Below are 66,550 nucleotides of genomic sequence, written 5' to 3' on the forward strand. Positions count from 1 at the left end.
TTTAATCCCATACATGATCAAAACATACATAAAAAAATTTAAAACTTTTCTTTCACTCATAAGCCAAACTCAACCTGTGCATACACTGAACATTCTCATAATCATAATCATGACCCCTCCGTGGGATCTCATCAATGCCCCAATGGGCAATACATCATAAGATGAGTTGGCTTACATAAACATCATAAAAAGATTTAAGATCATGTATTAAAAGGGATACCTCATACATAAAGTCAAGCACAATCTCTAATCCTCAATATCATTACATGACTGAAACTATACTTTTACATAACATTAATACATTTATCATGTCCACACTATCTATTACAAATACCAGACTTCATTACTCTTGTAAACCTCCTAGTCTACCCTGTACCTGCAAACCTGGGGAAATTGGGAGAGGGGTGAGCTACTAGAGCCCAGTGAGCAGAATAATAAAAACATTTAAATCATATGGATCATGGAATGCATCACATCACAGCTAATCACATCAAGGATGAACTTGTCACCAATAGCCCTCTACATGGTCCAACTGTGCCAGAACGTAGAATGGGTCCTGGTCTTTCCCTTACATATCATAACATAACAGTGTCCAACTGTGCCAGAACGTAGAATGGGTCCTGGTCTTTCCCTTACATAGTGCCAGCGAACGTAGAATGGGTCCCACTGGTCTTACTTTCCGTACCGTACATATCATATCGTCATATCATAGATCGAGGGCTATGGATCATCCAACATTCATCCACATCAACAATAAAATGTGCAATGCAACATATTCGTGAATTCTAATGCAAGCAACCTAGTATATCTCATGGCATTCATGATGCGTGAATCATGCTAAAAATTTCATCATTTACTTTAAAACATAATGAGATATTCCACTCACCTCTGGATAGCTCTAACCAGACACTGGGGCAACAGACTCACTGCTGGGGTCCTCGGTTCCTCGGGTCCGAACCTACACAGGTGGACTCAAATGAGGGACCAAACATACATGAACATAACTCTAAACTATTCCCCAAAAACCCCCTAAAACATCATGGAATAATCATAGAAAACATGCAAGAAAGGGCTGGACAGGGCACTTTCGGCGGCAGGTTCGGCGGCCGAAAGTCCCTCCAGAGCCGAAAGTCAGGCAGGTTCGACGGCACCTTCGGCGGCTGAAACTCCCAGACAGAGGCGAAACTCATGCATGTTCGGCGGCACCTTCGGCGGCCGAAAGTCCCAGACAGAGACGAAAGTCTCCTTTCGGGGGCAAGCTTCGGCAGCCGAAGGCTGCCTCCACAAGCATGTTCGGCGGCCGAAGGTTCCTTCGGCTGCCGAACCTGGTTTCTCCCATAATGGCAGAAACTCAGCTCCCCTATGCATTTATGCCTCCTATCTCATCCAAACATGCATAAACTTATTCTACAACATTCCCAATCATGCATAAGCAAACATACAAGTTCCTAGGGGCATCAAACCATCAAAAACCCCAAGTACAACACACAAGCAACTCACATTGTTCAAAAATCACATCAAAAACCCATAAGCTCAACATAAGCTACACATGCATTTTCTACCCCATGAACTTGCATAAAACTTGTTTAAAACATAAAATGAGCTTAAGATCGGCTCTTACCTCTTGAAGATCGAGAGAGAGACGTCCTAAACTCGGAGGTGGAAGATTTTGAGTTCTTGAACCTCAAAGCTCCCAAAACTTGCTCAAACTCGGAAATCTTCAAAACAAGATGAAAACTAGTGAAAAACTTGAAAGATCTGAAGGAAAAGACTCAAGATCGGTGAGGGGTGGCGGAGAACTCACCTTGGCCAGAAATGGGGAAAAAGCTCGCCCGTTTTCGGCTAAGGGACCCTTTTATAGTGGCTGGCCAGGCCACGTTCGGGGGCCGAACGTGCCTCTGCATGCATGCCATGTTCGGCGGCCGAACTTGAGGTTCAGCGGCCGAACCTGGACTTTCCTCACTTATGCTTTCGGGGGCCTAAAGGCGCTCCCGAAGGCATGCATGTTCGGCGGCCGAACTTGAGGTTCGGCGGCCGAACCTGAGTTTTCCTTCAAGGTTGTTTTCATGCAAAAACTCATTTCCATTTTACTTAAAACCATGAAATATCTTAAAACATTTTATAAAAACATGATTCTACCCTACTAGAGGCTTTCGACATCTGAGATTCCACCGGACGGTAGAAATTCCGATACCGGAGTCTAGCCGGGTATTACATTCTCCCCCCCTTAAGAACATTCGTCCCCGAATGTACCTCAACTAGCACATAACATGGCATAAAACATAACATACATACATGCATAGCATATAAACACATAGAGATCTAACCTTAAAAGAGATGAGGGTACTGCTGGAGCATAGACTCCCGTGTCTCCCAAGTGCATTCCTCCAAATTGTGGTGGTTCCACAGGACTTTCACCATCGGGATTTCCTTGTTCCTTAAATTTCTGATCTGGGTGTCTATGATCCGTATTGGCTGCTCAACATAGGTGAGATCCTCTTGGACCTCCACATCAGGCTCACTAAGAACCTTGCTCGGATCTGACACAAACTTCCTCAACATTGAAACATGGAAAACCGGATGGATCCTTTCCATTGAAGCAGGTAGATCCAGCTTGTACGACACATTCCCAATCTTTTGCAAGATTTCAAAGGGTCCGATGTATCGTGGGGCTAGTTTACCTTTCTTCCCGAAGCGAACCACTCCTTTAATAGGAGACACCTTGAGCAATACCAGATCCCCCTCCTGACACTCGACCTGCCTTCTGCGGATGTCTGCATAACTCTTCTGTCTGCTTGCAGCAGTCTTGATTCTTTCTCTGATTATGGGTACTACTCTGCTGGTAATCTCAACTAGCTCAGGCCCTGCCAAGGCCTTTTCTCCAACCTCTTCCCAGCAAACAGGTGATCTGCATTTCCTCCCATACAAAGCTTCATATGGAGTCATCCCGATGCTAGCATGATGGCTGTTATTGTAGGCAAACTCCACTAAAGGTAGATGCTGCCTCCAAGAACCGCCAAAGTCCAGCACACACATCCTGAGCATATCCTCTATGGTCTGGATGGTCCTTTCTGACTGTCCTTCTGTCTGTGGATGGAAAGCAGTACTGAAATCCAACCTAGTACCCATGGCGTTCTGCAGACTCCGCCAAAAATCTGGAGGTGAACTGGGGCCCTCTATCTGACACTATCGAAATAGGAACCCCATGCAGTCTGACGATCTCATCAACGTACACCTGCGCCAACTTGTCCACAGAATAGCCACTCCTGACAGGGATGAAGTGAGCAGATTTAGTGAGTCTGTCCACAATCACCCATATGGAGTCCATTCTGTTGGACGCTGCCGGTAACCCCACTACGAAGTCCATAGCTATATTTTCCCATTTCCATTCTGGAATAGGTAGCGGATTAAGCATTCCAGCCGGCTTCTGATGTTCTAGCTTCACCCTCTGACACACTTCGCAGGCTGACACAAACTGTGCCACTTCCTTCTTCATAGCTGGCCACCAATAAACCTTCTTTAGATCTTGATACATCTTGGTGGCTCCGGGGTGAATGCTGTATCTTGCATTATGAGCTTCTCTCATAATGTCTCCTTTTAGCCTTATGTCATCTGGTACACATAGTCTGCTCCCATAGCGGAGGATCCCCTTGCTGTCGAATCTGAACTCACCATCATTGCCTGACTGAACAGTCCTGGCAATCTTCACTAACTCCGGGTCCTCATGCTGCTTCTGAGCCACCTGCTCTAGAAACACGGGTGCCACTCTCATCTGGGCCACCAAGGCACCTGTACCAGACAACTCCATCTGTAGACCTTCCTCAATGAGCTTGTAGAACTCCTTCACCACTGGCCTCCTCTCTGCCGATATGTGGGATAAACTGCCAAGTGATTTCCGGCTTAAGGCGTCTGCCACAACGTTCGCCTTACCCGGATGGTACTGAATCTTGCAATCATAGTCACTCAGCAGCTCCACCCACCTTCTCTGTCTCAAGTTCAAATCTCTTTGACTCAGGATGTACTGTAGGCTCTTATGATCTGTAAAGATCTAACATTTTACCCCATAGAGGTAGTGCCTCCACATCTTGAGTGCAAAGATTACTGCTGCCATCTCCAGGTCATGTGTGGGGTAATTCAACTCATGCTTCTTCAGCTGCCTAGAAGCATAAGCGATCACCCTCTCATTCTGCATTAGTACACAACCCAGTCCCACATGGGACGCATCACAAAAGACTGTAAAGTCCTCATCACTAGATGGCAGAGCCAAAACTGGTGCTGAAGTCAATCTCTTCTTAAGCTCTTCAAAACTCTCTTCGCACTGGTCGGTCCACACAAACTTCTGATTCTTCCTGGTTAGTCTGGTCAGAGGAGCTGCAATCTTCGAGAAGTCCTGAACGAACCTCCTGTAGTAACCTGCCAAACCCAAGAAACTTCTAATCTCTGTCACTGAAGTGGGTCTAGGCCAGTTAGCCACAGTTTCTGTCTTCTTGGGGTCTACCTCTATACCGTTTTCCGACACCACATGCCCCAAGAACGAAATGCTCCTCAGCCAGAATTCACACTTAGAGAACTTGGCATACAAGCCATGTTCCCTTAAAGCCTGCAGAACCAAGCTCAGATGATGGGCATGCTCCTCTGCGTTCCTGGAATACACTAGGATATCATCTATGAAGACAATAACGAAGTGATCCAGGTATTGGCTAAATACTCTGTTCATGAGATCCATGAATGCTGCAGGGGCGTTGGTTAACCCGAACGGCATCACAAGGAACTCAAAATGCCCATATCTAGTCCTGAAAGCTATCTTTGGCACATCTTCATCCCTTATCCTTAGCTGATGGTACCCCGATCTTAGATCTATTTTGGAGAAACAACCCGCTCCTGCTAGCTGGTCGAATAGATCATCGATCCTTGGCAGAGGGTACCTATTTTTGGTAGTGACTTTGTTCAACTGCCTGTAGTCGATACAAAGTCTGAGGGATCCATCCTTCTTTCTCACAAACAAGACCGGAGCACCCCAAGGTGAGGTACTCTGTCGGATGAAGCCCTTTTCTACCAGCTCTTGCAACTGCTCCTTCAATTCCTTCAACTCGGCTGGGGCCATCCTGTAGGGAGGGATAGAGATCGGTCTAGCTCCAGGCACCAACTCCATTTCGAACTCTATCTCCCTAACAGGTGGTAAACCTGGAAGCTCGTCTGGAACAACATCCTGAAACTCTCTGACAACTGGCACCGAGGCTGTCTCCCTGACCTGACTGTCTAGCTCTCTCACATGAGCTAAGTACCCCTGACATCCCTTCCTAAGCAACCTACGAGCCTGTAGAGCTTATATCAGACCTCTAGGCGTGCCCCTCTTGTCTCCTCTGAAGACGACCTCTGACCCGTTCTGATCTCTGAACTTGACTACCTTGTCTCTGCAGTCCAAGGTAGCACCATGGGTAGATAGCCAATCCATCCCTAGAATGACGTCAAAGTCTGTCAAATCTAGAACCACAAGGTCGGCGGAGAGGCATCTTCCCTCAACAAAAACTGGACTGTACTGGCAGACTGACACTGTCACTGACGGGTCACACTTGGGTCCACTGACCCATAGGGGACACTCTAACCCAGAGACTATCAGACCCAACCTCTCAACGGCTCTCGGAGCAATAAATGAATGAGATGCACCCGGGTCCATTAATGCATACACATCAGAACACCCAATGACGAGATTACCTGACACCACGGTGTTGGATGTGTTAGCCTCCTACTGAGTCATGGTGAAGATCCTGGCTGGAGCTGATGGACCTTCACCTCGGGAACCAGAAGAAGGGGCTGCCCCTCTCCCTCTACCTCTGCCACTGCCCTGAGTTGTGGCTGGAGCTGCTGGCTGTGCCACACTACCAGAAACTGTCTGCTGGGGCTGGCCCATAAAAGGTGCTCTAGGACACTCCCGAGCTATGTGTCCCTCCTGTCCGCATCTGAAACATGCATTAGTCCCAGCTCGACACACTCTCCTGTGCGGTCTTCCACACCTCTGGCATTCTGTACCATCTGAGCCCAAACTCGAGCCACCGCCAAAACCCAAACCGGATTTCAACTTATTCCAAAACTTATTCTTTTTCGGCTTCTTGGTGGTGTTATCCCACCTCTTCTTACTTGAGCTCTGAGAAGAGAGACCTGGCCCTCCTCTGCCTGGGGTCTTAACCCCTGAAGACTGGGTCACTGACTGCTTCACTGACCCCTCAACTACAGCACTCGCCTCCATCCTTCGAGCCATATCCACCACAGTGTGGAAACTTTCCCTCTCAACTGACTGAATCAACGAGGAGTACCTAGAATGCAGCTTCATCACATATCTCTTGGCTTTCTTCGTATCTGAATCTAGAGCTTGCCCTGAAAAAGGCAATAGCTCTAAGAATTTATCTGTGAACTCCTCCACGCTCATGTGCTCTGTCTGCCTCAGTTGCTCAAACTCAATCATCTTCAGTTCTCTGGAACTGTCTGGAAAAGCCCATCCAGCGAACTCATTCGCAAATTCCTCCCATGTCATACCGTCTAGTCTCGGGTCCACATAACACTTGAACCATTCCCGTGCCTTCTTGCACTTTAAAGTGAACCCTGCCATCTGAATGGCCCTGCTATCATTCGCCCCTAGCTCATCAGTTATTGTCTTCACTACTCTCAAATACTCAAAGGGGTCATCCCCTGACTTGTATTTGGGAGCATCCAGCTTAAGGTAATCTGTCATCTTTACTTTTCTCCCATCGGCTGAGCTAGGTCTAGGAGGTTGAGTAACTGGGGCTGCTGGTTCTGTAGGTGGTGGAGGTGGGGGTGCAGCATTCCCCGAGGTGGGGTTTGCCGGGTTTGGATAGAAGGGTGAGGGTGGATAAGCTGGGTACTGTGTGTAAGGTGGATAGAAAGGTGGATAAGGCATATAGGTAGGGTAGGGGTTAAAGCTGGAGTAATCCGATGTGCCTCCCATCGGATACCCTGAACCCTGTGGGAAGGGTGGATAGTGGGGTGGAAAACCATACCCCGAGGCCTGAACGCCTCCCTGAGACTCCCCTGTCCCCTCTTCCTCCATGCTCACATCCAAGTTCCCATCCCTCCTCTGATCCTCTTCCGTAACCTCCCTCACATCTGAAGAACTTCCTCCTCTATCTGTCCCCCTTCTGCTAGCATCAAAAGACCTTCTAGGGTCCCTTGACACTCTTTCTCTATTTGCTCTACAAGACATTGCCCTAGGCAATGTAGGAGGACGGGCGCTCGTGCCCTCATCCTCAGATGGTACTCCAGTCAATCTTGCCGATCGACGGGTTCCTCTCATCTTGTTTTCTGAAAAACAGTACACATCATACAAACATTAGCATCATATGGTTCATGTGGGCACACATGAACCCTCATCACATATACATCATTCATATCATAGCATCAATGCACATGTATATAGTCATGGCATTACACATCATCATACAAGACAGGACTCCACATCCTATCCTAGTGGACATGATCTTTCCTATTGTGCTTGACCTTCTAGAACATCTATGAGCCCGACACTCTAGGTCCGATCCTATGAACCTAGGGCTCTGATACCATTCTGTAACGACCCGAAAATCGGACCGCTACCGGCGCTAGGATCCGGGTCGGCTTAAGGCCGCCAAGACCCGTAGCAAGCCTGACTTGCAACCTGAAAACCTGTTTAATCCCATACATGATCAAAACATACATAAAAAAATTTAAAACTTTTCTTTCACTCATAAGCCAAACTCAACCTGTGTATACACTGAACATTCTCATAATCATAATCATGACCCCTCCGTGGGATCTCATCAATGCCCCAATGGGCAATACATCATAAGATGAGTTGGCTTACATAAACATCATAAAAAGATTTAAGATCATGTATTAAAGGGGATACCTCATACATAAAGTCAAGCACAATCTCTAATCCTCAATATCATTACATGACTGAAACTATACTTTTACATAACATTAATACATTTATCATGTCCACACTATCTATTACAAATACCAGACTTCATTACTCTTGTAAACCTCCTGGTCTACCCTGTACCTACAAACCTGGGGAAATTGGGAGAAGGGTGAGCTATTAGAGCCCAGTGAGCAGAATAATAAAAACATTTAAATCATATGGATCATGGAATGCATCACATCACAGCTAATCACATCAAGGATGAACTTGTCACCAATAGCCCTCTACATGGTCCAACTGTGCCAGAACGTAGAATGGGTCCTAGTCTTTCCCTTACATATCATAACATAACAGTGTCCAACTGTGCCAGAACGTAGAATGGGTCCTGGTCTTTCCCTTACATAGTGCCAGCGAACGTAGAATGGGTCCCACTGGTCTTACTTTCCGTACCGTACATATCATATCGTCATATCATAGATCGAGGGCTATGGATCATCCAACATTCATCCACATCAACAATAAAATGTGCAATGCAACATATTCGTGAATTCTAATGCAAGCAACCTAGTATATCTCATGGCATTCATGATGCGTGAATCATGCTAAAAAGTTCATCATTTACTTTAAAACATAATGAGATATTCCACTCACCTCTGGATAGCTCTGACCAGACACTGGGGCAACAGACTCACTGCTGGGGTCCTCGGTTCCTCGGGTCCGAACCTACACAGGTGGACTCAAATGACGGACCAAACATACGTGAACATAACTCAAAACTATTCCCCAAAAACCCCCTAAAACATCATGGAATAATCATAGAAAACATGCAAGAAAGGGCTGGACAGGGCACTTTCGGCGGCAGGTTCGGCGGCCGAAAGTCCCTCCAGAGCCGAAAGTCAGGCAGGTTCGGCGGCACCTTCGGCGGCCGAAACTCCCAGACAGAGGCGAAACTCATGCATGTTCGACGGCACCTTCGGCGGCCGAAAGTCCCAGACAGAGACGAAAGTCTCCTTTCGGGGGCAAGCTTCGGCAGCCGAAGGCTGCCTCCACAAGCATGTTCGGCGGCCGAAGGTTCCTTCGGCTGCCGAACCTGGTTTCTCCCAGAATGGCAAAAACTCAGCTCCCCTATGCATTTATGCCTCCTATCTCATCCAAACATGCATAAACTTATTCTACAACATTCCCAATCATGCATAAGCAAACATACAAGTTCCTAGGGGCATCAAACCATCAAAAACCCCAACTACAACACACAAGCAACTCACATTGTTCAAAAATCACATCAAAAACCCATAAGCTCAACATAAGCTACACATGCATTTTCTACCCCATGAACTTGCATAAAACTTGTTTAAAACATAAAATGAGCTTAAGATCGGCTCTTATCTCTTGAAGATCGAGAGAGAGACGTCCTAAACTCGGAGGTGGAAGATTTTGAGTTCTTGAACCTCAAAGCTCCCAAAACTTGCTCAAACTCGGAAATCTTCAAAACAAGATGAAAACTAGTGAAAAACTTGAAAGATCTGAAGGAAAAGACTCAAGATCGGTGAGGGGTGGCGGAGAACTCACCTTGGCCGGAAATGGGGAAAAAGCTCGCCTGTTTTCGGCTAAGGGACCCTTTTATAGTGGCTGGCCAGGCCACGTTCGGGGGCCGAACGTGCCTCCACATGCATGTCATGTTCGGCGGCCGAACTTGAGGTTCGGCGGCCGAACCTGGACTTTCCTCACTTATGCTTTCGGGGGCCTAAAGGCGCTCCCGAAGGCATGCATGTTCGGCGGCCGAACCTGAGTTTTCCTTCAAGGTTGTTTTCATGCAAAAACTCATTTCCATTTTACTTAAAACCATGAAATATCTTAAAACATTTTATAAAAACATGATTCTACCCTACTAGAGGCTTCCGATATACGAGATTCCACCGGACGGTAGGTGACAGAGCATAATTTAGCCCACTTTATCATGATAATCTTGATGTTTATTTACACCTTTTCTACCTAATTTTTTGGTTTTAACCATGTTTTGCAGATATTAGGTGTAAAGAGACAATCTGGAGAAAATGCTCTTAAAACTGCCAAAAAGTGCCAAATATGGAAAGTTCCAGAAAAGGAAAGTTTTCATATATGGAAAGTTCCAAATAAGGAAAGTTTTCATATATGGAAAGTGCCAAATAAGGAAAGAGTCAGACAGCACAGTCAGCAAACTGTCCGAAATTCGAACTGCAAAATCTTTCCTGCCTTATTTAGAGCATGAAGCCAAAAAGGAAAGTTTTCAAATAAGGCAAGTTTTCAGAAAAGGAAAGTATTCAAATGAGGAAAGTGCAGAGACAAAATCAAATAAGGAAAGCTTAGTCAGGAAATTATTTGAATTTCGAATCGCAGATCTTTCTTTCCTTATTCAAAGATGTGCACGTACTGCAGCAGTCAAATCTTCCAATTTAGGCAGCAAGATCTCATGAAGGCACACTTGCCTCTTCTGCGTTCAGCATTTAAAATTTAAACGAAGGCTCCACCTAAAAAGGAAAGATTGGACAAATATCTTTCCATCTCTGCACATTAATGACTACGCTCTCCTTCCTCTTCTGCAGTCCATGCGCACGCCACCTGCCTTCTGGAGACCAATCCGCGCGTCATTCCTCTTCTGAAAGCCTTGGAACATGTCTCTTTCCTTCTAAAGCTCCAGCCACGACTTCTTCCTCTTCTGGAAGCATTAATGCATGATTCTTTCCTCCTTTCAAGCACAAGGTACGCTCCTTTCCTATTCTGAAAGCCATCCGCGCGCAACTGCCTTCTGAAGAGCTTGCAGTCCGATTCTTTCCTCTTCTGCAACAATATGGGCAGCCTCTACACTAATTAGGAAGCAAGGTCAGCATCTAAACTTATTTAGGAAGCATAATCTGCGCCTCCTTCCCTTTCTGAGACCAAACCGCGCGCACCAACTTCCTTCAGCAGTGCATTTTCGCGCAGCCTTCCTTCTGAAGCCGAAAAGCGCGATTCTTTCCTTTCCAGACACATCTTGGGCAGAAAATACCTCTTGGGCAGTAAGTATGACCTAGGGCAACACTTTTCAACTATAAAAAGCCACATAAGAAGCCTCTACAGGGTCCCAAAGCTTCCCTTGGGAGACACCTACGAAATTCACATCTCTTCTTCTACATTTCTTCTTTTCTTTTATTTTTAGTTTTTGTTTCAGCCATGAGAGGCTGAAACCTTTTTTTTCTAGTTGAAGAACAAGTGAAGCTTTAGTTGTATTGTGGATTGAGAGACTTGGACTACATTGTTTATCTTTTGGTTATTCAGTATTCTTGTGATTTCATGCTTAAGGACATTATTGCTTTGTTATTTAAGATCTCCATTGATTTTTATTGCAAGGTAATATATTGTTGGTTTGAATGATTTTAAGTCCGAAATTGCTTGATTTGTTCAACCATAAGAACACTTGGTGCACTACCAAGGAAATTGCATGATCTAGTGTTGTCTCCATGCATGTGGGTGACTAGAATTAGTTCTCTCTATATCTTTATGCAATTAACTATTGTAAAAGGCCTAAGGCTCAAAGACGTTCTTTGGCAATTGTTAATTAGTAATTAATTGGAGGACTTTCCCTAATTGATTTAATCTTGAAGAGAGACAATGGATGTGAGAAGCTTCTTCAATCTCCATGGCCAATTTATTGAATTAACAAAGGAACATATGAGTCAATGATCAATCCCATCAACTAAAGTGAATCTGAATCTTCAACTAGAGCTTTTACTATCATTATTTTACCCTTAATTTGCCAACTGCTTTCTTTTCAATTGCTCTTTACATTAGTTCAATCAAATCAATCTCAAAACCCCCCTTTTTACTTTACTTGCAATTTATTTTCATTGTCTATTTATTTTCTGTTTGTTTATTTGGTCTTGATAAGAAAAATAGGTAAGTATCAATTCCCTGTGGATTCGATCCTTTCACCACTATCTACAGTTGTAAAATTGTTGGTAGCTGAATTGTATTATTTTTGACCGGCCTCGACAACCGCTCTGTCAAAATTGGCGCCGTTGCCGGGGAATTGATCTAACTTGTTTATTTTTCTTTCAGCACCTGATCTGTACTGCGAAGAACACTATCTGAAAAAAAAAGAAAAAAAAAGAAGAAAAAAAAAAGAAAAAAAAAAGTCACCCAATCACACCACTCTTCTGAAACATCTCCATCGCACCTCTTCCATATTCAGCCACCTAACCTCTTCTGCATCCGGCCGCCGAGCCTTTCGCCAAAGGCACAGACACCATCGCAGATCTGAATCATGGATGAGGTAAGTATGTCCAATATTGATCCTCGATTGTCATATCTAACCTCTCTTTTGGAAAATTATGTCCAACAACTTGAGCGATCTCGGCCATGTGGGATGTGTGCACAAATAGGACACCTAACTGATCAATGTCCTATGCTTTATGAGAATTATCAATAAGTACATGCATTTGAAGGATACTATGGACAGCCAAGACATGATCCGTACTTTGACACATACAATCCATATTGGGGAGACTATCCGAACTACGACTATGCTAAGGATGACCAATACCAGGACTATCAAGGATATCAAGCCCAACCAGCACCTACAAGTTCAGATCTTGCCTCTGGCGAAATGGCAAAGATGATGCAAATGATGCAAATGATGCAACTGCAGATCGGGGAATTGACATCCGCAATGAACAAATCCGACACTCAAGGGAAGTTACCTTCTCAAACAGAAGACAATCCCAGAGAGAATGTGAATGTTATTACATTGAGAAGAGAGGAAGAGCTTCAAGATGTGTGGGATGATGATGAAAGTTCACAAGTGCAAGAACAAAGTGCTGAAGAGAAACAACCAGAAAACTGTTTGTCCAAACAAACGGATCAAATAGAACTTGTTGTTGATTTAGATATCATTGATTGTTTGAGTAAAGATGTTTTTCATGTAAATCAAGATGATATACTAAATGATGATCTTTGCAGAAAAGAGAGCCAGAAAGAGCCAGAACTGAAAGAAACTGACTGTTGCATCCAACAGGTGGACTGCAGCCATGCGCAAAATGAACAGAAGCAGATCGCACCACTTCAGCTTGGTGTGCAGATCAGCCTTGCGCAGACTAAAACCACCACCTTTCGGCTACCGAACTTCAGCACCTTTTGGAAGCCGAACTTCACCGCCATTCGGCCGCCGAACCTCTCACTACAGCTTCCATCGCAGCACCTTCAGCCTTCAGTGCAGAAAGAGGAAGCTGAATCCAATTCAGCCATTCCTCCATCGCAGAAAGCCCATGCACACAATGAACAAGTGGAAATCCAAGATCCAAAACCAAAGGAGCATATAGATCTATGCCTGCCCAAACCGCCGGATAAGGTAGAGTTTGTTTTGCCTGAATTCAGTACTAAATTGCAGCTACCCATGGAGAAATATGAATTGGAGTTTAAAGTGCTGCCAAATCATCTCAAAAATGCAAACATAAGGGCAAGAGGCACACCTCATCTAAAAGAGGAGAAGCTAATCATGTTGCTTCATGAGTACATGAAAGAAATAAGATGGGTCATGACCAAAACAAAAGGCGTGCTACACTATTTATTTAATTCTGTTGGGACCCTTTTTCCTCCTCCAATTACCTGAGGCAAATTGCCAAGTGGATCGCACCATACAACACCACACCAGGGGAGTACTCAGTTTCCTTTGTTCTTTTATGTTTTCTATACATTGAGGACAATGCATGATTTAGGTGTGGGGGTGCGGATCTCTGAAATTTTTAATTTTTTTGCTTTAGACACATTTTTCCTTTCACTTTGCATTTTTCTTTTAGTTTTTTTTTTCTTTTAGTTTGCATTTTCTTCTCAGTTTTCCTTTCAGTTTGTGTTTGATCAACCACAGTCTTCTTCTTTTTGATTGCTTTACTCAAATTGATGAACTATGTTGGATGAGCTTTCTTTCCATGACCCCATTGATGTAATGACTCTTTAAACCTAGGTTGAATCAATTGCAATGAGATATATTCATGTTTGGGAATTGTCTTTGAATTGAATCTTTGAGCTTGCCATGGTGAAAAATATATTGATGACACTCATTTGAGAGAATGAATTGAGAATTGTGTGAATGAACTTAATGTGACTTTTTAGCAATTGGTGTTGATTTGCCCAAATCATTGAGAAAAAGAAATTCAGAAAAGGCCTAGACTTCATGAGCACAAATTGAAAACTGTTCCAATGGTCAAAAGACTATGAACAGAGCTAGTAGCCACTTGGACAGGTGACCAACTGAGTAATTGGGGGTGGGTATCACCAATATGTACCTTCACGTCAAAAGGTTGGTGACTTTTTCAAGCAAGTTTAAAGTGCAAAAAGGCTGAATAAAGTACTTCGAGGTAAGGGCAAGTCACTCTGAAAGCTAGAATATGTCTTAATTGAACAAGAACTTGTGCATGTATGATCTCTCTCTTGAGTAAAACCAATCCTAGCCATGGTAAGTAAAGGGAGACAAGGAAAGAGGTAAGTAAACTTGATGCATATATTCTTTATTGCAATGCTTCAAAATAGGGGTTTAGAGTAAGAACTTAAGTGGACATAAAGGATCAAAGCAAAGAGAGCTTGTTTAACTATGTTTGTTTGCTTGAGGACAAGCAAAAGGTTAGGTGTGGGGGTATTTGACAGAGCATAATTTAGCCCACTTTATCATGATAATCTTGATGTTTATTTACACCTTTTCTACCTAATTTTGTGGTTTTAACCATGTTTTGCAGATATTAGGTGTAAAGAGACAATCTGGAGAAAATGCTCTTAAAACTGCCAAAAAGTGCCAAATATGGAAAGTTCCAGAAAAGGAAAGTTTTCATATATGGAAAGTTCCAAATAAGGAAAGTTTTCATATATGGAAAGTGCCAAATAAGGAAAGAGTCAGACAGCACAGTCAGCAAACTGTCCGAAATTCGAACTGCAGAATCTTTCCTGCCTTATTTAGAGCATGAAGCCAAAAAGGAAAGTTTTCAAATAAGGCAAGTTTTCAGAAACGGAAAGTCTTCAAATGAGGAACGTGCAGAGACAAAATCAAATAAGGAAAGCTCAGCCAGGAAATTATTTGAATTTCAAATCGCAGATCTTTCTTTCCTTATTCAAAGATGTGCACGTACTGCAGCAGTCAAATCTTCCAATTTAGGCAGCAAGATCTCATGAAGGCACACTTGCCTCTTCTGAGTTCAGCATTTAAAATTTAAACGAAGGCTCCACCTAAAAAGGAAAGATTGGACAAATATCTTTCCATCTCTGAACATTAATGACTACGCTCTCCTTCCTCTTCTGCAGTCCATGCGCACGCCACCTGCCTTCTGGAGACCAATCCGCGCGTCATTCCTCTTCTGAAAGCCTTGGAACATGTCTCTTTCCTTCTAAAGCTCCAGCCACGACTTCTTCCTCTTCTGGAAGCATTAATGCATGATTCTTTCCTCCTTTCAAGCACAAGGTACGCTCCTTTCCTATTCTGAAAGCCATCCGCGCGCAACTGCCTTCTGAAGAGCTTGCAGTCCGATTCTTTCCTCTTCTGCAACAATATGGGCAGCCTCTACACTAATTAGGAAGCAAGGTCAGCATCTAAACTTATTTAGGAAGCATAATCTGCGCCTCCTTCCCTTTCTGAGACCAAACCGCGCGCACCAACTTCCTTCAGCAGTGCATTTTCGCGCAGCCTTCCTTCTGAAGCCGAAAAGCGCGATTCTTTCCTTTCCAGACACATCTTGGGCAGAAAATACCTCTTGGGCAGTAAGTATGACCTAGGGCAACACTTTTCAACTATAAAAAGCCACATAAGAAGCCTCTACAGGGTCCCGAAGCTCCCTTGGGAGACACCTACGAAATTCACATCTCTTCTTCTACATTTCTTCTTTTCTTTTATTTTTAGTTTTTGTTTCAGCCATGAGAGGCTGAAACCTTTTTTTTCTAGTTGAAGAACAAGTGAAGCTTTAGTTGTATTGTGGATTGAGAGACTTGGACTACATTGTTTATCTTTTGGTTATTCAGTATTCTTGTGATTTCATGCTTAAGGACATTATTGCTTTGTTATTTAAGATCTCCATTGATTTTTATTGCAAGGTAATATATTGTTGGTTTGAATGATTTTAAGTCCGAAATTGCTTGATTTGTTCAACCATAAGAACACTTGGTGCACTACCAAGGAAATTGCATGATCTAGTGTTGTCTCCATGCATGTGGGTGACTAGAATTGGTTCTCTCTATATCTTTATGCAATTAACTATTGTAAAAGGCCTAAGGCTCAAAGACGTTCTTTGGCAATTGTTAATTAGTAATTAATTGGAGAACTTTCCCTAATTGATTTAATCTTGAAGAGAGACAATGGATGTGAGAAGCTTCTTCAATCTCCATGGCCAATTTATTGAATTAACAAAGGAACATATGAGTCAATGATCAATCCCATCAACTAAAGTGAATCTGAATCTTCAACTAGTGCTTTTACTATCATTATTTTACCCTTAATTTGCCAACTGCTTTCTTTTCAATTGCTCTTTACATTAGTTCAATCAAATTAATCTCAAAACCCCCCTTTTTACTTTACTTGCAATTTATTTTCATTGTCTATTTATTTTCTATTTGTTTATTTGGTCTTGATAAGGAAAATAGGTAAGTATCAATTCCCTGTGGATTCGATCCTTTCACCACTATCTACAGTTGTAAAATTGTTGGTAGCTGAATTGTATTATTTTTGACCGGCCTCGACAACCGCTCTGTCAGTAGGAATTCCGATACCGGAGTCTAGCCGGGTATTACAGTCTTTGGCACATCCTCATCTCTGATCCTCAGCTGATGGTACCCAGATCTCAGATCTATTTGTGAGAAACAACCCGCTCCTGCTAGCTGGTCAAATAGATCGTCGATCCTTGGCAGAGGGTACCTGTTCTTGGTAGTGACTTTGTTCAACTGCCTGTAGTCGATACAAAGTCTAAGGGATCCATCCTTCTTTTTCACAAACAAGACTGGAGCACCCCAAGGTGAGGTACTCGGTCGGATGAAGCCCTTTTCTACCAGCTCTTGTAACTGCTCTTTCAACTCCTTCAACTCGGCTGGGGCCATCCTGTAGGGAGGGATAGAGATCGGTCTAGTTCCAGGCATCAACTCTATCTCGAACTCTATCTCCCTAGCAGGTGGTAAACCTGGAAGCTCGTCTGGAAAAACATCCTGAAATTCTCTGACAATTGGCACCGAGGCTGGCTCCCTGACCTGACTATCTAGCTCTCTCACATGAGCCAAATACCCCTGACATCCCTTCCTAAGCAACCTACGAGCCTGAAGAGCTGATATCAGACCTCTAGGTGTACCCCTCTTGTCTCCTCTGAAGACGACCTCTGACCCGTTCTGATCTCTGAACCTGACTACCTTGTCTCTACAGTCCAAGGTAGCACCATGGGTAGATAGCCAATCCATCCCTAGAATGACGTCAAAGTCTGTCAAATCTAGAACCACAAGGTCGGCGGAGAGGCATCTTCCCTCAACAAAAACTGGACTGTACTGGCAGACTGACTCTGCCACTGACGGGTCACACTTGGGTCCACTGACCCATAGGGGATACTCTAACCCAGAGACTACCAGACCCAACCTCTCAACGGCTCTCAGAGCAATAAAAGAATGAGATGCACCCGGGTCCATTAATGCATACACATCAGAACACCCAATGATGAGATTACCTGACACCACGGTGTTGGATGTGTTAGCCTCCTACTGAGTCATGGTGAAGATCCTGGCTGGAGCTGATGGACCTTCACCTCGGGAACCAGAAGAAGAGGCTGCCCCTCTCCCTCTACCTCTGCCACTGCCCTGAGTTGTGGCTGGAGCTGCTGGCTGTGCCACACTACCAGAAGCTGTCGGCTGGGGCTGATGAGCTAGGGGCAGATGACAGCAGGGCCATTCAGATGGCAGGGTTCACCTTAAAGTGCAAAAAAGGCGCCTTTTTATGTAACAGCCTGGCCCTTTCACCGGCACTGTTACCGTTCACGGCCCAGGGCTATCCCTCGCCTGGCCTCGTGCCACCTCGGGCTTTCCACTGGCATCGTGAACAGCTTTTAACATCCATTCACCCTCACGGGTTCCTGGCAGGATTTGTCCCCTTGGGTTCTTGCATCGCATCCTTCCCCAAGTGGATTTGGCCCAAATTTCCCTTTGGAAATTAGGTCGCCTCCCCCACTACTCGAACCCTTGATCTCCCACTTTAAGGGAATAGTCTGGTGAGAGTGAGTACCAATTGTTCCAGATCCAGCTCGGTTATTGATAGAGTGAATAGATCTGCAATTTCTTGAAATCTCTCTTCTGATTCAAAATCATGGTGTAATGTGTATCCCCCATCCCTCCGTTCTGATCATGGAATAGATGAAATAAATCAAAAAATGGATTTTTATTCAAGAAAGAAATCTTATTAGAACTGTTCGTATTCCGTTCATCCTTTAGAACCATATTACATCCTGGATCTGATGAAATAGGATGAATTGAGACGGTATTTTGTAAATACGTGATTATCCTGAATATGTTAACTATTTCTTTATTTTTCAATCCCTTGGAAGGGACAAAAGAAACATCTTATTCTTTCTTAAACAATTTCTAATTTCTAGTGGACTTCTCAGTAGGATTTGAACCCAGATGAAGTTCTGACAATCTGTCAAAGAAAAAAGAATGAATGGATCTTGTAGGATTCCCAAGAAATTCTTCGATTTCTTCTGGAAGCAGATGATTATTCATCTCCTTCTCATCTTCCGTGAGTAGCCGGGATATTGAGGAATATCCAGAAAGGCATTTGAGAAATGGTCTGATTCTATCTTTGTTTGTTCCATTTGAAGAAAGGAAGGATCCCGAAGAATCGATCTTTCTTTTAATTGTTGAATATTTATCTGATTGATCAATGTGTTATATTTTGAATCCTCATTACTAATGTAATCAAAATGATCTCTGGATTGATTAGAATATTCCTTCAATTGGCTAGAATTTCTTCCTTGAACGAAACTAAATCTTATGGAATCATATTGAATATTTGATGATATATTCAGTATCTTGCTAAAAAATCAATCCTTGTTTACCAACCACACATTGTCTAACTAAATCCAATTCTCTCTCGATATGTTCCTCAAAAAATCTGATTCATGCGGATTATTCTCCCAACTAATGAAGAGATCTTGGCGGAATTGCCACATATGAAATTGAGCATAATTTTGCAAAGAAATAGCCCACTTCTTTCTCGAGAAGAGATGGAAAATATGCTTAATATCTTTTGATTGAATAATGACCCAAATCATTCTGACTGCACTAAGGTACTCAAAGGGATCATCTCCTGTATTGAATTTAGGAGCATCCAACTTTAAGTACTCGGTCATCTTCACCTTATGTCCCCCTGATGAACTAGGTTGTTGTGCTTCAACAACAGGGGCTACAGGTTCTGGTGGTGGTGGAGATACTGGTTCTCTTGGTTCCGGTTGTGCTGGACTTGGCTGAAAAAGTGGGGGTGGATACATAGGATATGGTGGGTAAAAAGAAGGATAAGGCATATATGGCATATAAGGTGGATATGGGGCAAAGCTGGAGAAATCCGACGTACCTCCTATCGGATACCCTGGGCCCTGTGGAAAGGGTGGATAGCTAAACCCCGAGGCCTGTGCGCCTCCTTGGGACTCTCCCATACCTTCTTCAGACCTTCCTAAACCCATACTTTCATCGCCGCTATGACCAACATCCATAGCTTCTCTCTCTTCCTCTGATCTTCCCCCTCTATCTACTCCTCTTCTGCTCTCGTCAGAAGACCTTCTAGGGTCTCGTGACGTTTCTTCCCTGCTTGACCTGTGAGATCTTGCCCTTGGCAATGCAGGAGGACGAGCAGCTGTACCCTCACTTCCTGGTGGGACTCCAGTCAATCTCGCGGATCGACGAGTTCCTCACATCTTCCCTCTCTGGAACACAACACACATAACACAACACATGAGTAACATATAGCCCTCAACCACACAGCACATATATGGCACATGCATGCATCATGGAATTTCACACATCAGATAGACAGGACTGACATCCTATCCTAATGGACATGCTTTCCTATGGTGCTTCACCATCTATGACCTCTATGAGCCCGACTCTATCTCTATAGGTCCGACCATATGAACCTAGGGCTCTGATACCAATCTGTAATAGCCCGAAAACCGAACTGCTACCGGCGCTAGGATCCAGATCGGCTTAAGGCCGCCGGGACCCGTAGCAAGTCTGCTGTGAACTCTGTGTACCTGTGAAATCCCATACATGATCATACATTTTCTGTAAGCATTAAAGCTTTTCTCTGTTCCAAGGCTTAACCTGTGCATACACTATCTTTATATTGAAAACCCCTGCTAGAGCTCTCGTCTTTGCTCTAGGTGGGCTAACTCATATTCTGTTAAGCCTGGGTTTTCATACATATAACATAAAACAGTTCCATAAAAGATCATGTATACAAAAGGATTACAACTCTTTACAACTCTGCTATCACAAAGATGTTGCATTAATCAGTGCTTGTACAGATCAGACATAGCTTTGGATTCATTAGCTCCCTAAATGAAGACCTGAGGAGCCCTGAAAGGGCCGGGCACACGATACCATAGGGTGCTGAATGAAGACCTGAGGAGCTCCTTTGCGGGCCGGGCAATGTGGGAGAAGTTTGAATTAGTCCATCTGAGATTATGTGATTTACTTGTGTTGTGATGCATTCCATGAGATCATGTTTTATAACATGTTTTATATGTACTACTCACTGGGCTAGTATAGCTCACCCTCTCCCTTAACCCCAGTTTTGCAGGTTCAGAGTCCAGAGGTGTCAGCAGGGTACAAAGGAAGAGAAGGGTTATGTAATAGTTAGTATGGACATGTATATGTAAGAGTATAGATTTAGCAGAGTTGTAAAGAGTTGTAATCCTTTTGTATATACATGGTCGGTTTATCTAATGTTTTACATTATGTATGTGAAAGACCAGGCTTAACACAGTATGAGTTTAGCCCACCTAGAGCAAAGATGAGAGCTCTAGCAGGGATTTACAGTATAGAGATAGTGTATGCACAGGTTAAGCCTTGGAACAGAGAAAAGTTTTCAGTTTGACAGAAAATGTATGATCATGTATGGGATTTCACAGGTACACAGAGTTCACAGCAGGCTTGCTACGGGTCCCGGCGGCCTTAAGCCGATCTGGATCCTAGCGCCGGTAGCAGTTCGGTTTCCGAGCTGTTACATCCTTATTGTTTAAAGAAAACCCTCCATTTTAATTGGTATTTTTTTCATGAAAAGCAAACACGAGATAATAAATCCAGCCTTTTACTAAGATTTCGAATAGTTATCCCAAATTCAAGTTGATTATATTTCGTCCCTTCCTCGGAGAAAGACGATTAAACAATCCTCAATCATGGTCCTTGTGGATCGAATCATCCATATAATATACAAAAAGAAACTCCAGATATTTGATATCTTTTTCTTTGAATGAGATCTTAATTTCAGCGACGGTTTTATCAGATATCTTACAACTAGAATCCTTCTTTTTTCTAATCCAGTTCCTCCACTAGCGCGAACCCAGTTAGATTCAGACATGATACATTTTTTAGTTATTGGGAGAACCCAAGTACTCTCTTTCAGATCTAGGAAAGAGCTCTCAGAGATCTTTTTTCCTTTTGGAAGATACAGGAGCGAAACAATCAACCAATGTATCATTTTTGGGTCCAATGAAATTCACAGGTATAGGAAGAAGCCTTGTCAAATAGAGATTTTTTCTTTCGACCACTTTTGATTGTTGTTAATACGATATATAAGGACCACTACTACAAATAGTACTACACCTTGATTATGAAATATCGATTGTGAAATATCGATTGCTTATTAAACCCTGTGAATTGAGTGAAAGTAAGATATTCCAAATTCGGGAGTCAGTTTTATAAAACGTTCTTGATGGAAAAAAAGTAAATAAAAAATCCCACTGACTTAATCTCACTTAATATCTCTCTCAATTCGAAAATTCAGAATTTGAATTGATGTCCTTTCATTGATTCCTCCTAAATTGCACTGGTTCTCCTAAAGATTTCATTTCAATTGGAATTTGATTTTTCACCATGTATGAGGATCCCTGCTAAGCATCCATGGCTGAATGGTTAAAGCGCCCAACTCATAATTGGCAAATTCATACCTACCTGATGCACGCCAATGAGACCTTCCAATAAGTCTATTGGAATTGGCTCTGTATCAATGGAATCTCATTATCCATATATAACGAATTGGTGTGGCATATCCATATTATAACATATGAACAGTAAGAACTAGCATTATTATTGAGATTAGAACTCATTGGGAAGAAAATAAATTTATGAATGAAATAAAATATGCAGTATTTACAGATAAAAGTATTCGGTTACTGAAGAAAAATCAATATACTTTTAGTATCAAATCAGAATTAGTAACTGCTCTATTTGAGATGTCACGTTATGTTTCTAGGTGGTTCACCCAGTTAGCCTAGTGTTTTTATATTCGAGCCTTGTCCTTTTTATAAGTTGAATTCTGGTTTTCTTAGCTGGGTACATGTATTGGTTTGGTTTATATATATGTTGTCTTTGGCCTTTTGAAGCTTTTACTAGAATTAACTTATCTATAGTAGAGAAAAAAAGTTAAGCCTCAAGAAAAATGAATCAGCAAGGTAATGAAACTAACTATTTCTAGTCTAACCTCAAAAAAAGACACCACAGTCAATTTAACCAAATAACATCTTTCTATTTAAGGAGATTCGTAATGGGAGCTAAGGGAGACAAGCTGCAGAGTAAAACAACTAGTAAAAGGTAGAGATAGTGTCCTCTTCGGTGATCCACTCTTACCTTCTGACTGGCTACCAAAAATGAAGATCTAGCACTAAAATAAAAATGGAGGAAAATTCTCTCTAATGAAAAAGGAGAGAGAAATTAGTTGATTGATAGAGATACAATACATTTTATATCTTTGACATGTGAGACTATGGTAACAAGTAATGAGTATAAAAAGTCAAATTTACTGAAAATATTAAATTGAGATAATTACTATCGTATTCTTATAGTTTGGTCTAATTTATTAAATTGTTCATGTATTAAAATTTTGAAGATTAGGATGCAATTGTAAATTTTTTTAAAGGTTGAAGTTTTTTTTGTCATTTCATTTAAAATTAAAATTGATAATATTAAAAAATAATTTATAATATTATTAAAAACTTTTTACTTTTATCAATGATTTAGTAGATCAATTTTATTTTAATTAATTTTAAATTAAATCACACTAATTATTATTATAATTCAAAAAAATTATAATTAATAAAGAGTAAAAAATATTATTTTAAAAAATAATTATAACTATTTTATTATTTTATATTCTCAAAAATAAATTATACGAAATATAATAATAATAATGTAAATTATTTTTTTAATATTATAAATTTTAATTTTTTAAAAATGATTAAAAAATTCTAACCTTTAAATAAATTTATAATTGCATCTTAAATTTTAAAAATTTACTAATTAAATTTTGATATTTTAAATTATAATCAATTATACTTGGCAAAGTCATATGATAATAATATGTGAAATGATGTAGTAATTTTGTTAGCCTCTAACAAAAAATCAAAATATAATTAGAGTAAATATAAAAATGTAAAGTTTAATTGACGAACTGTAAAGTAGTAAAAAATAATTAAAATAATTATATAATAAAAAAAGAATGAATTTTTTTTATCATTAACTCTTTAATTAATTAAACCAAATTACATGAACATAGTGATAATTATCCTTATTAAATTTTACTTTCAATATAAATTTACATATAAATTAGCATCAAAACACTAAATAAGATTATGAATCGTCAAAATTTTAGAGTGTGACTCCCACTTTAATTAATTTGATCTTATTTATAATTATTCAATCTTTTAATAATAATTAAGTAATAAATTTAAATTAAATAAATAAAATTTAATATTTTTAATTCTAGTTATACGACAAATTTAACATTTTTACCCTTTCCAAGCAAGTTTTGTCTAACAATGAACAAGTATAATATAATAATCCCCAGTGAGTTAGTTTTATATTATTTAATTGAATATTATATTTTATAAGATAAGGCCAATGATTGAAATACAGATAGCAAAGGATATATACCTGAACCCAAATAATTAATGAGATTAGAAGACTTAGGACTAGGTGCCTATATGCTTGCTGTACTCTGACAGTCTTCTTCCAAAACAAGACTTCACAAAAGGGCCTGGTTGTTGACCGAGTAGGTATGCCAACTTCCTAATTTTTTCAAAATTCCACATTCACTGAAATTACACCAGGACCATTTGTCTCTTCTTTTTTACTAACTTGCTTAATTTCCAGGAAACAAGGGAGACTAGCTGGAAGCTATCAAATTAGGGTTTATCTGAAGAACCTTAACTTCATTCACTCAATTGATTTCATTACCCATTTGGGCTTCAAAAGTAGGATTTGGGAGTTAATTTTTCACAATTTTATTGCAATCTCTTGAAACCACCATTCATCAGTATTTTGTTTAAATTAAAAAAACCGAATCGAATTATTTTAAAAATTTAATTTAATTTTTTATTCATTTCTATTTGATTCAGTTTAATTTTTAATTTTAAAATTTTCAGTTATTTTGATTCGATTTAATTTTAATAAAAAAAATTAAAAAAATCAAATCAAATCGATTAATGATAATAGTATATTATTTTCAATAATATATAGAAATTAAATTATATTAAAATTAAAATATTTCAATTAAATTTTAAAATATTAAAAATAAAATATAAAAAATAAAAATTTATTAAAAATTCAAACCAAATTAAATCACATCAAATGACCCGCGAAACTGAGCTCCTGTAGCTGTATTTCTCAAGGAAGGACTGTTTAGCTATATTTCTCAACATAGAAAGGAACGTTTATTCCAAGTCCATCTTAACTTACCCATATTTAACTGCTAGTCCATCTTTTATGTTTACATTTTCCTGTGGGACGAGTGCAAATTTTGCAAAGGTAATTTCAACCTCGTCACCTCCCAAATCTCGGGTGGAAGCTTGCTTCTTGAAAGGGACAAAACGGCCATATTGAGCTTGACAAGGTCATCCACTTAATCCAACGTAGATTGAACATCAGTGCCAATGGAACAATGTAGAGCAGAAAATCAAAATAAAGAGCTATGAACGACACTTTTGATTTGTATGATGTTGTCTTGATTTCGACGAGTGAACAGGAAATGGATTGTTAACTTGGGCACTTGGGAACCTCAGACTCATCAGATTAAGAATATAACCAATACAAGGGTTTTTTTTTTTTTTCTCCATATCAGTTAGGAACCACAAATTATCTCTACCCGTACATATGAATAGGCTACACCATGCTGGGGCCGGAAGTAAACCATATAGCATTGTAAATGAGGCATTTATCACAACACACAAAAACCTTACAAAAACCAATGGCTAATTATTACCTGCCAAGTAAAGTTGACAGCTAACTTTCCAGCAATCGATTCAGGGGTTACCCGTTTGTTCATCTAATCTGATTAATGGTTTTTTACATCCTATTCAAAAGAGGGAAGAGGGAGGAGGAAGGACCTTTTAACGCCTAATATTAGGGCCTTTGTATACCCCTCTCTGGACCACAAAGCTTTCTGGAGGTTGAGTTTCTTCTAACCATGCCACTTCAGAGGGTTCTATGCCGCACAATTGAGCTGTACCTTCTGCCAAAAGAAAAATACATGTAGATATAACAGAATTGATAATGTCGTTTGCTTTTATAGAGAAAGATTGCCATGGGTGAAGAAGACTGAAAAATAAATGATATTATTACCTGGTAGCACGCTTCCAGGGACCCTTCTAAAATAAGAGCAGTGTCGCCCATCTTCTGAAGAATATGGGGGTGAAAGAACATCAAAAAGAGCACATGGTGTCAAGGCTTTGAAACAGTGAATGTTGCCACCATTATTGGGATAAAGAACTGTTGTGCCACAGGGTGCAATCATTTCGCAATCTCTTACAAGTTTTGCAGGTCTTGCTGTAAATTTCCACAAACCAAACTCAATCTTTGACCAAGGACACAGAAGACAAGAAAATTGAGAACAAGTACTCAGACCAACATTAACCAATGGGAAACATCTAATCGTTGATTCCAAACTAGTCTATTTTGGCTATATCGTTCTTTTTCATCATTCAGTTCAGTTTGAAACTAGTCTAGCGTCAATATTCAAAAATTGTAAATCTTTTGGTGTAACTTTCCACCACATTCTAAATCTCTACCTTTTCCTCCTTGCTCCTTCAACAATGAAAAAAAGGGGGCAATAAATTTAACTTTCATAGGCACAAAATTGTTAACATCTTAAACTCAGAAAATTATGCGGTTGTGCACAGCTATGACAAGTATTACTAGATACCCAAGTGAAATCTCAACAACAACAAGCATAGCATGTCTACAATATTTCTAAAACGCAAGTTATATCAAGTCCCTGAATTTTTAGAAAATTCATTAGTTCGTCTCTATTTTAAAATTATTCAATTAAAATGTCCTTAGAATTTGTAAAACCCAACTCCTTAGTCTTTTTATTAAAAAAAAAAAATCACTAGCTGTCTTGAATATTTATACTGCTTAGTTCCTATAATTTTATTTATAAGTATTATTTAGTTCCTACAATTTTAAATATGTATACTATTTACTTTCTCTGACAGAGGCTAAAACAAGATAATTAGCGATTTTTTAACGAAACGACTAAAGAATTTGATTTTACAAAATATAAGAATATTTTAACTAGGTGATTTTGAAATGCAGATGAACTAGTGAATTTTCTAAAAACCTAAGGACCTGATAGTAATTCTCCCTATATCAAAACCCCAAATGACCAGTTTTCATCCAATGAAATTTACATCATATCTTGATATCTTCTCCCTCCAAAATACTTAGAAAAAAAATTCTTAAAAATTTAAGAGAGAGAGAGAGAGAACAACTAGTCAACACAATTGCCAATTTCGACATCCATAAATATGTTGAGAATATGTATCCAAGGTTACAAGAGCATGGGCTCCATTTGACATTGAGGTTGGGGGCTAAAAAAAGACAGTTTTTGAAAAAGCATTATTCTAGATGCTGTTAAACTACATAATTATTTTGGAGTTATAATTAAAAAATGTCGATTATTTAATACCTTCTAACTAACATATTTAGGAGGTACTTTTTCAATAGCAGCTCTAACAACAATACCAAACATACCCTGTAGTGATGCAAATTTGATTTTACATTGCAAACTGTTATGCTGCATGTGGAAGATGAAGCAATAAGAGAAGGCAATGAGTGTAAAACTAAATCTAAAAATAGTTACATCAAGGAGAAAGAAAGTTGTTATGATGGCAACACTTGCAAATTCCTCAGCTGTCAAGTTGACTATCACACTGGTGTTAATAATGTTCATTACTCCAAGTAGTTTTACTTTAGTAGCACCTCTAGAAGCAATTCCTTTGTTGTCCCTAAATTCAAATAAGTTGGTGCTAATTCTACTCCATGATAAAAACCAACAAAACTGATCATCTCCTTTGAGAATACATTGTCAAAAGGCATTGTCTTGTCAGTAGCTATTGCAGTTCTCTCCTTTGAGATGAGATGCTGAATTATCAGTAAAGATAATCTTTGAGGAAATTTTAAATGTACCAACATGCTACTGAATATTGTAGAAATGGATTGTGAGTTGAAACTCTTATAAGTTAGTTCTGGTTTTGAAAAAAAAAATAGTAATAATCATAGGTTAATCCTGGTTTTAAAAATAATAATAATAATAATCTCCAAGTCTCCTTTTGGATATCCTTGCTAGATGTATTCTAGTTAGGATTTAGCTCAGGCCATATCTTCTGCTGCTCTATAGTTGGATTACTTCAGTATTTGATATCCTGTTTTAGGACTACTTATCATTGTATCAGGCTATGTAGCAGATTAGCAATCTCCATTTTGATTTTTCAAATAAAAGAATCACTAAACCAAAAAAAGAGGAAGGGGAAAGGTATTAGCAAACTTTATATAAGCTATGAGAAAGGATAATTGGCATCAGAAGGAGAATTGGGAACTAAATGGAGCCAAAAATAGGTCAGCCAAGTGAGTAAGTTTGGGCGTTACCACAAGTCCCATGCACAGACTGATACCAAAAGCATGCCTTAAACAGGTGCAGATTTCAAGTTTTTGAAATAACCTTTTTAATAGATTATACCATATTACATCAAAGTATCTTTCACAATCCTGCCACAATGCTTCTGTAAATAGATATATTGCCAACAGGAAGTGAGGTAGAACAAGAAGAAGCCAAAGGATCAAGGGAAACAAATTCTCAAAAATTTTATCAGTTCTCTGTAATAACATAATAAGCTCTAATATTATAATACCTACATATAGTATCACTAGTCCTAATTGAAACTAATTAGAAATGCTAAACAAATTCAAATGAGGAAAATAATAATAAACCTAATAGACTAATTTAACAATAAAATATAAACCTAATATTTTTTTTAATGATAAAAGCCTAGGCTTCCTAGTTCCACAATGAAGATAATTCCTAATTTTAGTCTCTTTCTGATATAGCATTATGAAGTTTCTTACATCTTTATGAGGGCCAGTATTATTAAGGCGAGAGGCGATATTAAAGCAATGGGATACCCTATAGCCTTAGGCGAGAGGCGAGGCAAGAGCCTTTTTCAAGTGATGCGCTATACCTACATATATACATATATGTGCGTGCATATACACATATGTGTATGTATGTATATGTACATATATATCTATACATATATGCATAGATATTGTATAATTCCTTCTTAATTAGTTAGCATAATTATAAGGATATATATTCTTAATTAATTAGCTTATTATAGGCACACTTAAATATAAATATGTAATACTTTTTAATATTAGAATATACTTGAATATTGGAAGTCAACTATATAGATATTATATTATTTCTTTCCTAATTATATATATATATTCCTATTATTATGATAACTAATTAGGACTTAGTTATCATACTTATAGGGATAACATCTCTAACTAATTAGCCTAATTATAGGATATAAATCCCTAATTAATTAGCATAATTATAGGGATATATCTCCTAATTAGTACCTAAAATTTAGTTCACCAATCAGCTACTTCAAAAGGAAATATGGATTAGGTTTTCGTGTTTAAAAAGAAAGGAAAAAAAAATCCATGCATGTTATTTTCAAGAGGTGATGCATTGCTTCATACCTCAAGATAAGTGTGGAAAGACACTCGCCTCTTGAAAGAGGCCTTGTCTGGTGCCTCGCCAGCACCTTTAATAACACTAACAAGTGCAGTAACTGCACTTATAGCACACGTGCACAAATGAACTCCAAAAAATATAGCAATTTAAGATTGTGGACACAATGTAATAAAATATCATTTCCAGTCACAGCTATTAAGTGATATAGTTGCAGAAAACTACTGAGGCAGATAGGCACCTTGAGAGGAATCATCAAATCCAGGGAGATCAAGCCAATCATATGACTTTACAAGCAATGAACCATAAAGAAGCTTGCTCAACACGGTCATCCCAGGATGATTGTGAAGTGGTATGATAGAGGAAGGTGGCATACAAAATATTCCTATCTGCAACAAAGTCCCAAATGCAAAAAGAAAAAATATTATGAAGTCAGTTTTCATCTTATACAAGTATAACAACTACACAAAATTAGAAACCAACATTTGTAGAGTTAAAAGGACAATATCTCAATTCAAATGCAGCAATAGCAGTTAATGTCTATTATGACATTAATTGCTTACAGAGAATCTGTCACACTCATGCAAGTGCAAATATTTGATTGCAGGTGGGTACTGATGACTGCCATTACGCCCTTTTCTGCCATTAGTACCATTTATAGATCCTCTCCATTGACGAGCCAATTGCGCCTCCTGTTCGAGACCCGCATTAGAAGGCTTCATTTGATCTGGTAAAGCATTATATAGAACTAGAGAGTCAAGACAGTAGATATAATCCAAGTCAACGCAACCATAAATTATTTTGGACAATAACAAAAGACTTGCTATTCAAAACAAAAGTAAGTGCAAGTATAATTTACTCCCCCACCTAGAATACCTCGAACTTTTTCAAGAGCTTCTTCTGATATTGGACCATCAGTTGAGAAAGAGCCTTTGCAAGCATCATACAATTTTTGAACTACTGGCATGATGCGAAGAATGTAGCAATAACCCACTAGTCAATCTAATCACAAAGTACAAAGAAGCTGACTTGTAGTGGGACTTACAGATCACCACCAACTTGTGCAAAAATTGATCATCCAAATCAAATAACAACTTGGATCCTCTAGCTTACAGAGGTGCAATACATTCCCCTTCTCTGCAACAATTCCAAAATGCAGTCCTACATAAGCCAAAAGGACAATGATATAGATGCACGGCAATTAATCAATCCCAATTTCAAAAAAAAATAATAATAAATAGTTCGCACCACCTAGAAGACCAATATGTAGAGATTAAGAAATTAAAATAAAAAGAAAATACGCAAGAGGACACCTATAACAAACGATAATATTCTTGCTTTTCTTCCTTTTCACGAGAAAAGAATCCATGCCACAGCTTTCCCTGTTTTACTTCCAAGTATTCTGATTGATTCCCAAGAAACCCAGAGTCCAAGATGGTGCAACAATGCAACGAACCTGCCAATTAACTTGTCTGCTTTAAAAGGAAAACTACCGTGGAAATTACTCAAAGAATAAATCCCCAGTTTGCATTTCGTGTATCTTTAGCTTAGATTTATTGGCAATACATCAAAAATGAAGTTAAATATCAGATACCCAGAAGGGGAAAAGTAGCAACCCATACAGGCAACTAATCAAACAATACACTGAAATCAACCCCAGCAACTCAAACCTTCAATTGTCCAGATCAAATTCATACACAACACAACATACACTGATACACGCGTGTATACACCTCCAGTTTCTTTGGTAGCACATCAGAAAATTATGCGAAAATCAGATGACGAGGAGAACTAGTAATTTCATTTGACCAATTACTCATACCATAAATTAAACCCAACACCAGGAAATCAAAATTCAAATCTTCCATTGCCCATATTAAAATCACACATATATTACACATGTACATACACGTACACATACATTGAGAGAAAGAAAAAAAAAAAAAAAAAGAGTACCAAGGAGGGATAGGGAGCTTCGATGGGTACGACGATGAAACTGATAAGTAGAAGAATCAGAAAGAGAGAAAGCAGAGGCAAGAAGAAAGAGTCGCAACCTGAAGCCGAAGGGAGAGAACTTTTACGGCTAAAAATCACTCACCTGTGACACCTTCAGTGATCATTTTATCCCTCTTAATATTATTTAATTACAACTTTGCCATTAAGTAATTTTCAAAAAACTTTCTGCAAAATTTCCAAATTATTTACCTGCAACAATAAGATTATATTTATAAGTTAAATTTTTTTTTGTTGAACTAATTTTATTTAATCAAAGGAGACATTATCATAAAACTAGGTAAATTTGATAATTAACATTAGCTTGTAAATTGTAATTATTTATATTTAATTTACTTCGAAAAATATAATTATTTAAACAAATTACTTTAAAAATTTTATATTTAAAAAATTAAAATTATTTAAATAACGAATAAAAAAATAATAAATAAAATCCATAATTTTACCATCTTCAACATTAAAATAATAATATCTCGATTTTTTATTATTAAAATAATAAATAAAATAATTTTTATTACATAAAAAAATATTAACTATTTAAAATGATATTTTAAATTACTTTATCTTTTTTTTGAATGACTTAGATGTTTAATGAATTTATTTTTTTAGTTCGATGCATCCGGACTCACCAAACGCTCAGTAGTCAGTAACCAATCAATTCTTTTCTTAAGATTTAGGTTTGGATTTTCTTAAATTAAAAAAGAAAAACATTAATGGTTTGAGCATCTAAAATTATGTACACCAAATAAACTATTTTTTAAATATTATTTAAATTTTTTTTAGTATTTATATATCTCACTAATAAAAAATTTTCTAAGATTTATCATAATTTTAATTAAAATATTATATATTAGTTAATTAAACATATTAATAGTAGTAGATGTATCATAAATATATTTGTAAAATTATAATATGTTAATATTTTGTTTTATAAAATTAAAAAATAATTGTGAAAATAAAGCAATAATAAAATTATTAATAAATTTTTATAATAAATTTCTCAATTATATTAAAAATTATAGTTATGAAAAAAGCTGTAATAAAGCTTATAATATATGGTTAATATTTATTGATCTCATCGTTAAATATATTAGATAGTTTGACAACATTCTCCTATAAATTATTTACTTTTTATTATTCATTAAATAATTTTAATATTTTATAGTATTTTAATAAAATTTTCTTCTCAAGTTAGTATTTTATACTATTTTAATAAAATTTATGAAATTCATTTTTTATTTTTCATATTTTAAAAATATGTCCGTAAATATTATTTTGGTCTAAATTTGGTACCATTTTAATAAATAAAGTATTATATTTTTTTTATTTGCAAAATACTTTCTAATTATTAATTGAAAGATAAATTTTAAATTTATATAAAAATTATTTTGATTATCGATTCTAATACAAGAATCATTAAAGGTTTAGAAGTTTGAATGAGTTTCTTTGTGACCCGGTCCAGATTAGAAAGGCCTTCAATACCTATTTCAGATTAAAGTTCTTTTGGGACTCATTGTTAGGACTCAGTTTTTCTTATTCTATTGGGATTCAATCAAAGAATCCAAATCATATTATAATTAGACTACCAATAAACTATTTAAAGGGGCAACCTCCAGGTATGTGATCTATCTAATCTTTTCTCTAAATTCGCCTTGGATCTTTTACTGACTTAGGTATTGGAGGTCTTGCCCACCAAACTGCACGATGTTTCTTATTGTTTTGTAGATCCATTACCCGAAGGAAGAATCAAAGCAATATCATTGGCATCGCCTGTGGGAAACGAAACATTTGTCATATGAATACTAATTTTATAATTGTTTGCGTTGATTTTTTCTTTCTTTAACTAATTCCTGACCTCTTCACCCCTAATCCTAACAGTGGATAATAACGATATCACCGAAGCAGGTAACAATGGGAACCTTACCAGTATGGATTTATGCCCTGAAGACAAGTCCCTAACACGGGAACAACTTCTGGAGAATTGAAGATGTTGACAGAACTTTTGAAAAAATGAGATGTGGATGCCATCCCGCAAGGATCTCATGGCATCCATATTAAAAAAAAATAAAGACGATGCATGGGAGAGGATAGCAGAGAGTCGAGAAACTGTCGGAACGAAGTCTAAAACCCAAGAAGAAGGTATTTAGATGCAAGATTGATGGATGTGGTAAGAAGATTTCAAAAGGAGCAGCCGGAACAATTGGAGGTGTTTATCCCCTTTCTGCTGAGATTTTAGCAGTAGCCATTTAGCAAACTTCCACAGAACCATGCTTCTGCAGAACGTCAATGACATGGTTCTTTACATGGTCTTTCTATCTACTCTCACTAGACTAGCTCAAAAGTGGTACCAACACCTCTCAAACTAATTTCGTTCATAATTTCAAGGAATTAACTTACGCCTTTAAATAATGATTCATCACATGTATTCCCCTCCTTCCCCTCACCCCCCAAAAAGTTATCATCTAACCTTAAAAAGTTAATACAAGGAGAGGAGGAGTCCCTTAGAAGCTATGTGGATAGATTCAATATGGAGGTCATCTAGGTAGACAACCTGAACCATAAAATAGTATGTGAAGCCATAAAAAAGGGATATCCTAACACAAGATTTATGGAGTCTTTGATCAAGAAGCCAGTAAGAGATTTAGATGATGAAAAATAAGTCCAGAAAGCAGAAAGGAGAGAGAAGAAGAAGTTCGAGGATAGAAAGGGGACATCTGGAGATAGGGGAAGGGGGGTACTTAGTGATAGGAAAGAGAAAGGTTTCCCCTAGAGCTAGCTTTTGAAGTGAGTTAGACCTGGCCCAAATTCAACACTACTATAATATCTTTGCATGATCCTCCACCTTTTTGCTTTTGATAATCATGTCATCGATGTATACTTCCACTATTTTCCCTATATGCTCTTTGAATAATCCGTTCACCAGATGCTGGTATGTGGCCCCCGCATTCTTGAGACTGAAAGGCATGACTTTCTAACAGAAGGCTCCTTCATTAGTAGGCTGTTTTTTCGGCATCTAACCCCTCATCATGATTTGATGGTATCCTAAAATTGAATCAACTAGGGAACAAACAACATGTCCAGTAGTTGCATCGACTAGTCTGTTAATGTAGGGGAGAGGGTAATAGTCCTTTGGGCATGTCGTGTTTAAATTTGTGAAATCAACGCATATCCTCTATTTTTCATTTGCTTTTTTTACCAGTACTATATTTTCTACCCAAGTTGGGTATTGGACTTCTTGGATCAGGTCAGTTTTTTTTTTAGTTTACGCACCTCTTTAGCGATTATTCTTTGAAAGGGGAAAAATTATGTTTCTTCTGCTTTATTAATTTGGCAGATGGGTTTACATTGAGCTTATGAGTAATGATTGTGGGATCTTTCCTGTTACGTCTTCTGATTTTTCAAGAAAAAGTTGATATGTGGCTCTTTAGAACTTTTAGGACTTTGGCATGATTATCCCCTTCCAATGCAGAGCTTAACCTGACCAGTTTTCCTTCTTCTAACTCCTTTGCAGTCACCTCGTCCACTGGTTTTGGAGAAAAAGTATGCTTAGGTTTCTCTAGAAGATCTATGGCTAGAGAAGTCTAGCAAATCACATCAGTGGACTGCCTATAATATTCTTGGACCGATTTTTTATTCTCTCTTATGACTGCTATACCTCTAATGTTAGGAAGTTTCAGGCATAAATATTTTATACGAATGATTACTCTATGGTTTTTCAAGATGGGTCATCCCAGTATTGCGTTGTACGATAGAGGGATATCAACTACTGCAAATTCTACATAGATCTCCCTTTTGAACTACTCTTCCTCAAGAAATATGGTTAGATTCGTGATCCCCAATACTGGTACTGACTTATCTCTCAATCCTACCAAAGGGTAGAGAACCCTAGATAGGTCCTTCTTCTTATCTAAACCCAACTTGTTGAACACTTCTAACGTTATTAGGTTTACAGAACTCCCTGTATCAATCAAAAATCATTTTACTATGAACCTATTCATCCTGGTTGAGATCACTAAGGGGTCCAAGTGAGGGGATGAGACATTACTGTTTACTTTTAACTCAAAGTTTATTGGATGTCGAGATAATGCCTCTACTACCATAACGTTTGCCTCCTTTTGTCTTCCTCTCTTCCATTCATCTCTTTGCAACTCAGGACCACCTACAATCATATCAATTGTTCCCAGGGACTGAAGGTCATCTTTCTCGTTTTTGCCTTTTTCTTTGGGGGTTGTTCCGACTCTTCTTCTTTTATAAATTGCCCTTCCATCTTCGCTTTAATGGGTGAACTTATTCAAGGCTCCCTTCTTTACTAGCTTTTCAATTTCATCCTTTAGGTTTTAGCATTCATCCGTTGTCTGGCTGTAGCCGTCATGAAATCGATAGAACTTGCTTTTGTCTCTTCCATTTGAAGTATCGAGGTTCAATCTTCGAGAGTACTTGATATGCTCATCATTCTTCTGAATTCATATGAGGACGCGGGACCTACTTTCAATCAAGAGGGTAGCATTTGACATCCTAAATCAGGCGAGAAGTTTAGAGTTGGCTACGAATAGTCATGTCTAAGCTTATTGGCAAGCAAGAGATGTCTTTTAGGACGAAGGTATTAGTGCCTATATTAAAAAGGTGAGATGATGGCTCCTCCACGACTATAAGGAGATTACGACTGTTATGACTCTTCCTCTTTTCTTTCTTTATTGTCGATGAGAAACTGGTGTTTTCATTAGACAAATTTCTTTTATTTTTATTATATTACTTTCTAGAGATTGATTTATTATGTTGCGAGAAGTTATACTCCAAAAAAAAGTATTTTTAATTTTGCATGTATATTTATTTAAGGATAATGTTGGTGCTGACGCTATGACTTTATCTACTCATCTATTCAATTAGGATTTTAGAATAGAAGAATTTGAAGTAATTATAGGTTAAACCTTATATTTTTATTATGATTTGTTATAATTTTGAATATGTACCGAACTCATTGATTTAATGCAATGAATTTGCAAGTAAGAAAAAAAAATGAAGTAGTTGATTTGATATAATGATCGAAAACACATCAATTGCTTTTATAAATTTTGATTTAAGTCTACACTCACAAAATTTTCTATTTTAAAATAAATAAATAAGGCACTTGTCGACGTACAAAAGTGCATTTCCATAGGTTGATGGGTGCCACTTTCTCAAACCCAAAAGCTGAGATAGAGGGAGGCACGCAATCTCATGAATGAGATCGTGGAACAGTCGATGAAACAAAAGCGCGTCCGAGTACATCGGAGGTGGGCCCCACCACCAATCATAATCATAATACTTTATGTTATTCCCGTCACAATTTTTTTTTTACTTTTTAGTATATTAAATTTTGTTAACTATTAAAAAAATTTTAAAAATAAAATAATTTTATAATAGCTAATTTTTATATTATTATAATATAAAAATAAAAATAAAAAGTAGATAATAATTTTAAAATAATTAAATAAAAAATGATAAAAATTATTAAATAAAAAGAGTATAAAAGAGAAAGAAAAAAAAAAAAAACTATTCTCACCGCCGACTTGACGGCGATTCGATTGCTCCTGAATAAAATCTACCCTCCAAACGGGTCTCAATTAAATCACCAAAAAAATTCTTTAATATTTATTTAAATAAAGGAAAAAATAAAATTATTTATTATTATTATTGCTGTTATTATAATAATGGGACCTACCGAACCAACGGAAAGAAAAAAAGGTGAACAAAATGGAAAACAGAAACACAGAGCCTCTCGGGGTGGCTAAGAGAGAGAAAAAGAAAAAACAAAAAAGAGAGAGGAAAAGAAAGCAACTCTGGGAGGAGAGAGAAACAAAACAAAGGAAAAACAGGGAAAAAAAAAAAAATCATAGAGAGGAGAGACAGAGAGCGCCACCCCTGAGCGAGGCACCAAAGATGATCGAAGACATGCTCTGAGATCATCCTTCAAAGGGGCAGTAATTGAAAAATATATAATTTTCTTCACAAATTCTGCAATTGTTTATTAAATTTCTTATAATTTGTTTTTCATTGCTGCCTTTTTGAGTCTCTATCTGTCTATCTTCCTCCTATCTAATTACCACCCAATTGCATTTTTTTCCTTATGTTGGACAAAACTTTTTCTATTGAAAAGAGGATAAACAATTATCAAATTACACCAGAATTGCAATCTTGCCCTCAAGAACACCAGCATTACACCATCTTCTCTGCCACTTTTTTGTGGTAAATTCATTCACCCTTTTGCTTTTTCTTTCTTTTGGATTGCTTGCCCTTGAGGGTATTCCTTGATTCTTTGTTGGCTGTGAAATTCTCTTTTTGCAGCATTGTAATATCTTCTAAGAATAAGTATTTTTTGCCTTTCAGCTCTAATTCATTTTGTGGAGATTTTGGGAAGATAATCACCTGCTGAGCCACCTTATGCGTATTTCAGAAGAAAAGGGTGTAGAAAATAATTATTAAAGCAAAGATGAGGGACCCTGATATTATCATAGCCAACAACAAATATGAATTGTTTGCATTTCTTTGTAATATAGTGTTGTATAGTTATTTGTAAATCAAAGCAGATACACAGGGATACAGTAGCCGCTCTTTTTGTTATCATTGTGAATTAGGGGGTGGTTTTGAATAGAAAACCTGGCGATTTTGTATTCCTGTTGCTACCTCCACTGCCATAATTGGTTCACCAAGCGATGGGAGGTAGATGGAACCCATATGGATTCCGGTTCCTGTGCTTCTTTGTTTTGATCCTTGGTCTTGAAATTCAAGGCCATTGGTCGATTAATGATGAGGGTAATTCTCATTTTTCACATTTAGTTTGACATGTGTTCGTTAAAATGTCAATGTGTAGATTTTTTTAATATATTTTAATTCAACTGGGCTGAGACATGCAGGACAAAATCTGTTGGAGTTTCGTGCAAGAGTGAGTTCTGATCCTTTTGGTGTTTTTGCTAACTGGAATTCCAATGACAGTAATCCTTGTTTGTGGTCTTGTGTTCATTGTGTGGCTGGCAAAGTGCAAACACTGTAAGTTCTTATTCATGCTTGCATAATATGGAGAAAAAAAACTGAATTTCTTATTACGCTTTCTGTACTTTGCAGAGATCTGAATGGGCTTGATTTGGAAGGGACACTGGCACCTCAGCTTGGAAAACTTAGTCACTTAAGATCTCTGTGAGGATTCATACTTTTGCTTCTTTTCAATTCACAATGACATACTTGCATGAATTTCTTCTTTGACATACACTCACAATGCTACTGCCATTTAGTTTGTCAATTGAGGAGTTGAGCATTGATTTCTATATACCGTTGAACTTGAAAGTGCATTAGAACTTAAATTTTTTTTTAAAAAAAAGATATTCCCAAAATCTATTAGTTCTCGATTGTCAACACCAATAATATTGATAACGCAAGAAAATACGTAAGTATTACAATTAGAAATTTCAAAATAGGAAAATATTAAACCAATACTAACTAGGAAAATACTAAAAAGACTAATAGAACTCTTCTTAAATAGTAACAGAATTCATAAATGACAAAAATTCTACGTAAAACTTAAATTTCCCAACTAATGGAAATCTAATTTCTTTACTTCAAGTTGAAAATTAAATTAAAATAATTCCTAAATTTTGTTTCTTTAATTGCATGATTCTTTTATAGCTAGAGAAAACTCAACTTCGAGTTTTATAGTATGGAAGAAATAAGAACTGAATTTAAAGATCATTTAAATCTATCTTCTTCAATAATAGCAATATGATTGAAAAATTAAGTTTATTCTTTCTTTTATACTTTCAAGAACATTAATTTATAGTCACAACTACCCTGGAATCTCTCTTCACTTCACCATGAACAAGAGAATTTGATAAATTTCAGTCTGCATTGTTTCTCCACGGGTTGTTTTTCTTCTCTCCCTGTGATAGCTTCCTCAGACTATTTTACTCATTCTCACGAGCTTCTTTCTTTATATGATTCTTCAAATTTTCTGACTCGGTCTTGTCAGCTCAGATTTCAATTTGTGACAGCTCAACTTGAAGAGCATTTTTGTTAATTCTCAATTATGAATAATAATAATCAAAAGAAGCTCTAACAAATACATAGATGATAGATATGTATAATATAATATTAATTATAATAGTGTTAGAATTATAAGTCTCAAAAATAAAAAAATGTTAAAATAATCTTATTACTTACCAGGAATATAAAAAACATTTAATAGGAAACTCTAAACAATAGAACTCTAAATAATGGAAACCTGAACTTCTTAAATTCTGAATGAAAGATTTTAAATGTTATAATTGAGATTAAAGAAAAATATTTCCTACATAGATTAAAGAAAAATAATTCCCAGATAAACATTTTCTTCACGACATCATTCTCCATTGTTGGAGAAGACTGGACCTTGAATTGTATTCCTGAAAAATAAAAACTGAATTTTGGAAATAAATTAACTGTCTTTTTAGATGATAGCAGTAATATTAAAATGATGAAATTCATTCTTTCCTTCACATCTCCGAGAACACATGAATTGATAAAAAATCAGCCATAGCTGCAGTTGAAGGCTTTTCAATGTTTTGTTTTTCTTTTTCTTTTTCTTTTTTTCCTTAGGAAAGATTGATCAAAATTTTTTTGCTCATTCTCATTAGCATTTTCCTTTAGAATAGGTTGCTTAAAATTTTCTAACTCAGTTTTGTCATCTTCAATTTCAAATGTAAAGTCTCAATTGGTTTCATTTTATCTTGTTTGCTCTTCATTATGAAATTGTTGTCTTGCATCCGTTTGAGTTGTAATCACATCTTCGAAAACTCTTAATAGCACTTCCAACTTTGATTTCAACTTATCCATAGTTTCTTGAAATCAAATATTTGACCATCATAATTCAAGTAGTTAGAACTCATTTGGGACTGGATATAAGAAATTTTCCTATGTACTTGTTGAAATATACATTTCTTTTTCCGTCCTTCAAGTTTTCTCTCCCTAACTCATAACAATTGTCGGTTCAGAATTCAGAAAATAAGATAGGAGGCTAATATTCAGCACCACTATATGAATCCCTTATATTTTAGAATCCCTGATATTTTATCTAATTATACCTGGTCAGAATTGATTTTAGATTGCAATCTTTGAATATCAGCTAACATGTAATATAATTGTTAAGAGAAGACACAAAGAATAGATGCACAGATTCCATCACTTTGGGAAAGAGAATTTGCTTCTGCCTGGCGCTGTGAAGGAAAATCTGCTGTGAGAATGAAAATCCTGCACAGTGAAAGTTCCAGACTTAACAACTTCAAAGTCATTGAGATTCCAAATTAGTGGGGATAGTAATTGATTTTGATATACAAAACCTAGTTTGTAGTTCATTATCTATAGTTAATTTGGGATATTAGTGGACTATAGGCACTGCATCTGCAGTTTAAATGTGTAGCTTCATACTGTAACCTCTGTTGTGCTCTTGAAAAAAAAAATTATGGTTTTCTTTCTGTTACTTGTTGCAGAGTGCTCTCCAAAAACCGTTTCTCTGGCACCGTTCCTGAAGAGATTGGAGAACTCAGAAAGCTGGAGCTACTGGACTTGAGGGGTAATAACTTCAGTGGAGAAATTCCAGTGGCAATAGGAAGACTGCTGTCACTAAAATGCTTGTATGTTATATAATTGATTTCACTGGTTTTTGTTATTTGTATTTAGTGGTTTTGTAGAGTAAAATCACTTGTACCTTAGGTTGCTATGTGGCAATAGATTTGAAGGCAGCAGTTCTCTGGAGATTGGGAAGCTTAAGTTATTTTCTGAATCGCAATTGGATGAAAATGTTTCATGTGATGCAGCTTCTTCCTCTGCCTGTGTAAATACAATGTTTGGAAATGGGTAAGTGATTTGCTCATCTCCCTCTTCAAAACCCAGTGATACACATTGGCAGTTCACAATCAAATCACTACTTTGTGTGGAGAAATAATTGTTACATATGAGCAATAACATATTACATAATTATATTTCGTCACGCAAACGAGCAAAAATACGTTGCCTTTTGGATCACCCCTAAAACTTGCTCAAATGACCTGCTTAAGGTATCTCAGTTGATGAGTATGATGAGATGATATGCTTCTGTATGGGTTATAAAACACTATAAGTACATCCCCTTTTATCCATATATGTATTGATACAGTTAAAACATGCTTCTGAATTTTATCTATGTTGTAGGTTGTTTATTCTGTTCTTTCTACTAAAATTGTTTCTCTCTTATAAGGTTCAAGATTGGAAAAGACTCTCTGCATGAACATGATAAGCAGCCAGCCAGTGAGTCCCAGCGGCTTCCCGATCTTTTCTTCTTTTAGAACATTGTCTTCTTTACCCTGGTGAGAAACAAAATAATGTATATTTTTTTTCGCGTTGAACAGGTTCACCTGAGCCACGCACGGCCCAAAATGCCGAGATCCTTGTCAATATTGCACGTCGTGAACTATTTGAATGGTCCAGTAACCTCCCAGCTGCACCTGCTAGTAGTGAGTCCTCCGATCAACAGATTATTGCATTACCAACTAGCACAAGTAGTGGGAGTTTCCCAGCTATACCAAATGCAAACAAGAATGAATCTGCTCCACCACCAACTTCAATTTCTGCGTCTCCACCGAAAGGGTTCCAAAGTGACTCTGATTTCAGTTCAAATAATGGTTCTCAAAACAGTGAAACTTTTGAAACATGGATCTATTTCTTGATTATTCCCGTTGTGTTTACCTTGATCTTTATTGTTCTGGGCCTGCTATTTATGTGTCGAAAAAGAGGAGTCACGACCATAGGTCCGTGGAAGACTGGATTGAGTGGACAGCTGCAGAAAGCATTTGTTACAGGTGATCTGTAGCTTTATTTGGTTTAACTGCATGTTCATTAGATAGTTCACTGTTCAGATTAGTGTTTGCCTCAGTCTTGAAGCTGCCTTTTTTTTACAAAATTTTTTGCGCGTGGGTGTAATGATCTATTACTTGAAATTCAGGAGTTCCCAAGCTAAATCGAGCAGAACTGGAAACTGCCTGTGAAGATTTCAGCAATATAATTGCCACTTATTCGGGTTGCACATTTTACAAGGGAACATTGTCCAGCGGAGTTGAGATTGCTGTTGCATCAGTTTTAGTTGCTTCTTCCAAAGATTGGTCAAAGAGTGCAGAAGTAACCTACCGCAAAAAGGTCTATCTTTTTGTGGTCACTGAGTTGAATATTTAACGTTTAAGGGAGATGGCATCCAACGATTCTATAATTTAAGTCTCTTGGCTTCTCTATTAAAACTTTGTTTCCATTTTTTTTTTTTTACATTGTAGATTGACATGTTATCTCGGATTAATCATAAGAACTTTGTCAATCTTATTGGCTACTGTGAGGAGGAGGAACCTTTCAGTAGGATGATGGTATTTGAATATGCTCCTAATGGATTTCTTTTTGAGCATCTGCATGGTAATACTCCCGTCATATGAATTTAGTGATGGAAATGTTGATAAGTTTCTCCAGTTGTAGGTATTTAGACTTTAGAGCCTGAAACATTTATTTTTGCCTTCAGTTAAAGAAATGGAACATCTTGACTGGAATGCAAGGATGAGAATTATCATGGGCACTGCTTATTGCTTACAATACATGCACCATGATTTAAATCCACCAGTGGCACATTCTAAGTTGAATGCACGTAGTATTCTTCTAACCGATGACTATGCGGCTAAGGTAATCTCTTAAATGGGTTGGCTGATTCTATCCTTTTTTTTTTTTAATGAACTTTTCTCACATATCTATGGTCCTCTCTCAGATTGCTGAGATCAATTGCTTGCGACAAGCTTTCTCAAAGTCGAAGTTCTCAGGTGAGAACGAGTCAGAGAATTCTTCATTTTCCCCCGTGGTTGATCTGGAGACAAATGTCTATAGTTTTGGGATGCTTTTGCTTGAAATCATTTCTGGAAAGCTCCAATACTCAAAAGAACAAGGGCCCCTCGAAAAATGGGTAAATCTTTGATGAAATCCTATTCTCTCAAGCTTTCAGAATTGTTGTGTGGCTAAATTAATATGTAGCTGCATGAATGGATGGCTGAGAAGCATATAATTATCTATAACATGCAGGCCTCTGAATATTTGAATGACAAACGTAGTATCAGCTACATGATTGACCCAAGTCTCAAGTCTTTCAAAAACAAGGAGCTTGATGTCATATGCGAGGTTATCCAAGAATGCATACAACCAGATCCAAAGCAGAGACCAACAATGAGGGATGTCACTTCCAAGTTGAGGGAAGTGATTGCTATCTCACCTGATCAAGCAGTTCCAAGACTTTCTCCACTGTGGTGGGCTGAACTCGAGATATTATCTGTTGAGGCGACTTAAGTTCTGTCTCACTCTCTCTCTTCTCTGTATTGTAAGTTAAGTCTCTCTCAAAAAAATATTAGCTTTTTGATTTGTGCTTCCCCCACATCACTGAATACCATCAATGCTTTCAGCTTCGACACCCCTTTTCTTTTTTTGCATCAGTTGTTCTACAAATGTGGGCCTGTGATTTCACTGTATTCCATTTTCCTCTTTTATAGCATTTCCATCAGAACGAGAATGTAACATATTTGTTTGCTTTGATGGGGGTACTGTGCTCCCAGCTGGTTCATTTCATATCTATTTTGTGATTGTTTGTGGTGTAAAAACAACTAACATACCACTGGGATACTAGTCCTAGTGAACATATTAATTGCGAGCCTTTTTCTTTTTCTTTTTTTTTTAATAAATATTTTAAATAAAATAGGCTGTTAGTCTTCTCAGGATTTAAGTAATTGAATTTACAGCTTATTTGCTGTTCGTAGGACGTGGGGTTCAAGTAATTGAGCCGAGCCCTTTCTGATTTTGTAAATAGAGTTGCTGCGTTTTGGCACCGGATTTTCTGGTAAGGCAGGAAAATAAGCACCAATTTAATATTTCAATCAAGAGTAAGAAACATGGGAAATTAAAAAAAATTATCAAATACTAAAAATTAAATGGTAACAACTTAAAATATAAGTATTACTTTTAATATTAATTAAATACATTTTTTTATAAAAATTTAAGTTGTAATTTACCATAATTTTTTAAATTTGTAATTAAATAATTTATAAGAATTTAAAGTGTAGATATTCATAAATTATCTTATAATAAAAAAATTTTGAATCTATTACAACCCTCGAAAATGTTAATAGTAAATAAAAAATAAAAAATTAAGAAAATAATTCTAAATTATAAAAGAGAAATATTTCAACGGGCCAATGTTTTGAGCCCTCCCTAAACTAACAGCCTATTACCGTTTGAGTTTGAAGGGTTATCGTTAGAGGTCTATCTCAAAGCGAACAACCTATTTCTATTTAAGTGCAATAGTCTATTATTTTAAGCTCCTTCTGCACCATCTATTCTTCTGGCCTTCTCTATCTCAGCCGTCCATCTATAAGTATATAAAGTAACTAACTAAACTCTAATCTATCAATACCTTATTTTTGCACAGTTGACCCTCACAACTCCATCAACTCCTGCGTCCCTTTCTTCTTCCCTCAATAACATCAAATATTACTGATTTGTTTCCATAATAATCATCCTTTAATCTCTAAATGATTAAATTTTAAATCAGCCTTATGAAAATCTTGTTTTCAGTTAAAATATCCTTAATTTGTTTGCTTAGTACCCTGCACCGAAAACCTTGACAAACGATTTTAATTTGGTCTGCAATCTGTATCACTTACGTGCAGAAATTAAATTAATTTAATTTCACTCGCACATGCATATTTGATTTACATGCAAAAATAAATTATCTATCTGCACATGTATGAAAGTCAAATTTTCTCTGTGCGCTTTTACTGTTAGTGAAAAGAGCATGTTTGAATTTAGGAAAACTTTATAGCAAGATCCTATGTTTTTTTTTTTGAAAGTAAAACTACTGATTGTATTAATAAAATTTCATCAAATAAAGAGAGATATCATCTCAAACAGAGAGACTATCATGCCTAATAGGTTCTCTAGCGAAAGTATGAGCAGTTAGAGTGACATGACGACGAACCCATCTAACAGAAATATCAATTCTAGGATCTAACAAAAATATACAATCATTCAAAATCAAACCTGTTCAGAAATATATAAATGTCGAGACTGAAAAGATTGAACTATTTGCAAACAGTCCATAAGAATGCAGTCATTAAAAAGTAAAAATTCAATCGCAAAGAACAAACAGTGATGGAGAGCTAAAACTTTTGTTTCCATAAAAAATAAAATGTCCGACTTATAACTAGTAATCAAATCTTTCAATGCATTAATTGTCCGATGATTGGCGAGTCCTCAGCAGTTCCAACACAGGACAATCATTGCTTTCGGCTATCCCAATCTTCTGTTACCTTTTAAATTAACATTTGCAGGGGTGTGGTTAGAGGCATTCTGTTGAGAGAAATGAAAACCTGTAACATCATTATCCTGTTGAGAGGAAGGAAAATCAACATTGTTAAAAAACCGAAATAGATATTTCTTTACCTCTAATTCCATAATAGATACCCTCTAAATGATGCCATAAATCTGCCAAAAAGATCTGCATGTTTTGAAAATTGATTGGATTGTGATGACCGCTGGATTCCTTCACCCCAGACCAGGGGCTTGACCACAGCCCAAGGCCCACGACGTAGGGGCCCGCATACCTGATGTACATAACAAGCCTGGCTCATCCAACCTTCAAGGCCGGGCTCGGCCCATCTTCCTCACTCAAGTCGGCCCGGCCCGCACAAAACAGACCCTCCTCACTCAGGCTTAGCATCCGGCCCAACTCTCAGCCCAGCCCAGGATCCGGAGTAATATTCACCAGACAGCCTGGCAGATCCGCTCGAACGTACGCACGAGGAGAATCAGAAGCCGTTACGCATGGAGCAGGCGGCTGATACCCTAGTACCTCCGAATCCGCATGGCAGAGACGCGTGGCCCAATCCTGGAGAGACCTTTACACGTCACCAGCAAGCAAGACAATGTATAAAAGAGGAGTCCCCTCCTCAGAAAGCCAAGGCCTTAATCTGTAACACAAAACCCTTGTAAAACCCTATTCTATTGGATCTCAGATCATCAATTGGCGCCGTCTGTGGGAAACGAAGGAGATCTTTTCATCACCGGAGTTTTCACTTTCAAAACCCACTGAGATCCACGATGGCAAACCACCAAGACAGTAACCTTAATATTCCAAATGACCTGAGCTCTGCCCAAGATGGGCAGCAGTTCTCCTTTTCTAGCCCTACAACGTTGAATAACCAAACACCTATTTCTCTTAATCCCTCGCCAAGTCTGGCAGGGAATACTCCCACCATGACCCTGTCTAACCAAGACATTCAAACCATGGCTCTCCAGCTACAAACCACTGCTCACTGGTTGGGCCAGATAATGCAACAAAGGGGACTTAGCACCCCAGTAAACGCACTCCCAGTAGTGGAGGAACCCAGAACCGATGAACCCTAACCTACCTCTGCCCACCTCCGAACTAATAACCACGATGCTGGAGAAGAGGAAGAACCGGAGGCCCGAATTCATGGGCGAAGGGCAAGAGAGTTGATAGAAAATGAAGAGGTGAACGACTATTCTGCCGAAACAACCAGAGAAACGGGAACTGACACAGAGGAGGAAGAATGCAGTTTGGGCAAAAGATCCAGCCCGGAAGACGAGAAAATGAACCAAAGGCTGAAAAGGTTGAAAGAGCAGCTCCTAGCCGAGCTAGGTAAGAAAGATCAGAGTCAAACCTCCTTGCCTACTTCTTCTCCTTTCTCAAAGTTAATGCAGCAGGAGATCGTTCCCAAAAAGTTTATGATGCCGCCGATGGCGGCCTATAATGGAGCTGGTAACCCGAGAGAGCATGTCATGAACTATAAGACCTTCATGGAGTTGCAAACTCTGTCAGATGCTCTGATGTGCAAGGTGTTCCCAACAACGCTCTCGGGGCCAGCGAGGGCATGGTTCAACAGCCTGGAAGCAGGAAGCATTAAAAGTTTCGGAGATCTGGCCACCCGTTTCATTAGCCGGTTCGTAGCCGGGGTGCCAGCAGATAGGAAGACGAGCTATCTGGAAACAGTGAGACAAAAAGTTGGTGAATCCCTCAGAGAGTATGTCGCCCGTTTCAATACGGAGGCCCTGCAGATTCCCGAGCTTGACGAAGGAAGGGCGGTAGAGGCCATGCAAAAGGGAACAACCTCTGCCGAGTTCTTTGGTTCTCTGAGTAGGAAACCTCCGACCTCACTGGCCGAGTTGATGAAGAGGGCGGAAAAGTATATAAGGCAGGACGACGCCTTAGTAACGAGTAGATTTGCCAAAGGGGGGGAAGGAAAAGAGAAAACCTCGGAGGAGGGGAGACCAGAGAAACACGAAAAGAAGCATGGAAAGAGGCCTGAGCCGTATAAGCAGGCCTGGGAAAGAAGGGATCAAAGGCCTCCCCCTCCTCCCAGGGCTCATGAACCACGAGTGCTCCCTCCTTGGGTCCCGGAGAAGCCGACCCCATTAAATGCGTCCAGAGCCGAGGTGCTCATGGCTGTCCAGGATAAGGAGTTTCTCCAGTGGCCCAAACCTTTGAAGTCAGACGCAGATCAGAGGAATCCTGACAATTATTGTCAGTACCACCGGACGCATGGCCACGATACAAATAACTTTTTTCAGTTAATCGCGGAGATTGAAAGATTGATAAAAAGGGGGCATCTCAAAAATTTTGTGAAGAAACCGGAGGGGCAGAGGCCTCAACCCGGTCCGGCAGCCCAGATGCCCAGGAGAACTGGCGCTGGACCAGTGAATGATGGGTCCAGTGGGACCATTAATATGATTGTTGGAGGAACTGGAGGACGGATGAACCGTCGAGGAAAGAAGAGAAACCGGGAAGGGGAGACCAGCAATGGCGAGGCCCCGAGGTCGTCCCGGAAATTCAAAGAAAAATAGGATCCCGTAAGATCTCCTGGAAACAAAAAAACTACCGGCGAGGCCCCGAGGTCGTCCCGGAAATTCAAAGAAAAACAGGATCCCGTAAGATCTCCTGGAAACAAAAAAACTACCGGCGAGGCCCCGAGGTCGTCCCGGAAATTCAAAGAAAAAACAGGATCCCGTAAGATCTCCTGGAAACAAAAACTACCGGCGAGGCCCCGAGGTCGTCCCGGAAATTCAAAGAAAAACAGGATCCCGTAAGATCTCCTGGAAACAAAAAAACTACCGGCGAGGCCCCAAGGTCGTCCCGGAAATTCAAAGAAAAACAGGATCCCGTAAGATCTCCTGGAAACAAAAACTACCGGCGAGGCCCCGAGGTCGTCCCGGAAATTCAAAGAAAAACAGGATCCCGTAAAATCTCCTGGAAACAAAAACTACCGGCGAGGCCCCGAGGTCGTCCCGAAAATTCAAAGAAAAAACAGGATCCCGTAAGATTTCCTGGAAACAAAAACTACCGGCGAGGCCCCGAGGTCGTCCCGGAAATTCAAAGAAAAAATAGGATCCCGTAAGATCTCCTGGAAACAAAAACTACCGGCGAGGCCCCGAGGTCGTCCCGAAAATTCAAAGAAAACAGGATCCCGTAAGATCTCCTAAAAAAAAAAAAAAAAAAAAAAAAAAAAATGCCGAGCTCCCAGCTCGAACGGTCTCATATCCTTATAATACTCAAGGTCGAGCTCCCAGCCCGGACCGATGTCCACAAAAACCCAAGACCGAGCTCTCAGCTCGGGTTGGCTCATATCCTTAAGGGATCAAGGTACGAAGGCCAAAGAGAAAGGCCGAGCTCTCTCCATAGCAGGACTCATAAATGACGACATCCTTAGGAGGATAAAAAGGCTATAATCAAAGCCTAAATCAGTTTATCTGAAACAAATATGCGAAATTACAACAAAGACAGCAGGACTAAAAGCCAACAACTGACATGATAGTTGTCATTAAAAAGGTACGAGACTTGATCTCTCAGATTATCAGCTAAGCGCTGAGCTCGCAACTTAAGCTTAATTCAGAGCCTCTGAATGAAAAGATGTAGTTTACATCACAAGTACGAAGAGTAGAGATAAATGTCAAGAAATATGAAAAACAAAAAGGAAAATAATATTTCATTAATAACTATTACAATTTATTTCTCCGGCGAAGAAGAAGGATAGATAGTCCTTAAAGGACTTACATCAGCAAGACCGTCCTCGCCCGCATTATCTCTATTTACAGCCACCCCCGAAGGAAGCTCGGTGTCCCTGGGGCCAGAGCTCTCAACATTAATAGTAGGGGCAACTTCTGACCTAAGATGGAGGCCGTCCTTCTCAGAATCAAGATCATCTTCCTCCGACCCTACCTCAGACTCCTCTGACGAAGACTCAGCTGGCCGGTCTATGTTCCTCCGCGAATCTCCTCGGGGCAAAGGGAAATCATCCTCCCCGTACAGCACTGACTCGCCATCTGAGTCCACTTCGCGCCTACGAAGCTTGGCCAAAGGAATATCAGGAGCCTGCCTAGCTTCTCTTAAACCACGATTGTAGCCAGTTACATACATACGGTAGGCCTTCTCAAGGATAGCCTTTTTCATCTCACCAGAAGCTTTATACTCCCCAAGGTGTTCTTCACAAGCCTCAGCCACAAATTCCTTAAACTCAGAAGAGTCTTTGTAGTCCTGAAGATGAGCTTCACAGGCCTGATCAATTTTAACCTTCAGCTCATCAGACTCCTGATACTCCGCTATATACTGTTCACGCTTCAGCTGCGCCTTCCTTTCCGCATACTTTACCACCTCAAGCAGGGCTAAACATTTATGTTCCAAAGACCTAACTTCATGCTTTAGCTGTTGTTGGCGAAGGGTGAACTCTTCAGCCGATGAAGACAGATCTTTGATACGTTCAGAACTTGTGCCCAATTCCTGCTCAAGGACTTCCACCCGGGCTAGGGCACTTTCCTTCTGAGCCTTCACCTCACTCAGGTGAGCTTGAAGCCCCTCAAAATCAGCCTTTAAGGCCTCATGTTGGCGCTGGATCTCGGCTCTTTGGCTTACAGCCTCATCTCTCTCCTGAAGGGCCGTCGTCATAGAGGACAGCTGTTTCACAACCTCTACACAACGAGTCTCCACTTCAGCTGCCCTCTCATCAGACTCCTGGAGAACTCTGCGAGTACGAGACAGCTCTGACTCCAGGGATTTGCTACGCTCTGCCGCCTCCATCGCTTTGTCCTCAGCTCTTTTAGAGGCCTCCTGGGCAGAATGCAACTCCACTCGAAGAGACTGGATCTGCTCCCGGGCGGCTGCCAGGTGGCCCCTTGCATCACTGGTGGCAGTCAGGTTCTCATCACGACGCGCTTCCTCGATCCGGCGGTCCACGGACCCCCGGAGAGAGAGATCACGGGCATCCACCTCCATAACCAGGCCTAACACCTAGGACGGAAGAACAATTGTCACGAAAAGACACCGAGCAAACTCAAAAGAAAGGTGAAAAAATAACTTACCATCAGTAGCATTTCTCCAATCGTCGATCCGAGCTCCTCACGAGAGCGAGATTGGAAGGACACCTGCTCCTTGGTAGAACTGGCCAAGTGACCAGTCAGGGCCAGAAGACGAGGATCCGAAGCCTCTATTATCCCGCCGAACATCCGTTCCCGGAGAAGTGCGGCAACAGCGGAGGCCGGAGACTCCGAGGAAATGCTTGACAGGTCCAGAATGTTGTCAGTAGGGGACGACGAAGGAACAGTAGACACACCCTTCCCTTTCCCAATGGGAGGAAGAGGTGGGGAAGGACCCACAGCAGTCCGGGATTTTTTCCGAGCAGGAGATGGGACAGGCGTTCCAGAAGGGGTCGGACGCTTGCCCCCTGTCTTTGAGGGGACACCCTCAGATCCCTCAGGCTCAGTCCTCACAGGGGCAGGGGCACCTTCACCAGAAACCTCTGGGCTTTGATCCTCCAGGAGGACGATCTCCATCCCTGTCCTAGAAATCTCCTTATCTTCAACAGGGGACTTAAATTTCCCCCCTGACACCTCCTCAGTAGAATGAACGGCATCCTGCCCCACTTGTTCAGTAGCTGGAGTCTGCTCCACAACAGCTAGGGAAGCTTCCCTCACGACCTCTAAGGAGGCTGGAACGGATTTAAACCCTTCAGCAGGCGTCGAGGTCGAGCTCGACCCGCCATGGCTAGATGACCGAGCTGATTTGGTGCTGCGAGAGCTCGGCTTGGAAGTTCGAGAAGAGGCTTTGACGGGAGGTCGGCTGATCTTCTTGGAGGAAGCGGCCTGAGCCAGCTCTGCAGCAATCTCAGTTACAGAACGCCCATCCCCAAAGGCGTCAAAAATGGCATGCATGTTCTCCCGAGACAGGTCAAAATTCTTGGGGAATTTGATGCCCTCCATCCTAACCTCAGAAGCTGCAAGAAACAAGAGGTTATAAAGAATCAGCATACTTCCTGATATCATGAGCAAAGAAGAAACAGAATAGCTGGACAAAGCACTATACCCGTGTCCCGGATATCCCCAAGGTTAGACGCAAACATACATTTCTCGACATCATACTTCCTCTCAACGGAAGTCAGTCGAAGCAGCCCGACCTGCTCAATGAGACTCAATTCGGGCAGATCGTTGCAACCCGGAAAGATCTCCCCCCACCTTAGGTCCACATCCCATGATCGGCAGGACCCTAATTTCAACTCCGCCACAAGGAAATTCTCTACCCATCCCTTTATAGAATCCTTGTAGCCCGTAAGAAGAGACAGCCCATTACGGGGGGAAAAGTAATAGAAGTTTTGCTTCGCCCTAACCAGGCGGAAAAATGTGACAAACAGACAGGCTGTAGGGGCGAAACCCCAACCCAGACAGATAGACTCGAAACAGGACATGAACAAAATGGAATTCGGGGATAACATTCGAGGAGTTACCCCAAAGTATTCAAACACCTCAACAAAGAAAGGGGTAAAAGGAAGCGGTAGACCAAATTCTCTCTGCTTCAGGAAAAACACTATGCTACGAACCCCTTGGGGATCCACTAAACCAGGTGGGCAAGGGTAAGGAAGAACTATCCTCTCATTCGGAAGAGGTGCTCGAATAAGATACAACGGAGTGTCTAAAAGCCTCCGGGAAATGTGATTAGCTATGTTGGAAGGGGTAATATGCGACTCAAGGTCAAAAACATCAGGAAGCTTTAAACTTGCCATGGAAGAACAAGGAAGCGTACCTGAGAACACGATGGGGTGAAAAAAGAGACGTAGAAGGAATTGCAGGAAGACAGAGAGCAACCAAGAGCTGGTTCTTCAAAAGACAGAAAGAATTCGAAAAGAAAGAAAGAAAGGCTATTATGAGGCAAAGCGCTGATACTGAACAGTTTTGTCTTGGAGCGGCGCGATCATTAATTGTCCTCGAAGTTTACCATCTCGAACGGTTAGGAAATCACCGGCCAGACGGTAAAGGGGCAAAAGGGTGATCGCTGGGCTTCTCTACATCTATCAAGGGTCAAGTATACGATGACAGTCCATCATTTAAAAGCCCATTCGCCATTCACATAATACAGGCCCAAATCATCAGTCAGAGCAACTTAGCCTACCACTTTACCATCCCTATAGTCAATACCGTGGAAACAGAGGGGCAAGTCATGAAAAGACTCAAAAGTACAAGCAAATGGGAGCATGATAAAGGTCAGACTTACGCATCACTTAAAAAGTTATAAGATTTGATTTACCACTACTAAACAAAGGGTGGAAGATCGGAAAAAGGCGCCAAAAGCACCTCGGAGTCATACAAAGCTGAGAGCTTAGAGTTCAACTCATATAAAGCCGAGCTCAGAGGTCGGATTAGTCCAGCTCAGACAGCATGACTTGAGAGCTCGGCCAGCTAAAGGAAACTCAAAGCTCATTTCACTAAGCAAAGACAAAACTCTCAGGTCGATCAATTCAGCTCGGACAACATGACCTGAGAGCCCGATCGAATGACGGAGACTCAAAGCTCAATTCATCGAAGTAAAGACCGAGCTCACAGGTCGGTCAGACAGTCCAGTTCGAAAACTTGGAAGCCCAGTTGACTAAGTGGATCCGGAGTTCAACTCATCAGAGCTCGCGGATAGGTTAGATTAGCTCGGGAAAAAGCAGGACAGAGCTCAGTTGGTTAAAATGATAAGGCGAGCAATCTAAAGTATTTCACACATAATAGAAGAAGAACAGCTTAAGCATGAGAGCAGAACAAGAGCTTCATTAAAAGAAAAGCACATTACAGCACGTTACAAAGGCCTACACTACGGGATAAAAGACTATTCTTTAAGAATTTACATATCCAGATACTTCCTCATCTACGACTATTACCTACCCTACTATTCTAGTCTTCAGCTCGGAGGACTTCTCGTAGCTCGGAATGAGAGTTTTTCAGAAAAGGCCAAGATCTGTCTCGCTATCACAGGGGAACTGAACAAGTTGATTCCCATAAGCATTTCTCACTGTTCCCCTGGGCGAACGTCCGGTTATCCAAGTGTGATGCACGATACATTCGAACTAGCTCAGATATGGTATGCCGGCCGTGCATCACACATGAAAAACATAAGTCTTCGAGGCTATGGCCCCGAAGAGATCGCGAAGTACACATTCGAATAAATCGCTGGAGACCTGACTGAGTGCAGCAGATCCCAGTCTCACGTAATACTGGTACTTCACACCAAAGGGAATAATAATACTGGTACTTCACACCAAAAAGAACAGCAAGCTGAGCGCCGGCGCCACTCCCGTTTATATCAAAAGAGGACAACAAGGGCATCGAGGAAATTCCCTGTTTCTCTATGGAAAAAGGCAAAGTAAGATCGAACCCCTCAACAGTCCAGAACTTCTCTGGAGCCCGGACAACAAGCAGAGGAGGAGGCCGGCCAGACGACCTGGGTAAATCAGTTTCAGCAGCTTGCTGAATGGTCTCGCCTTTCGCCTGCCATATCCGAAGAATCTTCAATGCACCATCCAGACGCCTTAGAGGTAACACTGAATTTTCAAGAATTTTGAACTGACCCATTTTTATCTCAGGAACTGCCAAAAGTTTCAAAACAGGGACAAGTCAGAAACAGTTCTCCCTTAAGATGATGAGAGCACAATCAAGGCAAACCTCTGGGGCGCAAGGCAATCTGTTTGAAGAAGGCGTCGGATAGACCTGCCACAGATAAAACAAGAATTTCTCGCTTCAACAGAAGGCCCAAGAATGAAGAAAAGCTGGCGCTGGTATATACTCGGAGCCTGAGGACTTAGCATGGGGCAGAGCTACAATAGACCCTAAGCTAATGATGTCAGATTTCTAAAAGATATTCACAGAAAAGGAAAGAAAGGAGATGTCCAGATAATGATGACAAGAAAGTAAAGGCGGCAGAGGACAAGAAAAATAGAGAAAAGACAGAAAGAGGAAAGAGCAGATAGAATTCGGAAACTGCGCAACGACTGAAAGATGAAAGGATGTTATTAAGGCACCTGAACCCGAACAGACGCGATCATAATAGTTCTTGATATTCACCCCCTCGGCAGTTGGAGCAATAACAGCCGAGAAGGTGAAGGGGCAATTGATGACCGCTGGATTCCTTCACCCCAGACCAGGGGCTTGACCACAGCCCAAGGCCCACGACGTAGGGGCCCGCATACCTGATGTACATAACAAGCCTGGCTCATCCAACCTTCAAGGCCGGGCTCGGCCCATCTTCCTCACTCAAGTCGGCCCGGCCCGCACGAAACAGACCCTCCTCACTCAGGCTTAGCATCCGGCCCAACTCTCAGCCCAGCCCAGGATCCGGAGTAATATTCACCAGACAGCCTGGCAGATCCGCTCGAACGTACGCACGAGGAGAATCAGAGGCCGTTACGCATGGAGCAGGCGGCTGATACCCTAGTACCTCCGAATCCGCATGGCAGAGACGCGTGGCCCAATCCTGGAGAGACCTTTACACGTCACCAGCAAGCAAGACAATGTATAAAAGAGGAGTCCCCTCCTCAGAAAGCCAAGGCCTTAATCTGTAACACAAAACCCTTGTAAAACCCTATTCTATTGGATCTCAGATCATCAGATTGTATGTGAGAAACATCTCCACCATACAGAAATCATAAGTGACGATCGGAATATATGTACAGCTCTTAATAGGGATAACAACATATTCTTTTTCATCAATAGTCAATTGGCGCAGGGAGGAAAGGAAAAGAAAGAGTTAGGTTTAAGGAAGAGGAAAAAACGAGAATATCGAGGCACAGAGGAACCACAAATGGAAACTTATAGCAAGATCCTATGTTGTAATTAAATAAAAAGTCGAGGTAAATAAACGATATAAATAAATATTAAGCATAGGTATGAGTAATAGTCAAGCTAGCATAGTTAAAAAGCAAAGATAGTGTAGGAAATTGGAAATTTTGAAGAAACCTTAAAATAATAGTAAAATTAAAGTACAAATTAAAATAAAATATATTTACAACGAAAAAAAAAATCTAAACACACTAAAATATCTACATACAAAAAAGTAAAATAAAATTAGAAAATCGTAGAATATAAGTCCAAATAATCGAAGCCACGAGTAGGCATAAAAACAAAACTTTAGGTGGGATTAATACAGGTTGTTATTGACTAAACCATTAACAAAGTTTTTTGGGGCTTCAATGATGTAATGAAATTTTTTTTTCTTTTTCTCAACCACTTTCCTGATGTATTTTGGTTTTTTTTCACAACCAATTGCATGATTTTTACTGTTATTTTATAACCATTTTTTACACAAAGTCTCTACTTTACTTTATACTCTAACTTTTTGCTTGTCTATTTAACCACAATATATTTTTGACAAAATTGAAAAGTTTTTGCATCATGTTTTTAACTAAGTCCAGTATTTACAAATAGAAAAAATATTCAAAAGATATTAAAAATAGTAGCTTAGAATAAAGAAGATCAAGTAAATAAACATATAAAAACAGTCTTATGTGTAAAAAGTAAATCTTTTTATACCTTGAAAGAGAAGATGCAGAGCATAGGAGATGTTTCCTTCCCATTAAAAAACAAAAAGCAGAAAATCATTAAATAAGAAATGGCCTGAACAGAAAATAAAATTAATAAAACAATGAAGATAAGAAAGTATTAAAAAAAAAAGTAAATAAACATGTAAAAAGTAATTAATTTGATGTGTAACCTATTGTTACCAATCAAGCTACTTCCAATGCTCGCAACAATCGATCTAATCGACGTTCTTCCACTAACAATGCATCTTATTAGCAATCTCCTACATATCAGCAATCTCCAGCCTATCCACAATCCCACTGGTGTCCAAACAGGAGCAATCAGTAAAATTTATGGTGTCCACTATCTTCTAACACATCTTTCAATGGAGTCACTTGCCAATTGTGCAATAAATATGATCACACTGACTCTGTATGTCCCAGCAGATCTCATAATCACCTTCAAGCCAGAGCAAATTTTATTTCAGCTACTAAAACCATAGGTTCTAGACTCCGGTGCCTCTCATCATATCGCTATTGTCCTCACAACATGCATGAATACACGGGTTTTGAAGAAGAGATAATGGGTGATGGTAACAAAATCTCAATTACACACACCGGTTCTACTCATTTATATGCATCTAACAATGCTTTGAGGTTGTCTAATACTCTTTGCGATCTCCAAATTAAAACTAATTTAATTTCTGTTAAAAAATTTTATCAAGATAATATGATCTCAGTTGAATTTTTTTTTTTAATTTTGTTGTAAAGGATCTTGTAACTCAGAAGCTGTTGGTGCACAGCCGGAGTAACAATGGATTATATAAGTGGCCAATCATAACATTGTCCTCTTCGTCACCTGAAGCTCACACGACAACCTTAACTACTTCTATTAAAACCTGGCATCGTAGATTAGGTCATCCCCATGAAAGAGTTCTACACTTTATTTTAAATAAATGTTCCATTTCTGTTTCAGCTCAAGACAAATTTTCCTTTTGTAATTCTTGTCATTCTAATAAAGCTCATAGGCAACCATTTTCTCAATTTACTTTGACAAGTTCTAAGCCAATTCAAAGTATATTTAGTGATTTATGGGATCCATCTCCGACTCTTTCTATTGCAAAAAATTATAATATTATTGCATCTTTGTTAATCAATTTACCAAATATAACTGGCTTTACACCTTGAAACACAAGAATGAGGTCAAACCAATTTTTCAAAAATTTCATCCTTTAATTGAAAGATATTTCAATTCCAACTTCTCTCTTTTTATACCGATGGTGGTGGCGAATTTCAAAGTCTAGATTCATACTTTAGTTTGAATGGAATAGAACATTTGAAAACTCCTCCACATATCCCATAGCATGTTGCTCTCGTTGAACGCCGACACCAACACATTATCAAAATAGCAAGAACATTACTCTATGAAGCATCTCTTCCATCAAACCTTTGGTCTTTTGCATGTCATCGTGCTATTTACCTTATAAACAGAATGCCACCAACACATTAGCCTAACATTCTCCATTTGAAATGTTATTTCAAAAAAAGCCAGATTATTTGTCCTTAAAAACCTTTCGATGTTTGTGTTACCCATGGCTCAAACCTTATTCATCCAATAAATTAGCCCCAAAATCTGCCTTGTGTTTACTTAGGTTATTGTCATTAGGCCATCTCCAACCTATGCACCATTTTTTACACTATTTTAGTGCTTTGCATCAAAATAGTGCAATATTATTTTCAACCTTATGCACCATTTTTAATCCCAAAAAGAATATTTTATTTATATTTTTCTCTCTTTAATGTTATATAATTTATTTTAATTTAATTTTATTTATATATTTCACTCAAAAAATTCATATAATTTTATATATTCACTCTAAATATTTATATATTTTATATTTTCATTCAATATTTAAATATTTAATTATTTTATAAATATATTATAAATAAATTAATTTATTATAAATATTATTTATAATTGTGAATATATCAATTTAAATTAAATTATAATAATTATAAAAATATAAAATAAATTAAAAATATAATAAATTATGAGAGTAAAAAAAATAAACTTAATTGAAAATATATATAAGTTTTGAATTATATTATAAATTAAAAAAAATTAAAAAAATATAAATTTTGAATTATATTATAAATTAAAAAAAAATGGCGTGACACTGTAGCGCAGCGTTGGATTTTGGCGCTGCATTGGAGGGCCATCTCCAACGTCAAAATGGAATTTGGCGCAGCGTTGGAGATGGTCTTAGTGTTTTGATCCTCTTACTTTAAAAATTTATGTCTCGGGATATAAAATTTGTAAAACATGTTTTTTCATACAAAACAATGTACTTTAACATTTATGTTTCTAGTTTCTAGTTTCAATAGGTCTCTCCAATGATATGACTTATATCAATTACAATCTCAAACCTTATCCCATGACTCACCTACTACTTATCCCCGCCCTTCTCAAGATTTATCTAGTCCACTCGCCTACACTTATTTCTCTTTCAGTTTAATTTCGTTTCAGTTAATTCTCTTGGTCTTAACAAGGAAAATAGGTGTGTTTTCAATTTCATGTGAATTTGATCATTTCACCATTATCTACAGTTGTAAAATTGTTGATAAGCAGAAAGATTATTTTTGACCGATTTCGATAACCGCGAATCATCTAACTTGAGGGAAGTCATATTAATAATAATAGGAGATTCTTTCTATTTCATATCTTTCACTTTGTAATATTTTTTCTTTTACTTTTCAATGCTGATTTTATCTTTTTATTACTGATATTCTACTGTTAAGAAATTCAGTTTAGATAACTTTATATTTAAATGGTATTTACCATTAAATAAGTGATCCATCAAATCTTTTTTCACTTTCTATATTTTTTTACTTAAATCTCTTTGATCCCCTGCTTAAACTCATGTCCTGAAAAACAATTATAGGAAAAGAATAGAAGGAAGGAGAAAAATGCTGAAAATGGAAAATACGCGTAAAACAAGGAGACGACATCGTGTAGGAGTAAGGTTAAAGAAGAGAATTAAAACAATTATACATTTACATTAATTTATATTTATATTTATATTTAAAATTTTAAATAATAAAATTAAATATTTTTAATTTATAATAATTATAGTCAATAAAATTCAATTAGTTAATTTAAAATTTATAATATAATCTTTAAAATTTTAGATTAATAAAATATATAATCTTTTAATTTAAAATTTTGCATTGGAAGTTGATATATTTTATATTTATCATATTGAATATTAAATATATTATTTATAAATAACAGTTTAATAATAATTTAAAATTATTGTAGAAAAAGTAATTTTTTTTATATTTAATAATTATAGATCAATTTTTTTATTTATTATGAAAAAATAAATAAATTATTTTTTTATACTAACATGACAAAAATAAATATAATAAATTTTAGACCGTTACTTTATAATTACAGTTTAAATATATAAATTAATTATTTTCAACTGTTTAATCATTTTTGTAGTGTGAATTTGCAAAAATAACGCGAAATATGAAGAAAAGCAATGGATAGTTTTACCGTTTTGGCAAAAATTTGAGTAAGAAATGCAAAGGCAAGATTAAACTGAAAATTAAAAAAAAAAATTCATTTTAATGGTATAAACATAAATAGTTTAAATTTAAAAAATAATTGATCAAAATTAATTTTTTTTAATTTAAATCGAATACAATACCACCGATAATTCTCTGATAAACAGAAACTTATTTTGATAAGAATTACAATAAATTAGGAATTCTTTCAATAAATATCTATAAAAAAAATTATGCCCTAAATTATTTACTCTCTTTCTTACATTAATTTTTAATTATTAGGACTTCAAAATATAATAATTTACTTAAATATTATAGGTAAATGGTCTCTTTAGATTTTTAAAAATTTTATCAAAATCATATAAATTCTGATTAAATAAAATGGTTTATTTGAAGATTTAAATTCCTAAAAAATAGCTTAATAGCCAATAAAATTTTTATTGGATAAATAAATTTAATTTTTAAATTTTAATATTTAATTTATGAATATATTTATTTATATTTATATTGTTAATAAATAAAAATAAGAATGGTATAAAATATCATAGAAATTTATAAATATTTAAATTTAAAATTATTATAAAATATAAAAAATAATTCACTTTAAAAAAATTTAAATTACCTTTTATTTTTCTTTAATTAAATACCAATTTTAATATTAACATCTCATTTATTATTAAAATATGTATATATTATTATAATTATAAATAATATTACATATATAAGATAAATAATATAAACTATAAAAATATATTAAAGAATTAATTTATAAAAAATTAATTAATATTTTATTAATAAAGCTTAACTATAAAACTATAAAAATTACTAAGTCATTCAAAATTAATAAAAAATTATAAAATATTTTTTAAATTAATTTACAAGATTATTTAAATCATAATCCCATATCTAAATATGAAAATTATATTTAAACTTTTAATATATTTCATTATTTTTATTATTTTTATTACATATATTATATTATAATAATTGTATTTTTTTAAAAAAACATATTAAAATTTTAAAAAGATTTTCTAATGTCAAAATTTGAGCTTTTAGTTAATAAAAAAATTAAAAAAATATATAAAATCATTTATGGTTTTGATTGATATAAAAGATCTTTTAATTTAGCATTTATTAAATTTAAATGTTAATTTTTTAAAAACTTTTAAATAATATTTTATTTATTTTATAAATTTTATAAAATTATTTATTTCATTTATAACGATATAAATTAACATATGGAGCACAACCCATGAACCAAATTAATTTAACTCATTCATGACATGATGTTTCAAGTACAATGGGACGACACAAAGACGTGCCTTCGCTGTCTGCTCGCTGCACTGTCTAAGTCAGACCTTCCCGAGGATTGGAGTCTTTTCTCAGCACCACCACTTGCTAATCTTAATGAAACTCAATTTGGTTGATGGGACTTGTGGTTCAAAAATACATTGAAGTTGTGTTCTGGATTCTTATTGCTCATCCAATATCAATGGCTTTCAAGTTTCAAGTTTGAGGATTGAGGAGTACAGATTCGAAACAGATGCCATTGATTATGGTCCCAGCTTTCGAGACAAAACCAACGATAGATTTCATTGGTTATTAATTACAAATGATTAGTTTTTGTAATTAGTTTTAACCCTTAAATAGAGGTAAATGTAAAGAGTTTAAAAATTAACCTATTCTGCACTCCGACACTCAGTCTGGTGGAAAGTGTATTCTAACATTCTTGTGAGGTCTAAGGATCAATTCGCCACCCCTATTTTTAAAAAAAAAATTAACATATTCTCTAATTAGCATGGAAGTTTCTCCATTAATATTTGATATAAATTTTTATTATATCTAATAATATAAAAAAATTAAATTATACTTAAAATTAAAATATTTTAATTAAATTTTAAAATATTAAAAATAAAATATAAAAAATCAATTAAAAAATTTAATTAATTAAATCGAATTAAATTAAATTAAATTGATTTGATTTAAATTAATTTTTACATACGTTATGCTATTTATTTTTTATAAATATTTAAATTTTAATTTATTTAATTTTAACTAAATGGACTATCATATTATAAACAAGAAGTTAAAAAGTTACATGGGTTACAAATATTCCTTTTTAATCTCGCACCAAACACCTCTTACGAGTTTGAGTTTTTTTTTTTTTTTAAATTAATGTTGAGAGTATTTTTTTCTTAAATATATTAATTTAAAATATTAAAATAAATTCAAAAATAAATTTCGCATATTGAAATCATAAAAACATAAAAATAATAAAATCCTATAGTATCTAAAACAATTTTTTTTAAAATCATTTTTTTTAAAGATAAAAATGATAGATCCGAAAGAAACCCTGAGATTAAGTAAATCTTTGATCGAAAGAAGCTAACCCAATTGGAAGAGAAGGATACGACATGAAACACTGCGTCCTTTCTCATTGACAAGGATGTTCATGACACTCAAGAGATCACAGAGAGAGTTTCTTCTTTCAAAAGACATGCATGGCCGAGGATCACAGGTAGGAAGTAGCACAGTGCCATCCCCTTTTTCACCTAATTATCAAACAAAGGCTCTAAACAACCAAAGGTTGCAGTAAAATTCTCTCAATTCAAAGCCATGCATGGCATAGAGGGATAAGAGATGGATGCCATTGACAGACAAAGAGACCTGAGTCTAAAAAAACAAGTAAAATAAACTCTTTTTCTAATGCAAAATCACAAATTTTCTCTTTTTTTTTCATATGCAAATACTCATATGCATTAATAAATTCAGAGAAAGTTTACAAAATGAGCAACAAAAAGGGACGAGTATCCCAACTACAAAAGCTAGCTACCTCCGAGGCTGACGCAGCTAACAGATGAGCAATCTCACTCACACGCCTTCAAACCCAAGCAAGAGACAAATTTGGGAGTTGGCCAACAAGATATATGCAATCCTCTATTAAAGATCCAAATTCGTCAAGCCTCACATTCCTGCTCCTGATAGCCCGGTACACTTGCAAAGAGTCCATTTCTAAGATAATAGTGTCAGTCTTCCGGTGCTGTAAAAGCCATAACAAACCTGTCGGACCGTCATGCACTCAGGTACAACAGGTTGATACATGCCTGCACGAAATCCTTGACCAGCAAACACAAAATGACTGGCAAAGTCTCTAATCACAAAACCCATCGTAGCACCATTATGCCTCATTCCAGCATCAACGTTAACCTTCAAGCTAGAAGCAGAACGTGGAGACCATGTCGTCTCACCTTGGCTCACAGCTTGTAGTAAATCTACAGGCATATTACGAGCAGCACGCCAAGACCGCAAATAACTAAGAGATTGAATAGCCAACAGAACATATCATTTCAAAAAGAAAACAAAATTTACAAAACATATATTTTCATGAAAGCGATTATGACTAATTAATGAAATAATTAGAAGCTTAAAGGAAAATTAAGAAAGAAGTCAAGATATATATAATATTAAAATCAACGACAGCGGCTTTCCCTCGGAATTCAGCTTGTCTTTTCCGATGCTTCATAGCCAGAAACTACTGTGCAAGGAAAATGACTTTACCAAAAAAAAATTTTAAAAAGCTAATATAATATTATAATGTCTCATTTGAAGATGTGGCCCATTTTTAGACCTCTCATTTTTTTTTTTTTGTATACGTAAAATGGACCCCACCCACCTATTAAGTTCCACCTAAAAAAACCCAAAAATTAAAATCATAGGTTTTTTTTTATTAATTTATAAATAATAAAAGAAAAGAAAAGAAAGATGCCAAATTACCTACTCACGTGACTTAAAAATTAGGCAAAAAGCCATACCAAAAAGGAAAAAAAAACAAAAATTAGACAAAAAGCCTTTTTTCTCTTTAAGTATTAGTTTAATACTTTTTTTCTATAAATAATTTTTTTAAAATTTTTTATATGCCTTTTAAATTAAAGAGAAAACGACAAAGAATCTTTTAATTTTTTTAGAATAGATAAAAAGATGGACAAATGAGTAATGTATTTTAATTCATTAACCTATTTTATATACTTGATTGTGACATTACAGTGATATTTAGTGTATTTTAAAATAAATTGATAATATATTATTTATTAAATCGTTAAAAAAATACATTTATAATGCCTTTATTATAAAATTTATATTCACTATTATTAATTTAAATATAATTTAATAAAATATAATATTTATTATCATTAAACACATTTCAATAAACATGAAAAGTCTCAGTTTCTACCTCAAATTCTCAATTCTCATTTCAAAAAATAAAAAATATATGACCAATATAAATTAATAAATGTCACTGAAAAATGCTAGTAAATATTCAAACATATGCTTTTAAGCTCCATTATATTTAATTCATAAAACAAAATTTTCTTCCTTTCAATAAATAAATATAAAATATAAAAAATTAATTTTAAAAAAACTACTATATAATCTCTGTTAAATTCTCAATACCCCTATATGAATCATAGACACTCATTCCCTCAAGCTAGTTTTTGATAAATTAAACCTAACTTAAGTTTAACAATCTCTATAATATTAAAAAATTTATTAATTAATCTCTTAATTTTAAAATATAAATTAAAATATCCTTCATATTTTAAAAAAATTATTAATTAATTATTTTATTAATTTTAATTATTAAATATTTTACTATTTAATTTTTATAATATAAAAAAATTTATTAATCGCCCACTCAGCTTTACAAAAACTCTAAGCATCAGCACACTCGACCTTTCAATAATATTTAACAACAAAAAATAATGAATGGACTAATGAATAGTCTTTTCAAAAAAAATTTTATAATCCAGAGATTAAATAATATTTTTTATTATTATTTTAAATGCATTTAACTTTTTTCTTAGAACTCATATTTTAATATTTTTATTATTGTCAAATATCCTATTAATTTTGAAGACTATTTATGAGTATAATAAATAGTGATTAAAGATAGAAAAAAGAATAATTAATACAATAAATTCTTTTCAATGAGGACAGACAAAAAAGGAAAAAAAAATCTAAAATCCATATAAATAGCAAATAAAAATAATCAAGCAAAAGCTGTTAAAAATTTAGTGGCCAGTAGCTAATCAAATGGAAGTTTGATTGGTTATGAGAAATAGCCAATCAATAAACAGCCTGATTAATCACCTGTTAATCTGGGATCCAGCTGTAAGTAACTAGTCTTTCTTGGCTTCAAACCTTGATTATTCAACTAATCAATGACACATTGCCACCCTCATGGTCTTGCAATTCACAAAATCCAAAAATAATTGCACCATAGTTTCGGAGATTAAATATAAATTATACACAAAGTTCAAACACCATAGAAGAAAAAGGTTCTGATCACTGTTTTAATCCACCAATCAAACAATGTGGGTCCCAGGATAATGACTCCATTGATAACCCATTAAGCTACTGCTAAACAAATGCAGAAATCTGGAAACTAAGCTTACAGTCTCCCAAATATTCAATTTTAAATCAGATTTCACAATCTGGGTTTCATGTATGCAGGATAACACATCACACAATTTCATAAGAGAGCAAATCTTCAACTAAGTAACAGACAATTACATAAGAATCATGTTGTCAGAAAGGAAAGGTGTTATTTTGTTTTCTTATGCTCAGTGCTTACAGATACTGTGAAACACGTTTTTTCAATGGGTTTACTGCTCATTTCATCCTTGTTCTTGTTAAGATGTCTAATTCAAGTCCATCTAAAATTCTTTTCTTGTCCAAATCAACCTAAAAACTTCAATTTAACTAATTTGGTAAAAAAATAAAAGAAATTAAACTTAATAGTTTTAAACTAAATCAAGAAATCAAATAAATTTAGCCATGTACTTTTGATATTTTAGCTAAATTAAGCTTAAGTTAGGACTTCTTCACTAATTTAGAAAAAGAGTTGAAAAAGAACTAAATTGGAAAGGGGCGAGATTGAACATTTTGTCCTTTTTTTTTTTTAATACAAGTCTCATACAGGGTGGTCCAGTCAAGAATTGACAAGGCATACCCGACATTCAGGAATGCAAAGCTTCTGCAACTCTAAAGAATCCTTTACAAGCATACAAAATCCAATCAAGCAGTTTCAGAAGGGGACATAAAGATCAGACTCAGTAATCGAAAGCAAACTCACAATACTTAATGAAATGTATAACATTGCTTGAGGAAAGATAGACATGCAATTCACTCATTGCAGATCTTAGCATAGCAAATATATGAATTCGTGCAAACAATTTCCAATACCCTTGTTGTGGGATTGCATAACTAGAATTATTTGGACGGTTTCTTCCTTTTTCTCATTCAAATCATTCAACTGACAAGTCCTTTACAAAGATCAGGCAGTAGATCATGGCTTCACGTCTGTGATCCCCATTTTGCATACCAAACCTGGTCCTGGACAACTGGTTGGGTTGTCCAGGTCTGACACACCTTATCCACACGCATCATTTTGGTGAGTTTTTGGTAGTTTTACAGACATTCTAAAGAGAATACTTTCTTTTCAGCATTTGAAGTTAGAAGAACAGAGAAATCCAAGTCAAATATCTAGATGCATTAAGTCCCCGGACTACAGAAAGGTATTTGTAGAAGCAAAACCAGGGTCAGGAAGACTAAAACCAAAGAAAATTTTGTTTCCAGAAAAATTTGCTGCAAACCAAAACTCCTTCCCATGAATTGCCTTTAATCTACTATTCTTTTTTTTTTTATATATAATTGGGAAGCTATAATTTCAATGATTCAATTTTGCTTTCATAAAATTGAACTCCATCCACACAATTTTAACTGAACAATCCAAATGTGTCTTTCTCTGATGAAGAAAAAAAACCAGCAAAAAATTTTATTAACCACCAACAGAATTTGCATTAATTCCTACTCTGACTATTGATTGTGCTTTCCATATCTGGT

General features: G+C 37.3%; 3 protein-coding genes across 15 annotated transcripts in view; 1 reads left to right on the plus strand and 2 right to left on the minus strand.

Annotated features, from left to right (window-relative positions):
• Window positions 1-25,314: 25,314 nt before the first annotated feature.
• On the minus strand, window positions 25,315-31,271 carry LOC110604099 (plant cysteine oxidase 4). 11 transcript variants are annotated; one of them, XM_043952054.1, is made up of 8 exons: window positions 31,134-31,271; window positions 30,491-30,633; window positions 30,223-30,338; window positions 30,054-30,137; window positions 29,741-29,869; window positions 29,419-29,566; window positions 25,763-25,966; window positions 25,315-25,652 (listed from the first exon to the last, which is right to left on the minus strand). In XM_043952054.1, exons 4-8 carry the CDS (start codon window positions 30,120-30,122, stop codon window positions 25,531-25,533), a joined length of 672 nt encoding a protein of 223 aa, XP_043807989.1. In that variant the 5' UTR covers window positions 30,123-30,137; window positions 30,223-30,338; window positions 30,491-30,633; window positions 31,134-31,271; the 3' UTR covers window positions 25,315-25,530. The 11 variants fall into 11 exon arrangements, with proteins under 11 accessions (XP_043807989.1, XP_043807991.1, XP_021597886.1 ...); XM_043952056.1 differs by having other exon boundaries at window positions 29,741-29,904; XM_021742194.2 differs by having other exon boundaries at window positions 29,741-29,904; window positions 30,045-30,137.
• A 5,681-nt stretch (window positions 31,272-36,952) lies between these two features.
• Window positions 36,953-43,832, plus strand: LOC110602924 (protein MALE DISCOVERER 2). 3 transcript variants are annotated; one of them, XM_021740525.2, is made up of 13 exons: window positions 36,953-37,415; window positions 37,557-37,982; window positions 38,084-38,216; window positions 38,292-38,363; window positions 40,685-40,828; window positions 40,908-41,051; window positions 41,431-41,480; window positions 41,582-42,031; window positions 42,175-42,365; window positions 42,497-42,629; window positions 42,733-42,890; window positions 42,973-43,164; window positions 43,281-43,832. In XM_021740525.2, the coding sequence occupies exons 2-13, from the start codon at window positions 37,883-37,885 to the stop codon at window positions 43,539-43,541; spliced, it is 2,028 nt and encodes a 675-aa protein (XP_021596217.1). In that variant the 5' UTR covers window positions 36,953-37,415; window positions 37,557-37,882; the 3' UTR covers window positions 43,542-43,832. The 3 variants fall into 3 exon arrangements, with proteins under 3 accessions (XP_021596217.1, XP_021596218.1, XP_043808104.1); XM_021740526.2 differs by having other exon boundaries at window positions 40,926-41,051; XM_043952169.1 differs by having other exon boundaries at window positions 38,084-38,112.
• An 18,285-nt stretch (window positions 43,833-62,117) lies between these two features.
• LOC110603819 (CBL-interacting serine/threonine-protein kinase 12) overlaps window positions 62,118-66,550 on the minus strand; it is a 6,699-nt gene continuing 2,266 nt past the window's right edge. Inside the window, exon 2 of the mRNA XM_021741747.2 lies at window positions 62,118-62,960. The gene's annotated coding sequence lies outside the window, so the exon portion shown is untranslated. The remainder of the gene's footprint in view (window positions 62,961-66,550) is intronic.

Source organism: Manihot esculenta, chromosome 16, assembly GCF_001659605.2.
Source record: "Manihot esculenta cultivar AM560-2 chromosome 16, M.esculenta_v8, whole genome shotgun sequence".
In the NCBI taxonomy this organism is placed as follows: Eukaryota; Viridiplantae; Streptophyta; class Magnoliopsida; order Malpighiales; family Euphorbiaceae; genus Manihot; species Manihot esculenta.

Coding starts and splice junctions, on each gene's coding strand:
- LOC110604099 (XM_021742192.2), bottom strand. CDS start 30,144: ATGCCAGTAGTTCAAAAATTGTATGATGCTTGCAAAGGCTCTTTCTCA. Junction 29,905..30,044: donor AAAAGTTCGAGGTATTCTAG/GTGGGGGAGTAA, acceptor ATGCTTTACCAG/ATCAAATGAAGCCTTCTAAT. Junction 25,967..29,418: donor ATTTGATGATTCCTCTCAAG/GTGCCTATCTGC, acceptor GGAAATTTACAG/CAAGACCTGCAAAACTTGTA.
- LOC110602924 (XM_021740525.2), top strand. CDS start 37,883: ATGGGAGGTAGATGGAACCCATATGGATTCCGGTTCCTGTGCTTCTTT. Junction 38,217..38,291: donor GCTGGCAAAGTGCAAACACT/GTAAGTTCTTAT, acceptor TGTACTTTGCAG/AGATCTGAATGGGCTTGATT. Junction 41,052..41,430: donor AATACAATGTTTGGAAATGG/GTAAGTGATTTG, acceptor CTCTCTTATAAG/GTTCAAGATTGGAAAAGACT.